Source organism: Oreochromis niloticus, unplaced genomic scaffold (genome assembly GCF_001858045.2).
Source record: "Oreochromis niloticus isolate F11D_XX unplaced genomic scaffold, O_niloticus_UMD_NMBU tig00007743_pilon, whole genome shotgun sequence".
Taxonomy (NCBI): Eukaryota; Metazoa; Chordata; class Actinopteri; order Cichliformes; family Cichlidae; genus Oreochromis; species Oreochromis niloticus.
This window is the reverse complement of record NW_020328741.1, coordinates 24,014-96,102: the sequence shown is the minus strand read 5'-3', so window position 1 is coordinate 96,102 and position 72,089 is coordinate 24,014. Positions and strand designations below refer to the sequence as shown.

The 72,089-nt window shown below is 40.3% G+C and overlaps 2 protein-coding genes and 1 pseudogene across 4 annotated transcripts; all 3 read left to right on the top strand.

Annotated features, from left to right (window-relative positions):
• Positions 1–8,701: 8,701 nt before the first annotated feature.
• On the top strand, positions 8,702–14,965 carry LOC109199949 (probable serine/threonine-protein kinase ireA). Its single transcript, XM_019355307.2, has 8 exons — positions 8,702–8,729; positions 9,640–9,859; positions 10,325–11,575; positions 11,662–11,825; positions 13,214–13,437; positions 13,728–13,857; positions 13,929–14,026; positions 14,130–14,965. The coding sequence occupies exons 2-8, from the start codon at positions 9,652–9,654 to the stop codon at positions 14,386–14,388; spliced, it is 2,334 nt and encodes a 777-aa protein (XP_019210852.1). The 5' UTR covers positions 8,702–8,729; positions 9,640–9,651; the 3' UTR covers positions 14,389–14,965.
• A 14,750-nt stretch (positions 14,966–29,715) lies between these two features.
• Positions 29,716–35,053, top strand: LOC106097570 (serine/threonine-protein kinase ppk4-like). 3 transcript variants are annotated; one of them, XM_025904923.1, is made up of 8 exons: positions 29,716–29,780; positions 30,539–30,982; positions 31,227–32,474; positions 32,566–32,732; positions 32,814–33,034; positions 33,333–33,462; positions 33,534–33,631; positions 33,771–35,053. In XM_025904923.1, exons 3-8 carry the CDS (start codon positions 31,385–31,387, stop codon positions 34,018–34,020), a joined length of 1,956 nt encoding a protein of 651 aa, XP_025760708.1. In that variant the 5' UTR covers positions 29,716–29,780; positions 30,539–30,982; positions 31,227–31,384; the 3' UTR covers positions 34,021–35,053. The 3 variants fall into 3 exon arrangements, 2 of the variants coding, with proteins under 2 accessions (XP_025760708.1, XP_019210853.2); XR_003218347.1 differs by having other exon boundaries at positions 30,539–32,474; positions 33,314–33,462; XM_019355308.2 differs by having other exon boundaries at positions 30,539–32,474.
• Positions 35,054–45,398: 10,345 nt separating this feature from the next.
• On the top strand, positions 45,399–55,369 carry LOC109199943 (leucine-rich repeat LGI family member 2-like; annotated as a pseudogene).
• The last annotated feature ends 16,720 nt before the right edge of the window (positions 55,370–72,089 follow it).

Here is a 72,089-nt window from a genome sequence, read left to right as displayed (position 1 = left end):
GGACGCAATGCACCAACAGTTGGACGTGCTAGCTTGAAGATATGGAGAAAAACCATGAAGGGCTGAAAGTAATGTTTGATGAATACTCAGGAGAAACACACAAATGTTGGAAGAGAAGGAACAACTGGAAGAGACACAAAGAGAGAGGCAGGATGTTCTCCACAACTTCAAGAAGAAAAATGCAGACTTGCAAGTGTTTTATAACGAAGCAAAGGACAAAAACATTGAACTCGAGGAAGAGAAACAACAGCTGGAGAAAAAATGTACAGAAATGCAGCTCAGAAACAAAGAAATTGTGAACAAAAATACACATTTGCATGGAATGTATTACAAAGTCCAAAAGACAAATGGTGAAATGCAAGAAGAGAAGAAGAAAAAGGAAAAAACACAAAAAGACGTATTTGAAGAAATGCAGAGGAGACATCAGGAATTAGAAGCCATGCAAGACAACTTACAACTAAGAAATGAGAACATGCTGAGACAAAGAAAGTGCCGCAAGAGAAATATAAACACCTGAAAGAAAAGGACCTAGAGAAGCAAGAAGCATTAGAAGAACCGGAGAAAGGCTGCCAGAAAATGGAGATTCAGCAGAAAGAATGTTTCAGTGAGATGACAAACCTCATAGTACAAAACAAACAGCTGCAGAACTGAGCCTGAAAAAGAAGAAAAAGTATTTTTCTCTTTTCTGGAAGAAGGATTCTGCTGCACCAAATCACAACAACAGTCGCCTCAAGGCACTTTGTATTGTAAGGTAGACCCTACAATTATACATACAGAGAAGAACCCAACAATTATATGACCCCCTATTAGCAAGCACTTTGGCGACTATGGGAAGGAAAAACTCCCTTTTAACGGGAAGAAACCTCCAGCAGAACTAGGGTCAGAGAGAGGCGGCCATCTGCCGCCATCGGTTGGGTGAGAGAAGGAAGAGAGGACAAAAGGCATGCTGTGGAAGAGAACGAGAGATTAATAACAAGTATGATTCAGTGCAGAGAGGTCTATTAACACATAGTGAGTGAGAAGGGTGACTGAGGATGAAATACCTGCCATGGGAATCCCCCATCAGCCTACACCTATTGCAGCATAACTAGGGGAGGATTCAGGGTCACCTGATCCAGCCCTAACTATATGCTTTACCAAAAGGGAAGGTTTTAAGCCTAATCTTAAAAGTAGCAATAGTGTCTGTCTGTCACAGTACTGGGCCATTAGGCCCAGTGTTTGAGTTCTAATGCATATTTTTGTATCCCCATGTTGTAGTGTAACGCATCTAGTTGTTTTCTAGTTTGCAGTTTAGTCCTTGGTTTCTTAGTCCCTTTTGTCATCTCTCCCTGGTCCGTGCGTCTACCTGTCATGTTTCATGTCTGTATGGCTCTTGTTGTCAAGTTCGTGCCATGTCCATGTCTTTGTGTTTCCTGTTTTATTTTGGAAGAGTCTGGTGTTCTTTGTTCATTGTAGTTAGTGTTACTCTCCCCTGTATTGTCATTATGTTTCATTCTAGTCAGCTGTGTTCTCATGTGTCTCCACTTCCCCTGATCACCTCATGTGTGTATTTAAGTCCTCAGTCTTCCTGTGGTCGTCGCCGCGTTGTTTGTTCAATTTCCCCCGTGTTACGCCAGGTTTCAGGACTCTGTGCTGGTCATCTCCATGTTGCTTACGTGTATACGTTTCATAGTTCTTTGTTGTTCCAGCACAGAGTCCTGTTCATAGTTGTCTCCGTCATATGCATCATCATCACCCTGTCTTCGCTTTCCCTGCTGTCTGAGTTAAGTGTCAGTTCTTAGTTTTCCCAGTTCAGCTTCTAGTTTAAGTTTGCTCTGTGCGTTCTGTTGTTTGCCACATTAATCAGCCCAAATAAAGGCTCGCTTTTCGTTTCAAGTTCAGTACTGTCTCCTCGTCTACGTCTGCACCTGGAACCTCACACTCCCACACACGATCCGCCCACCGCAGACCGTGACACTGGCCGTTTCTCAATCCTCAAATACGCGAGTACGTACTCGCGTTCTCGGCTTGATGCGTACTTCGAATTGGAACAGTACTTGGTCTCCGACTGATGACGTATCACGAGTACACGAGAACGCAAGTACGCACAAGTACGCATATTGAGAAACGCCCACTGTCTCCTGAATCCAAACTGTAAGCTTACTCCACAGAAGAGGGCCCTGAAAACTGAATTGTAACTGGTGCGCTGTGCTGATCATGCGTGTTCATATACTACCAGATAGGGAAAATATGGTCCCAGTGGGAGTTTCAGATGAGCGAGGGAGTGAGACTCACTGTTGTTTGGATTTCACAAGGAGGATGTCAAACAAAATGTGCTAATTTGCAAAACATCCCGTAAAACTATTGATGCAAAAGGTAGAAGACCACTGTCAGGTTTATATTGTTGGATTGTCATTTATGCTAAGAAACATATACTCATATATGCTTAGAGTTATATAATCGATTGCATATTGATAAGATCTCTGATCCTTAGTAATCTGCAGAGACTCTGTGTGCATTCCAGAGCAGTCTGGCATACACATACATCCTAAGGTCATGAGAGAGGTCGTACCTTCTCGCTCTGATTTATAGTATAGGAGGACACCTACTCTGTATCTGTTTAACTGTAAGTGCCTTTTATTTAGGTGGTCCGCTGGGCCCCTTGCACCAGTTTTTGGGAGTCGTTCGCGGGGTCATATTTTGACCCACATCTCCACACACACACACACGCATACCTACACATACACACAGACAGTACTCTTTGTTCACATGTATGCCTGTGTAAGATGTCATATGTAAATGAACCTATGAATATTCATGTAACCTCAATAAAGAGCAGTGCTACAGGGAGCTGACTGAGAGTGACTGGGGTTCGAGCAGCAGGAACAGCGCTCGTCTCGGTCATCTCCCTCGTGCACAAGATCACACAAAGAGTTCTGCCTGGTGCCTCATGCTTTTGCTAGCAGCAGTAAAATTGCCTCGGCTGTTCCAGCAATAGGTTTGTGCCTAGACAGACCTATCAACCATCTCCATTGGCCGCACCATCTGTGACGGAGGACTCATCTCCTCTGTGAAGTGAACACAGAGGAATCTGGTGCTCTTCACTCGCTCTACTGTGACACCAGCAATACAGTGTGTCCGTAAAAGAAGTTCATGAAACTGTTTGAGTGGATTACAAAAGAAGATGTTTCAGGCCTAAAAGCCCCACTATCTACACCAGTAATACAATAGCATCTGAAAGTCATGTCTTTAAGAAACAGGAAAAAGTCCAGCAAAGTCCCCACACAGGACCTGAGAGATGCATCTGAACCATCAGCTGATTCATCTACTTTCACTGAATCGGAAATGATCTCACTGCAAGGGAGGCTGTCAACAGTAAAGGTGGTCATGCTAATCATTGACTTTGAAGCTCCTTAGAGTTGCAAACATTCATTATATTCTGTATTTCTGTGTTTTAATAAATCAACTACACCAATTTCCCATTTTCTTATCAAAATGTAAAGAAATGAGGCCTGGCTAAAGACTTTTGCACAGTACTGCATATATGATGTGATCCTGTCATCCTTCTGTAAACTGGTTTAAATAACAGAACGAAAGAGGACTTCCCTTTAAAATCATCAATTTACATTCAGTTTGCAGGAGAACTAAGTGCTGTTTTTTAAGCTCTTGCTGTCAGCAAGTGCTGGGTGTCTGGGGTTGCTTGGAGCTCTTTCCTATCAGGGCGAGGCTCTTCCAGGGGGCAGGTCTTGGGTGCTGGGACCTCTGGGACCTTGATTTCGGTTGGCCGGCCTCTAGTGGGGTTGGCTGTCCATTGCCTCAGGGCTTCCCAACTCTTGGTCATGGGAGCCCCTTTCAGGACCTCCCTCCTGCTCCTGCAGGGATGAGTGCGCAGATATGTGTGGCTTCAGGCCTTCGGTACTCTTGTGGAGCTGCCGATGGCTCGGTTATCCTGAATATATCTCTGTCTGTCTCTGGTTCGTGGGGGGCATTATTGCTGTTTCCCAGCCTCATTTTCAAGTACATTTCATGGCAAAGACACACTCACAGTTGAAACGATTTCTCTCTCTCTCACACTCACACACACAGGAATTTTTGTGTTCCAGGTGCTGTATGCTTGTTCTCCTTACAGGTGGACAAACATACAAAACAAATACGAAATCAGGAAAGAGGAAAAAACTTTTTCACATGAGAGTAATTGAGAGTGGTGCAGGACATGTATAAGGGCAGCGAAACAGTGTAGTAGAAATGATGGATGGTTTCGAGGTAGGGCTGGGATTACAGTCCAGTTCATCACACAGGATCTTTGTATGCCGTCAAATAGGTGAAAGGACGGTTCCACAGTGTGTGGCATCAACTGTCAAACATGGAGGAGGAAGTGTGATGGTCTGGGGCTGTTTTGCTGAATCCAGGGTCGGTGACTTGTACAGAGTGAGAGGCACCCTGAACCAAAACGGCTACCACAGCATTCTGCAGCACCAAAACTCTCTGGTATGTGCCTAGTTGGTCAGGGGTTCATCCTACAGCAAGACAAAACTACCTCAGGAACAAAGAACAAGATGGTAAGCTTGAAAACATGGAGTAGCCAGCACAGTCTCCAGACTTGAACCAAATGGTTTGGGATGAACTGGACACAAGAGTGAAAGCAACTGTGACCCACCTGGCACTGGGACACAAACTTGAATAAAAAAGCAGTTAAATAAGGTCGGAGAGAGAACCACAGCGACACCTGCTGGAACACTCCGTAACAGCAGCAACGGCAGGCAGTATGGACAAACATAACATTACTGTTATCTACACTAACCACCTGCTATTACCAGTTTTAATTCACCTTTTACATAAATAAATATTTTTGTACATATGCAAGTATCATTTCAAACTGAATTTCTGTTATTACTTCATTTCAACTGCACCACCACCAATGTTTGTTGTTTGTTTGTTTGTTTGTTTGTTTTTTACCAAAGAAAACAATCATTCTCTGTGGGGAAAAAACTCACTGGTGGATCCTCACCTGTCTGCTTTTGGCTCAAACCTCTTCTCTCGTGTAATAAAACGTGTGAACCTGCTTCCCCTCTCAGTGTCTGCCTTGTGCCAGTTTTGACTGTTGCAAAGAAGTGAACTTAAATCTAATCTACAACAGCAAAGATGTACACAGTCTTTCTCCTGTGGGAGAAGTATTATGTCTGTGTTAAATATACAAGTTGTGGCCATTTTCACAAGATTTGATTGTTTAAAATTCACATGGACAAAGTAAGGATTCTGGGGGACACGAGGTGTGCTCCAGCAAATATTTCCTCTGTGGTCCCATTAAAGATGGATTTAAACATGAAAGAGTGTGAGATGGCAAAAGCAAAGACATTCTGTACTTAATCAGAAGTACAGATATTAGAGGTAAAACTACTCCAGTAAAAGTAGCTCTTTGGAGGATTTTTCTACCAGCTATTTTTGTGCAAAGCTAATTGAACCTTGTGCTATATTAATGTATCATTAAAGTAACATTAATACATAAGAAAATTAACTTCCTTAAATTTTAATTCTCATAAATATACTCAGCTTGAATCAGTTTGGTAGAACATGAGCAGAGAAAAAGAAAAAATTTTTTAAAATATCTCTACATTATAGAGAGCGACTCTAAACAGAAAATGAGTAAGGAACGGGTTAAAGTGGGATTCAGCAGGTGGGGGAACTCTAAAATCGGTTGCAGTGGCTCAACAAGAGGTAAATAATTGCAATTCCTATTCAGAGCTCCAGTAGATCTTCTTTGTATACAGGCTGTGATCAGCTGATCTGGGCTGCTGGTGCTCTGAGGTTTACTGCTCTTTGTGGATTTACACAACTGAATTTAACAAGATGTGAGCAGGTGTTTTATGAGTTGTCCTGGCTGATTTCCATTGTCTACACTGACAGCACACTGTTTGTCTCGTGTTTATACTAAACAGTATGAAGGGTATTCAGTGAATAAATCTAAGCATCGTCAGCTTCACTTCAAAATCATCTCAGCTGCACTTGATGTGACCCAACTCTCACCATGAGCACCACAGCCACTGTGCACCAGTCACACACACTGCTTTATTTTAAACTACGAGCTGCAGGTCAGTTTATCCTGTACTGAACTGTAGATTATTTTCATGCAACCTTTATAATTAGTGTAGTTTAGTTTGTTTTGCAGCACTTTTCAATACAGATCCAATATGTGATTTTAAAACGTGAGGACTTACATTTCATCTTTAAACTTCCAGTTTATCAAATCCCACTCAGCAGTCCTTACCTTTAAATCGAACCTCTCTCCTTCCTCTGCTCTCCTGTCTTTCTTATCTTTCTCCATCTCTGAGTGAAAAACAGCAGCTGGACCGTTCGCTAGCAGCACACTGCACACAAAGATTGTGTTTGCTGATGTCTGTTGAGCTGATGGAAACGTTGCATCTGAAATGACCTGCTACTTAAAATCATTGCCCTCTTCATCCTCCTCTCACTCCTCCTTTGTAGTGCTGGCTAGATGCTGAAGTACAGCAACCACCTGTCGTTCTGCACCCCTTACTAAGGCACACGAGTTTGCCTTTTTGACTCTTTTTATGCTAAAGGGAGCAGTTGAAAGACGAAGTTTTTCATTTTATTTTTAGTCTGAGTTTGTTAATGTTTTCAGAAAATAAAATTCTGCTCAGGCTGCCACACTGAAAGATTCATGCAAGTACAACTAACAACTTGGAAACACTGTCAGCCTTAACTGTGATTTAAAGTATTCATGTGTAAAAGGACCCCTTTGATTTCTGTGTTCACACATGTTAGCAACTCTTTCCCAGATCTCAGTGGTGGAGAACTATAGCTAGCTCAGGCTCATTTGGTGTTTCACTTATTGAACTAAAAACTGTGTTTAAACTATTAAATTAAACTCTGTACATGTTCTAGGGAGTTTTGGGTAAGACCATCTATGAATGCTGTTATAATTACAAGAAATTAAAAACACTGAATTCAGTGTTAAAATATAAAATAATAATGTTTTTAGTAAAATTTTAGAATTCCTTTTAAAAGTAATACAATATGTTTAATAGGTTTAAAAGAGCATTTGCATTGTATATGGTTCATTTTTACAAGTATGCTGCTTTACTGTGAAGACGGAAGTGAATGTGTTTGTGATCAGTAGCTGGATTGAGAGAAGTTGTGATGGAAAGTACAAGAAGTTTGTGTATATGTAAGTGTGTATGTATGAACTGGACCATCTGTTCGACAGTCTTTGTTGATGTGCATATTTTGCACACTGCCTGTGAGAAGCTGGGGACATTTCTGCTCCAAACCACCGTTCAGCTGCTCACTTTTGTTTTAGAGCCCGCGCCATCTTGGACATCTCCACTGATCACTCTGCATTTCTTCACACATAACTGTTTATGTAGAGAAAACATGTCCTCCACCCTTTGGAAACATGTGAATACAGAGCCCATAAAAGCAGTATAAGAACATTTGACATTGAAAAGACATCCACAACGACCACATTTGGACTATAAATAGCCTGTACACGGAGGTCCTCTGGATTTCAACATTAGACGTTCCGACACACCGCTTGGCGTTTCAGTGAATCAAAACTGTACGTCCAAAAATGAAATATTTTTATTTATATTTGTCACCCCGATGTCACTGTGTACAGTAGATCCTAACAAATGACTGTAGAAAAATGCTTCAGTGTGAATGATATCAAGCTTTACCATTCTTTTGTATGATCATGGTTCACACTTAAATGTTACTCTAATGATATAGGCCTACGCTAAGATTAATCAGTTAACTATCAATAAATGTATGAAAATATGACCATAAATTGTGTTTTATCATTTGTTAATCATTGAAGTTGTCAATGGGTTTATGATACAGTATCGATTAAAACTGAGAAAAAAACATGAATCACTTTTTTAAGGAAAACTACAGTAAATAGAACAAAATAGAATAGTCTGTTATTGTCTTTATTGCAAATATACAGTGAAGCTGTGGTTTGTTTGTTTTTGCTTGTTTTTTAAGAACAGAATAGAAATAATATTTATTAAACAAAGAACATGTCAAGGTGAGCTGTATGAGAGGTAAGACAACATCCAACAGGTGAGAGGACAGTTGAAACTAAAATAAAGAAACAGGGGAAGTAGAATTAAACACAAAGCAAGCGAGACAAGAGACTTTCAGAATAACACAGGAAATAACTAAGAATGAAATCTGGACTAAGACACACAAACTTGACACAGATAGAACAGACAAGAGAGAAGGAACAGAACGGAAATACAAAAACAATAGACAAATCTAACAACCAAAGCAATCAGGGAACAAAAAGCATAGAGGACAGGATCATAATAAGCACCAAGAAACTAAACATAACTCTGTAACCAAAAGGCTAAATAACAATACAAGATTATGAAAAACGCAATCTAGAAACCCCCTCATCATCCCCAAAACTCAAAACCCTGGGTACAAGGCCAGGGGACCATGACAGAACACTGGAGGTTTACTCTTTGAAAAACATGTTACCAACTGTAGCAGGATGTTTGCTGCCAGCAAAATTGTCATATTTCATAATACCACTGTAAGGAATCTATAAATCATTAACCTGCAGGCAAGGTTGGCAGCAGCTGTACAATAACATCTTGTATCCTGACATACACTCAACCCCTCCCACTCCCTATCTAACAATTTTGTTGTATGTGTTGTATAAATGGGAGGAGCCAGAAGATACCTGAGATCTTGACCTAAATGAAACAGCCGTACTGTACGCCGACACTGTAAGTTAATTTCCTTACAATCCTCTAATAGTTGTTTTAAGGGGCGGTTATTTTTTTAGCCTTTATTGAGAAAAGACAGAAAAAATGGGGAGATAGAGCAGGGGAAAGATCTTTCCCCTGCTCTATCTCATTAATCTTTTGCAGACCTTGCAATAGATTAACAAGGGTTTCTTATGTATATAACAGTACTGTAACAGTACTGTACATGTATATATCAATCTGCTTAGCACTTTTAATTTTGATTTTTATGTTTATTTAAGTGTTTGTCTTACACTATGTTTCGCACTAAGTACCGGAGCAATTTCCTAATGTTGTAAACCTGTTTAATATTTGGCATTAAAACTCTTTCTGATTCGGATTCTGATTCTAAAATAATGTCTGCTTTCTTAACAAAAGCACTGACCATACAGCGAGTGTTGGGTTGCAATTCGATCCAATCTTCAATGCTTGGGTTGGGTTATGTTTGTTCACTTTGTTCAACAAGGAAGTTCAAAGTTTAAGTGGCATGGCAACCATTGTCTAAGATATCTTTGTTAAGAATATGCTTTAGTATCTTAGGAATTTTGTGATTAAGAACCAGTGTAAATTGTATCTAAATAAAAATGCACTATATTATATTGTAATATAATATTACGTAGGCTGCTGCCCTTGCGACCCAGCCCATATAAGCAGAAGAAGATGGATGGATAATATTGCGTTTATTATTTGTGTCCAAATCTGTTGCTCTCTATTGCAAGTTGATATTTTTGCACAGAATTTTGTTTATGCTTCTCAAACAATTTGACAAACTGCTGTTAAAATAAAATGAACCAAAAATTAAATTTAAATACTTGAGATGCTTTTCTTAAGTTTAAAGCAGAACCAAATTCAGTATCACTTGGCTAATATTAATTCTTTCTCTCTTCCACAGGCAAGTAAAGAAATGAATGTTCAAGTGACACAGGTTCAAGTGACATTCCCCCAACCAACAGACACACATCCTGTAGTACAGTGTATATTTAACAATAACCGCAAAAAGCTCAAGAAGTTACTGAGGCACAATGACCTTAATGGACTTTACCCTTCTAGAGAGTGGAAGGAATGCATAACTCCATTGATTGCTGCTGTTGTAAATCACAATGCAGATATATGTACGTATCTCTTGAAACAGGGTGCAGACCCAAATATACCTTCTCAGTATGGCTGGACACCTTTGCATTATGTCTCACTCTCCAAAGCTCCACTTTTTTTTGTGGAGAAACTTCTAGAAGCAAAAGCTGATCCAAATGGATGCCATGTTTTCACACCACTGCTTACTGCTGCCAACAATGACAGAGAAGATGTTGTAAACGTGCTCCTCTCTGCTGGTGCACTGGTAGCACTCTTACCTGTAACTCCTGAGCATTCTGTTCACAACAAAATATTATCTGAGATGATTCATAAAATTGCATCCAAAGGAAATGAATTCTGCTCCAAAATCAGATATTTTTTAGATCTGGAAATTGCTATTTCTGAAAAAACACCTGAAGAAGTGTTCAGAAATTTTAACAGTCACATGCTGTTGGAAGATCCTCAGGACCATTTAATCATGATTGAATTTCTCTTTACTGTTACAGGGCGAAATGCGGAAAAATACTGCCAGGCATGTATTAAATGGCTAAAGGAAACTGGAAATGTGAATACTTACATTGCAGGTGCAGCCAGTCGTTTTCCAAACATCCCTAAGACACATGTAACGCTGGCAGTTGAAAGTTTAAATGCAGTTTTCTGTACAATGGATGACATAACAAATGAGCATGCACTAGCTATAGTTCCACAACTACTGAAACTGCTTGACTCACAAGACAGTGGTGTTTGTGAATCAGTGCTACAAACACTGTATGTAATAACACAGAAAACAAAAGGCACAAAGGACTGGGACTTAGACTTTTTAGAGAACTTATGCAGAACAGTTGCCCCTTTTGTAAATGAGAAACACTCCACTGAGATCAGGGGCTACACATACGGTATATTCGCCAACCTGCTGTCAGCTGAAAAGGCAGCTAACATTTTTATATCAGTGGGCATAACTTCAGTGCCTGAGGACATACTGACATCAGCTGATATGAAAATGAATGAAAAGCTGAAAGAGGTGCTGAGAAGTCTGAAAGAATATCTGAGCAAACCAAACTCAGAATGTGAGGGAAATGCAGCATCGTCTGTGGCCAAGAAGAAAAAGAAGAAGAAAAAGAAGGAAAAAAAGCAAAAGCAAGAAGACCCAAATGATGAAGTTTCCACTGCAGCAACTGAACCAACAACAAAAGTTTCTGTTGTCGAATCAACTTTAAATCTAAAGCCTTTTGACTACAACACCAATGAAAAATCAGAAAAACAAAACTGGCTTTCAATCAGCAAGAGGTGGAAGAAGGAACTGGAGATGCTTGTTGACTCAGATGACAGTAAAATATCCAGAATCAGAAGCATTATTTATGTGAATGAAGAAGAATTCAGAATAGCGAATGGAAGTGATGGTACTGAAGTCTTCTTGGGGCTGAGAGAGGACGGCACAGAAGTTGCCATTAAGAGAATGTCTAAAAGCAAATACAAAGTCCTAAAGAAAGAAGAAGGAATCCTACGTCTCCCTGAACTCGATCATCCTTATATCGTACGATATGTTGATTTTCAGGAGGATGAGAACTTTGGATATCTTTGTCTGCAACTTTGTGAATACACATTGGAAGAATATATCACTAATGTCTGTAACAACAATAAGAAAGAAAAGGTTTTAAGGAAACTCGTCGAAGAATTTCTAGAAAGTCTAAAGGTGCTTCACTCTCGAAATCCAAAAATTCTTCATCGAGATCTCAAACCCCAGAACGTTCTAATTGGTAAGATATGTTTGAAATTCAAGAAAACAAACATTTTAATTCATATTTACCAGATATGATTTTACTTCATATCATTCCTCCTGCAGATGTTAATGGGAGGGCAAGATTAGCTGATTTTGGCATAAGCAGACGCTTACTCAAAGGCCAAACAACTTTACGTACACGCAGTGCAGGAACCAAATGCTGGATGGCCCGAGAGACTTTAGCAGAAGAATCTGTGATATCATACAAGTCAAGCACTGACATACAGGTAAAGTCTGCTACACAAACTTGATTAACTGAAAGATGACTTGGTAAACATACTAGTGCTGTCAATAGATTAAAAAAAATTAACTAATTAATCTCACAATTTTCTGTTATTAATTGCGATTAATCGCAATTACTTGATCAATAGCCTGGATCCAATTACATTTTTTCAACTTTATATTTTAAGATTGTAACAGACATTTATGCAATACAATGAAGTAAATGCAGAATAAACACAAAGAATGTATGCTGAAATTCCTGAGCGTTTGCTGGACTATGCTTAAAATGTCCAACAATCTTGCGACATTTGGCCAAAGCCCTTTCAAATGCACTGTCATTAAGAGAAACTGTGACCGTTCTTTGCAGAATGTGGGCCATGCAGGGCATGTGTTCAAATGGAAGTAGTCTGGCGGCTGCAACCATGTTACGAGCACTGTCGGTGCCAAGCGTGGTTACCTTGTCCTTGATTTTCCATTCGTTTGCAACATTCAGAAAATGGTCAGCACACGCCTCAGCATAGTGTCTCTCTTCAGTTTTACTCACTGTTAGTGCAAACGATTGCACAGTCCAGTCGTTATCAATAAAATACGCCGTGACCCCCAAGTAATTATTGTTGTTCACCGAAGTCCAGTGGTCTCCGGTGAGAGCGACGTTCCTTACTTGCACAAGCTTGCTGGACTGCTGAGCCCTCTGGTCCTCATACAAAGTGTGCAGTCTCGACACAATGGTTCCTCTCGAGGGCAGATTGTAACACACATCTCCTGATGCAGCGCGAATGACTTCTCTCAGTCCATCATCTTCTACTATGCTAACTGGTCGGCAGTTTTTAGCTATCCAAACAACCAAGGAATTGGTTAATTTTTCTCTCACATTTTTTGTTATTCGTCCACGAGCACCATACTCCTGAAGCGTAGACTGGCGAGGTCCCGTAGAGGCGGATTCAGTTGGGTGTTTTGCTCTCAGGTGATACGCCAGTGATGAACTGCTTCTGTGGTACCTGAATTCAGCTTTGCAAATTGTGCACCTTACTCTTGTTTTGTCCAACAAACCATCAGGCAACTTCTTAAAGAGAAACTTTCCACCCAAAAGTCCACCCTCATCCATGCTTGCATGTGTTAGCTTGTGTTAGCTAGTGTTAGCGAGATAGTAGCATGGTGTCACTTCTTCTTCTAATCATTTCTGTCAGTCCAAACGCCAGCATAGCACACTGTTGCCCCCTCCTCCAGAGGTGCTCATGAGTTTAAAGGTCTTAGATTACAGGAAATTAATTTTAAAAAATCAGCGTTAAATTTTTTTAACGCGTTAAACATTTCGCGTTGATCTTAACAATTAACGCGATAATTCTGACAGCACTAAAACATACCTAAACTGATAACATGTATTATTATTAAGGTGGCAGGCATGCTGATCTATTATATCCTGTCTGGAGGCCACCATCCATTTGGTGACATATCCTGTAAATGTGACTCCAACATTTATGATGGGAAGTACAGTTTGGATCATGTTCAAGATGTGGTGGCAAAGGATCTCATCGAGTGGATGATCAAGAAAGAGCCAAAGGACAGACCCAAAGTAGAAGAATGCTTAAACCATCCCTTCTTCTGGACTCTGAAAGAGTAAGGAAGTCATGCTGATCAATGATCAATTGGTTTTCTCACTAGTAGAACAACATTTGTGTTTTCTGGTTTCACTTCAGCTCACTGTAAACCAGGAATACAGATGTTCACACTTGATCATTCAACCTAGTTCAACATGCATGATAACATTTGCTGCTAATACTAAAATCTTTTCTTACACTTTTACTCTTATATTTTTAAATAATTAATTTAAATAATAAAATGATGCTTCTTCTGTTATGTTAAATTTGTACTTTTTTAATTTAAAAAACATCATTTGTACTTTCCAGGAAGACTGAATATTTGAGAAAGATCGGTAACAGGGACGAGGTTGCAAAATTTCGAAAGACTGAACAGGAGCTGATTGATTCTCTAGAAAAATGTGCTGTGGACGGATCCTTTAAACAGTGGAAAAATAAGGTGACTGTAACATCAAATATCAGATGTCTATATTCCTAAAATCCACTTCATGGCAAATGTGCTTGTTGCAGTTTCCACAAGATGTGGTTCAGAAGCTGGAAGGTAAAAAGCCCTACACTGAAAACACGTTGGGATTACTGCGCTTTATCCGCAATCTCCATGAGCATTAGTAAGTTCAACTAAATGACAAGGGACTCTATCTATCTATCGATCTATCTAGAACCTTGCTTGTCTTATTTACCATACAGTAATAAAACCTTCCTTGTTCACAGTGCCAAGGAAGCAGCTCAAATTGATGTTCTGGCATTGTTTCCTGATCTCTTTGGGTGTGTTTACACATTTGCAAAGAACCAAGGCTGGAATTCAGAGACACCATTAAAGGAAATGTTTCAAAGAGAAGACAGAGAGGATATTAGCACAGTTTTGATGATGCCATCTAAAAGCACGGAGGAGTCCCTGGGTGTCCCCGTTCAAGAGTCTCAAAGCAGTGAAGTGAAAGTTGACAGACTTTTAAATGACTGCAGAGTCTAACAAGCAGCCATAAAAAATGAAATAATAACTGTAGCAGTAGCAGAGATGTCATGCATCCTGCTGCTCTGTTATTTCCCAAAGGATCACCAAAGAAGACACCGATCTGCTGTGGTGATCCACATGTTAGCACATATTTGTCCTTCCTTACACAACCCTCCATTTTACCAACACTAACATTGCAGTAACTTGAAGCTAGATTTGTGTCTTCATGGAGCCACGACCAAGACCCTGAGACTGAACCAGCTAAATGGATTTTAGACACGGTGTATATTTATACTGTCTTGTGTGAAACAAGTGCCTGATGTTTTAAAAAAGTAGTTATTGATTTTTAAAAGTATGATAGAAATAGATTAGAATTACAATTGTTTGAGTCTCTTTATTTTAATTTACACACAGCTATGCTACTTTTGTTTTTCTGTTCTCTTTTAGGTTGTAGTTTCTAATTCATTGATACATTCATTAAGAAACACAAGAAGAAACAATGAGGTGTACTTAAAGAGTGGAACTTGGTAAGATTGGTAGCAAACAGAGGACTCGGTCTAGAAAAAATACCATTATATTTTTATTCAGTTAATCTTCATTGTAATGGTAAATTATGTATGTGTGTGTGTGTGTGTGTGCGTGTGTGTGTGTTTGTGTGTGTGTGTGTGTGTGTGTGTGTGTGTGGGGGGGGGGGGGGGGGATTAAGGACATTTTTGATTTCTTCCACAAATACAAAGGTAAAAAAGGAGCAGCAGTTTATTTCACTATTATAGTTTTAAAGACTTCCATTTCTGATTGTAAACAGAATAAATGTGTTGGGCATGCATTTTGCTTTGTGGAAATCACCTCGGGCCTATGACAGATTCAAACTGTACAAACATGTATGTCACATAGAAATTGAAAAAATCTTTGTACTTAATATTAAGAGCCACAAGTGGATTTAGTAAATATTAAGAGTTTGAGATTTTAACCATGCAGGTTTTTTTTCTAGTGAATGGTACTGCAAATTTGCAAAACATATACATTACACATATTTAAGAAACATGATTTCTTATTTTGTTTCTCATCATGTTTTCTAAAGCAAAATACAAAGTAAACTGTAGATTCATTCTTTCTGTGTAAAAAAAAAAAGAAGAAAATCTGTAAAGCTGTGACTGTAGGATGTGTCCCTTCATGGTTTTTTGTTGAATGTTAAATCTTTTCACCAAAATACAAAGTAAGAAGTAAAGTCTAGCTTTCTGTTGTTTTTGCTATTTTGCACTTTAAAGGTCTGAGAACTAAAATATAAACTACACTTTAAGTTTAATGCGCCGTATAATTATTATTTAATTGTAATTTTTTTTGAAACACTAAATAAAAGTTTTACTGCACATCTGTCTCTATTGTTTAATCAGCAGCTGTAATACTAAACTGTCCAAAATTTAAAAGTCTACATTTAGTAGATTTAGAGATATTTATTTCACTATTTTTTAGTTAATAATACTTTATAAACTTATTTTATAAAGTATCATTATAAAATAACAACATGATGATAACAACATTCTGCTGTTTAACAAAGACAGTATCATCATGTTTAAAGCACTTTTCAATCTGACAGCAGCACTCAGTTCTCCTGCACATGTGTGATCTTGGAGTGAACTGAAGGTTCAGATGCATCTCTCAGGTCCTGTGTGGAGACTTTGCTGGACTTTGTCTGTCTGTTAAAGATGTGATTTTCAGATGCTATTCAGCTGGTGTAGATAGTGAGCAGTTAGAAGACGCTCACAACAAATTACAAGAGCGTTATACAGAGATGCAGGAGGCAAAGGTAATGCAGGACACAACATCTAATGAGTTGGAAGAAAGGCTCAAAGACAAACAAGCCGAATTAGAAGAAGTGGAGAAAACATGCAGGAGACTTGAGAAGGAGAATACAGAAACAATCGATCAGCTGAGAAACCTGATCCTAGAGAAAAAGGTTCTCGTGGAAAAGCTCCTGGAAAAGAAGAAGAAACGCTTCCGCTTCTTCTGGAGGAAGGACACTCATGCTTTGTCTGGTTTTTGCACTGCTGATGTCACCTCGTCTTCCTCCACCTCTGTTCCATCGTAATTTTGACCTCCCCTCTCCTGCCCTCTCCCTCTCTCCTAACACCTGTCCCATCTCCCTCCCCCCTCTCTCTCTTTTCACCCTCACCCCCCAACCAGTCCCGACAGTTGACTGCCCCTCTAGAGCCTGGTTCTGTCATAGGTTTCTTCCTTTAAAGGGAGTTTTTCCTATCCACTGTCGCCTAGTGCTTGCTCAGAGGGCATTGTTGGGGTTTTCTCTCCTCTATCTCTTTCCTCCTTTCTATCCCTTTCTTTGACCCCCCCCCCTTCTATTTCCTCAATAATTTAATAATAAACACAATTGGCTGCATTTTAAATGTGTCTGATCAATGTCTTCATTCAAGAATGAATTGTCTTTGTCACAGAGTCATGTGTATTTTGTGTTTTCCTCGGGCTGGTGATCCTCGCGGTCGTTCAGCCAAGGACCAGATTAGCAGCAATACCTTCAATTCATTAACATACACAGCATTTCAGTCAGGTTGAGGTCTGGCCCTTCCAAACAAGCCATACTTGTTTGGTCTTTTTCTAATTAAACTGTCATGAACGTTAACATTTAACATGCTGTCTGAGGCCTGTAGAGGCTCATTTCCTCATTCGCTAATGCACAAGTTTAATTCAAGTCAAGCAGAGTTTTATTGTCAACCCAACAACATACACTCAAGTATACAGGTGCAAACTGTAAAAATAAAATGGGAAAATTCAAATATACATACATACTTACAACTATACAGAAATAAGATAATCTAAGAGTAAGTACAACAGTATTGTACTTGAATACAGAGAGAGTAAGAATTGAAAACAATGAGAATAAATAAATACAACAGTACACAGAATAAACACAATACACAGAGTCAAACAGTGCAATATAGGGTAGTGCAAGAATTGGTTGTGAAAGGAGAGTGTTATGTAGTCCAAGAAGTGTGTGGAGAAGAGAGTTCAGTGTGGAGGAGCGCAGCATGGTGTTCAGGAGCCGGACTGCTTTGGGGGAAAATCCTATTGCACAATCTTGCCGACCTGCTCCTGATGACGCAGAGTCGTCTTCTGGATTGAGGGGTGGTAAACAGTTGGTGGGAAAGGTGATGCGGGTCAGCTATGATGCTTGTGGCTTTCCCAGTGCAGCGTGAGGTGTAAATAGCGGGTTAGGATGCTCTGTATGGTACCTCTGTAGAAGGTGTTAAAGATGGGTTTGGGGATGTGCACCTTCTTCAGTCGTCTCTTGAATTGCAGTCGCTGCTGAGCTCTTTTTGTCACTGATTTGGTGTTGCTGGTCCAGGACAGGTCCAGGGGCGGATCTAGAGAAATTTTCCTAGGGTGGCATGGAAATCAAATGGGGTGGCAGAATCAAAGCCTTTTTTTAAACACATATGCAGGTGTTACGTATGGTTAAAATGATTAATATGCAGTAAGTATACACGTTTCATATAAATATGGTCTATAACTTAATTATTTTCTATAACCGACAAAATTAAACATTTCAGTTACATAAAAAAATTAAATTTTTATTTTATGTACTGTATAGTCTGTATAATAAATAAATATGTACTGTTAGGGTTCAATGTTGAGAGAAGAATCCATAAAAAACCACAGATCCAGGCGTGTGCAATTAGACAGCATTTTAATGAACACATGTGTGAGTTCAACAACCCAATCAGTGTTGAACTGTCTTTCTCATATTCAGACAACTGTTTTATGGGGTTAAGAATTGTACAGCCCCCTTTTCTGTTACTAGGCAGATTTACGTCACACCAAAACCACAATGACTTTTAACATAGAACATCATCTTCGTGTCGACGGCTGATGCTTCCTGTTAGCCCGCCTTTGCTGTCGCTTATCTCCCTGGAACATCAGGTGCACTTCCTCTAAGTACGTCGGCACACTTCTGCATTTCTGCCCTACCAAAATAGATCTACCATGGTGTGTATGTGTCCGCAGTGTATGCTAAGTACGTGTCATGACCTGTCTGCACCCCAGCTAACCTCACACCTCTCATCTTAGCCAGACATAAGGCCTGTGCACATACACAGCTGAACTCTGTGTAATTTCTAGGCTAAATGTCACACTCGAATGATGATCTTAGATCTGCCAATATGTTTGCTCCTCCTAATATAGTCTAAAAGCCACCCCAAGCAAAGCAATTTGAATTTTCCCCTATCAGTGATCCTTCTAACTAAGTGTGTGTTAATCAACGATACATGCATAATAACACCCTGCTCTTTGGCTTGCACTCACTCTGCTTTCGGTTTCACTTCTGCAAAAGCACGCCGTTTCCTGTCAGCCTGCAACTCAGTTTTCTCACCCACTGAAGACTATATGTAAGAATATAAAAACATTCAAAAACCTTTAAATTATAGATTCAACTGATTATAACTGAACCTGTAATAAAGACTAATATAATACCAATATGTTTGAACATCTGAATGCATCTGAATGCAACATCCCTATTAATACTGAAATGTTAATGATGATTAAAAAATAGCAGCAAATAATAGCAGTAAAATATTTCTCCTCTCGATAGTACCCAATAAGTATAAAATCCAGAAAGCTACACAACATTGGGCAAACTTAAGTCTAACTTAAGTTTCACACTGTTTGTTGTTAGACAGAAAATCAAATTGTTCCTTACTACTGCTACTTATTACTAAAATGTCAGAAATCTGCACTGTCACAAACAATAATTTAAACCTAATTTCCTGAGGTCCAAAATATAATTGACCATTTTTGGCTACTTTTGATTTTGTGTTTTTTTATCTTGTCTTGCTTGGTATCATTCTTTTCAGCACAACCTCACATGTCCGAATTTACAGTTATTTTTTCATTGACATACTGTATTAACACAACTGATCTGGAATCACACAAACACATAAAATCCTAGTAATAGTTATGTTTTCTTTTAGTGTAAAAACCACAGACATGTTTAGTAAATTATTTTCATAACTTGAAATGCAAATATAAATTGTAAATTTGTAAAACTTATGTAAAACTTTTGTGAATAATAAAGTTATATACAACTATTCATCTAAAAATGCAGCCAATGCATCTTGTGTTCTTTTTTTTGTACAGCCATTTAAAAATACTACTTAACTAAAATGAGAGAACAATAAGGTGTCACAATAAGATGCCCCACAAATTATTTGTGACAGTAAAAAAAATTAAAATTGTCTACCACAAGACAGAGAAGAACATCAGAGGGAGAAACCCTGCAGGCCTGACAGCAGGAGGTGTATCACTCCTTCTGTTTTCCACCTGGAGACAGTGTTCACACTACATTCTGCCTGTGTGACGTTCATTCGTGTCCTCACTGACACACAAAACAAAACAACAACTACACAACACAACACACTAACTACACAAGTTAACACAACACACCAACTGTATGCTAAACGTCACAAATCTCTAACATCTCAAAACTCGCTCTCTGTCTCTCTCACTCGATCGCTCGCTCTGTCTCGCTGCCGTTTACATCACCTGGGCTGAGGCAGTCCAAAAAAACCACTTATTCAGTCAAGTGTTTGTTGGATATTCTGCCACCCCAACCTTTTGATATAAAGGAAACTCTCCCTGGTGTGACACCAGTTGAATGTTTCATTGTATAACAATGTTTGTAATGGGAGTATGTTTCTGAACTCACTTTCACGTCTTTAGGTTTTCAATGAGAAATTCAAAGCAGTCAATAATACAGGCACATGTGCAACGAACATCTCAATAACATGGACGTTGACACCTGACGCTGCTCTCTGTGGTATGGTACTCCTGAATGTCCTGCTGGTAGTTGAACCTGAGATCTCAAACATGCAACCAACCCTGGAAGATTCAGTTTAATCTCAACAGCCCTGGTTGAGCGACTAAACTAGGTTTATTCTTTTTGGTCCTGTTTATGTAAAAAGCTGTTATGTGTTAAGAGTTAACTAAATGAAAGAGACTGGACGAAAAGTGTTTACATTCAAAATAAACTGATTATAACAAAAATATGACCTGACTAATACATTATGTTAAATTCAAAAGTTAGAAAAATCTTTTCAGTAAGGAAGCATAAATGAAAACATTTGTTTAGGAAAGACAAGCGCTGTGACAATGCCAGTGCTTATGCACTTGTATGTGAGGGGAGAAACCATTGTTTACACACGTTATTAAGGATGAGAATTTTGTAGCATGTGGGGGCCGACGCCATTTCCTCTCTTTGAGATCAGCCCTGTGTCACAGGGTACTGATGAAGCAGAAGTATATAAACATTTTAAAGCAACTTTGTAGAGATATGGATATGTGTTGTTGATGACCCATGTTCACCATGCAGTTCAGATGAAGTAATAACAGAAATTCAATTTATAAAATATATTTATTTATATAAAGAGTGAATTCAAACTGGTAATAGCAGGTGGTTAGTTTGTGATATTACTCATTACTCTGACCTCATTTCACTGCTTATTTATTCAATTTCTGGCCCAGTGACAGGTGGGTCACACATTGGCCTTAACACTTTGCATATGAGTGGGGAGCATTAGCATTTTCTAGCAATTAGCCAGTTTCGTATATCTTTTGAATAAAAATTTAATTGCATTGCAAACTCAAAGTAACAGAGAAAAATAGTGAAGGCTTGCGAGTCATGTTGGATGAAGTGATCGGACGAAATACACAAATGGTGCAAAAAAAGGAGCAGCAGGACGCAATGCACCAACAGTTGGACGTGCTAGCTTGAAGATATGGAGAAAAACCATGAAGGGCTGAAAGTAATGTTTGATGAATACTCAGGAGAAACACAGAAATGTTGGAAGAGAAGGAACAACTGGAAGAGACACAAAGAGAGATGCAGGATGTTCTCCACAACTTCAAGAAGAAAAATGCAGACTTGCAAGTGTTTTATAACCAAGCAAAGGACAAAAACATTGAACTCGAGGAAGAGAAACAACAGCTGGAGAAAAAAATGTACAGAAATGCAGCTCAGAAACAAAGAAATTGTGAACAAAAATACACATTTGCATGGAATGTATCACAAAGTCCAAAAGACAAATGGTGAAATGCAAGAAGAGAAGAAGAAAAAGGAAAAAACACAAAAAGACGTATTTGAAGAAATGCAGAGGAGACATCAGGAATTAGAAGCCATGCAAGACAACTTACAACTAAGAAATGAGAACATGCTGAGACAAAGAAAGTGCCGCAAGAGAAATATAAACACCTGAAAGAAAAGGACCTAGAGAAGCAAGAAGCATTAGAAGAACCGGAGAAAGGCTGCCAGAAAATGGAGATTCAGCTGAAAGAATGTTTCAGTGAGATGACAAACCTCATAGTACAAAACAAACAGCTGCAGAACTGAGCCTGAAAAAGAAGAAAAAGTATTTTTCTCTTTTCTGGAAGAAGGATTCTGCTGCACCAAATCACAACAACAGTCGCCTCAAGGCACTTTGTATTGTAAGGTAGACCCTACAATTATACATACAGAGAAGAACCCAACAATTATATGACCCCCTATTAGCAAGCACTTTGGCGACTATGGGAAGGAAAAACTCCCTTTTAACGGGAAGAAACCTCCAGCAGAACTAGGGTCAGAGAGAGGCGGCCATCTGCCGCCATCGGTTGGGTGAGAGAAGGAAGAGAGGACAAAAGGCATGCTGTGGAAGAGAACGAGAGATTAATAACAAGTATGATTCAGTGCAGAGAGGTCTATTAACACATAGTGAGTGAGAAAGGTGACTGAGGATGAAATACCTGCCATGGGAATCCCCCATCAGCCTACACCTATTGCAGCATAACTAGGGGAGGATTCAGGGTCACCTGATCCAGCCCTAACTATATGCTTTACCAAAAGGGAAGGTTTTAAGCCTAATCTTAAAAGTAGCAATAGTGTCTGTCTGTCACAGTACTGGGCCATTAGGCCCAGTGTTTGAGTTCTAATGCATATTTTTGTATCCCCATGTTGTAGTGTAACGCATCTAGTTGTTTTCTAGTTTGCAGTTTAGTCCTTGGTTTCTTAGTCCCTTTTGTCATCTCTCCCTGGTCCGTGCGTCTACCTGTCATGTTTCATGTCTGTATGGCTCTTGTTGTCAAGTTCGTGCCATGTCCATGTCTTTGTGTTTCCTGTTTTATTTTGGAAGAGTCTGGTGTTCTTTGTTCATTGTAGTTAGTGTTACTCTCCCCTGTATTGTCATTATGTTTCATTCTAGTCAGCTGTGTTCTCATGTGTCTCCACTTCCCCTGATCACCTCATGTGTGTATTTAAGTCCTCAGTCTTCCTTTGGTCGTCGCCGCGTCGTCTGTTCAATTTCCCCCGTGTTACGCCAGGTTTCAGGACTCTGTGCTGATCATGTCCATGTTGCTTACTTGTATACGTTTCATAGTTCTTTGTTGTTCCGGCACAGAGTCCTGTTCATAGTTGTCTCCGTCATATGCATCATCGTCACCCTGTCTTCGCTTTCCCTGCTGTCTGAGTTAAGTGTCAGTTCTTAGTTTTCCCAGTTCAGCTTCTAGTTTAGTTTTGCTCTGTGCGTTCTGTTGTTTGCCACGTTAATCAGCCCAAATAAAGGCTCACTTTTCATTTCAAGTTCAGTACTGTCTCCTCGTCTACGTCTGCACCTGGAACCTCACACTCCCACACACGATCCGCCCACCGCAGACCGTGACACTGTCTCCTGAATCCAAACTGTAAGCTTATTCCACAGAAGAGGGCCCTGAAAACTGAATTGTAACTGGTGCGCTGTGCTGATCATGCGTGTTCATATACTACCAGATAGGGAAAATATGGTCCCGGCAGGAGTTTCAGATGAGCGAGGGAGTGAGACTCACTGTTGTTTGGATTTCACAAGGAGGATGTCAAACAAAATGTGCTAATTTGCAAAACATCCCGTAAAACTATTGATGCAAAAGGTAGAAGACCACTGTCAGGTTTATATTGTTGGATTGTCATTTATGCTAAGAAACATATACTCATATATGCTTAGAGTTATATAATCGATTGCATATTGATAAGATCTCTGATCCTTAGTAATTTGCAGAGACTCTGTGTGCATTCCAGAGCAGTCTGGCATACACATACATCCTAAGGTCATGAGAGAGGTCGTACCTTCTCGCTCTGATTTATAGTATAGGAGGACACCTACTCTGTATCTGTTTAACTGTAAGTGCCTTTTATTTAGGTGGTCCGCTGGGCCCCTTGCACCAGCTTTTGGGAGTCGTTCGCGGGGTCATATTTTGACCCACATATCCACACACACACACGCATACCTACACATACACACAGACAGTACTCTTTGTTCACATGTATGCCTGTGTAAGATGTCATATGTAAATGAACCTATGAATATTCATGTAACCTCGATAAAGAGCAGTGCTACAGGGAGCTGACTGAGAGTGACTGGGGTTCGAGCAGCAGGAACAGCGCTCGTCTCGGTCATCTCCCTCGTGCACGAGATCACACAAAGAGTTCTGCCTGGTGCCTCATGCTTTTGCTAGCAGCAGTAAAATTGCCTCGGCTGTTCCAGCAATAGGTTTGTGCCTAGACAGACCTATCAACCATCTCCATTGGCCGCACCATCTGTGACGGAGGACTCATCTCCTCTGTGAAGTGAACACAGAGGAATCTGGTGCTCTTCACTCGCTCTACTGTGACACCAGCAATACAGTGTGTCCGTAAAAGAAGTTCATGAAACTGTTTGAGTGGATTACAAAAGAAGATGTTTCAGGCCTAAAAGCCCCACTATCTACACCAGTAATACAATAGCATCTGAAAGTCATGTCTTTAAGAAACAGGAAAAAGTCCAGCAAAGTCCCCACACAGGACCTGAGAGATGCATCTGAACCATCAGCTGATTCATCTACTTTCACTGAATCAGAAATGATCTCACTGCAAGGGTGGCTGTCAACAGTAAAGGTGATCATGCTAATCATTGACTTTGAAGCTCCTTAGAGTTGCAAACATTCATTATATTCTGTATTTCTGTGTTTTAATAAATCAACTACACCAATTTCCCATTTTCTTATCAAAATGTAAAGAAATGAGGCCTGGCTAAAGACTTTTGCACAGTACTGCATATATGATGTGATCCTGTCATCCTTCTGTAAACTGGTTTAAATAACAGAACGAAAGAGGACTTCCCTTCAAAATCATCAATTTACATTCAGTTTGCAGGACAACTAAGTGCTGTTTTTTAAGCTCTTGCTGTCAGCAAGTGCTGGGTGTCTGGGGTTGCTTGGACCTCTTTCCTGTCGGGGCGGGGCTCTTCCAGGGGGCGGGTCTTGGGTGCTGGGACCTCTGGGACCTTGATTTCAGTTGGCCGGCCTCTAGTGGGGTTGGCTGTCCATTGCCTCAGGGCTTCCCAACTCTTGGTCATGGGAGCCCCTTTCAGGACCTCCCTCCTGCTCCTGCAGGGATGAGTGCGCAGATATGTGTGGCTTCAGGCCTTTGGTACTCTTGTGGAGCTGCCGATGGCTCGGTTATCCTGAATATATCTCTGTCTGTCTCTTGCTCGTGGGGGGCATTATTGCTGTTTCCCAGCCTCATTTTCAAGTACATTTCATGGCAAAGACACACTCACAGTTGAAACAGTTTCTCTCTCTCTCACACTCACACACACAGGAATTTTTGTGTTCCAGGTGCTGTATGCTTGTTCTTCTTAAAGGTGGACAAACATACAAAACAAATACGAAATCAGGAAAGGGGAAAAAACTTTTTCACATGAGAGTAATTGAGAGTGGTGCAGGACATGTATAAGGGCAGCGAAACAGTGTAGTAGAAATGATGGATGGTTTCGAGGTAGGGCTGGGATTACAGTCCAGTTCATCACACAGGATCTTTGTATGCCGTCAAATAGGTGAAAGGACGGTTCCACAGTGTGTGGCATTAACTGTCAAACATGGAGGAGGAAGTGTGATGGTCTGGGGCTGTTTTGCTGAATCCAGGGTCGGTGACTCGTACAGAGTGAGAGGCACCCTGAACCAAAACGGCTACCACAGCATTCTGCAGCACCAAAACTCTCTGGTATGTGCCTAGTTGGTCAGGGGTTCATCCTACAGCAAGACAAAACTACCTCAGGAACAAAGAACAAGATGGTAAGCTTGAAAACACGGAGTAGCCAGCACAGTCTCCAGACTTGAACCAAATGGTTTGGGATGAACTGGATACAAGAGTGAAAGCAATTGTGACCCACCTGGCACTGGGACACAAACTTGAATAAAAAAGCAGTGAAATAAGGTCGGAGAGAGAACCACAGCGACACCTGCTGGAACACTCCGTAACAGCAGCAACGGCAGGCAGTATGGACAAACATAACATTACTGTTATCTACACTAACCACCTGCTATTACCAGTTTTATTTCACCTTTTACATAAATAAATAGTTTTGTATATATGCAAGTGTAATTTCAAACTGAATTTCTGTTATTACTTCATTTCAACTGCAGCACCACCACTGTTTGTTTGTTTGTTTGTTTGTTTGTTTGTTTGTTTGTTTGTTTGTTTGTTTGTTTGTTTGTTTTACCAAAGAAAACAATAATTGTCTGTGAGGAAAGAACTCACTGGTGGATCCTCACCTGTCTGCTTTTGGCTCAAACCTCTTCTCTCGTGTAATAAAACTTGTGAACCTGCTTCCCCTCTCAGTGTCTGCCTTGTGCCAGTTTTGACTGTTGCAAAGAAGTGAACTTAAATCTAATCTACAACAGCAAAGATGTACACAGCCTTTCTCCTGTGGGAGAAGTATTATGTCTGTGTTAAATATACAAGTCGTGGCCATTTTCACAAGATTTGATTGTTTAAAATTCACATTGACAAAGTAAGGATTCTGGGGGACACGAGGTGTGCTCCAGCAAATATTTCCTCTGTGGTCCCATTAAAGATGGATTTAAACATGAAAGAGTGTGAGATGGCAAAAGCAAAGACATTCTGTACTTAATCAGAAGTACAGATATTAGAGGTAAAACTACTCCAGTAAAAGTAGCTCTTTGGAGGATTTTTCTACCAGCTATTTTTGTGCAAAGCTAATTGAACATTGTGCTATATTAATGTATCATTAAAGTAACATTAATACATAAGAAAATTACCTTTACTTCTTTAAATTTTAATTCTCATAAATATACTCGGCTTGAATCAGTTTGGTAGAACATGAGCAGAGAAAAAGACGAAAAATTTTAAAATATCTCTACATTATAGAGAGCGACTCTAAACAGAAAATGAGTAAGGAACGGGTTAAAGTGGGATTCAGCAGGTGGGGGAACTCTAAAATCGTTTGCAGTGGCTCAACAAGAGGTTAAGAATCGCAATTTCTATTCAAAGCTCCAGTAGATTTTCTTTGTATACAGGCTGTGATCAGCTGATCTGGGCTGCTGGTGCTTTGAGGTTTACTGCTCTTTGTGGATTTACACATTTGAATTTAACAAGATGTGAGCAGGTGTTTTATGAGTTGTCCTGGCTGATTTCCATCATCTACACTGACAGCACACTATTTGTCTCGTGTTTATACTAAACAGTATGAAGGGTATTCAGTGAATAAATCTAAGCATCATCAGCTTCACTTCAAAATCATCTCAGCTGCACTTGATGTGACCCAACTCTCACCATGAGCACCACAGCCACTGTGCACCAGTCACACACACTGCTTTATTTTAAACTACGAGCTGCAGGCCAGTTTATCCTGTACTGAACTGTAGATTATTTTCATGCAACCTTTATAATTAGTGTAGTTTAGTTTGTTTTGCAGCACTTTTCAATACAGATCCAATATGTGATTTTAAAACGTGAGGACTTACATGTAATATTTTAATTTCCAGTTTATCAAATCCCACTCAGCAGTCCTTACCTTTAAATCTAACCTCTCTCCTTCCTCTGCTCTCCTGTCTTTCTTATCTTTCTCCATCTCTGAGTGAAAAACAGCAGCTGGACCGTTCGCTAGCAGCACACTGCACACAAAGATTGTGTTTGCTGATGTTTGTTGAGCTGATGGAAACGTTGCATCTGAAATGACCTGCTACTTAAAATCATTGCCCTCTTTATCCTCCTCTCACTCCTCTTTTGTAGTGCTGGCTAGATGCTGAAGTACAGCAACCACCTGTCGTTCTGCACCCCTTACTAAGGCACACGAGTTTGCCTTTTTGACTCTTTTTATGCTAAAGGGAGCAGATGAAAGACAAAGTTTTTCATTTTATTTTTAGTCTGAGTTTGTTAATGTTTTCAGAAAATAAAATTCTGTTCAGGCTGCCACACTGAAAGATTCATTCAAGCAAAAATAATAACTTGGAAACACTGACAACCTTAACTGTGATTTAAAGTATTCATGTCTAAATGGATCCCTGTGTTCAAACATGTTAGCAACTCTTTCCCAGATCTCAGTGGTGGAGAACTATAGCTAGCTCAGGCTCATTTGGTGTTTCACTTATTGAACTAAAAACTGTGTTTAAACTATTAAATTACACTCTGTACATGTTCAAGGGAGTTTTGGGTAAGACCATCTATGAATGCTGTTATAACATGAAATTAAAAACATTGAATTCAATGTTAAAATATAAAATAATAAAGTTTTTAGTACTTAGAAAAAATTTAGAATTCCTTTTAAAAGTAATACAATATGTTTAATAGGTTTAAAAGAGCATTTGAATTATATATGGTTCATTTGTACAAGTATGCTGCTTTACTGTGAAGAGGGAAGTGAATGTGTTTGTGATCAGTAGCTGGATTGAGAGAAGTTGTGACGGAAAGTACAAGAAGTTTGTGCATATGTAAGTGTGTATGTATGAACTGGACCATCTGTTTGACAATCTTTGTTGATGTGCATATTTTGCACACTGCCTGTGAGAAGCTGGGGACATTTCTGCTCCAAACCACCGTTCAGCTGCTCACTTTTGTTTTAGTTCAAGAGCCCGCGCCATCTTGGACATCTCCACTGATCACTCTGCTTTCCTTTACACATAACTGTTTATGTACAGAAAACATGCCCGCCACCCTTTGGAAACATGTGACTACAGAGCCGATAAAAGCAGGATAAAAACATTTGACATTGAAAAGACATCCACAATGACCACATTTGGACTATAATTAGCCGGTACATGGAGGTCCTATGGATGTCAACATTAGATGTTCCGTAGACACACCGCTTGGCGTTTCAGTGAATCAAAACTGTACGTCCAAAAATGAAATATTTTTATTTATATTTGTCACCCCGATGTCACTGTGTACAGTAGATCCTAACAAATGACTGTAGAAAAATGCTTCAATGTGAATGATATCAAGCTTTACCATTCTTTTGTATGATCATGGTTCACACTTAAATGTTACTCTAATGATATAGGCCTACACTAAGGTTAATCAGTTAACTATCAATAAATGTATGAAAATATGACCATAAATTGTGTTTTGTCATTTATTAATCATTGAAGTTGTAAATGAGTTTATGATACAGTATCGATTAAAACTGAGAAAAAAAACATGAATCACATTTTTAAGGAAAGTAGAATGTGTATAAATAGAACAGAATAGAATAGTATGTTATTGTCTTTATTGCACATATACAATGAAAATGTGGTTTGTTTGTTTTTGCTTAGTTTTTTAAAGAACAGAATAGAAATAATATTTATTAAAGAAAGAACATGTCAAGGTGAGCTGTATGAGAGGCAAGAATTGGACCAAAAGTGCAGGAAAGCGCAAAACTCAAAAACAGCTTTATTGCTAAGCTTCTAAAGAAATAAAAGCATGTTTAGGAGCAACAACCCAAACCAATAACTCTTCTCAGATAACACACAAAAAAGGAACACAGCTGAGTGGGAGAACACAACAAAGGCAAGGGAAGATTGAGACAATATATAAGACACACAAACAGCCAACAGGTGAGAGGACAGTTGAAACTAAAATAAAGAAACAGGGAAAGTAGAATTAAACACAAAGCACACAAGACAAGAAACTTTCAAAATAACACAGGAAATAGCTAAGACTGAAACCTGGACTAAGACACATAAACTTGACACAGACAAGAGAGACAAGAGAGAAGGAACAGAACGGAAACATAAAAGGAAGAGACAAATCTAACAACTAAAGCAAGCAGAGAACAAAAGACACAGAATACAGGATCATAATAAGCATAATAAACTTAAATTACTAAAACAACTTTTCTATTCTATTTTCCTTATGCTAAGTGTGTCACATACTTACTGAGAAATATCTGTTCTTATGCAAACACCTTTTATATATTTACATAAAACAAACCTATGATCATTAGCCTACAACTCCTGACATGCACTCAACCCCTCCCACTCCCAGTCTAACAGGTTTGCTGTATGTGTTGTACAAATGGGAGGAGCCAGAAGATACCTGAGATCTTGACCTAAATGAAACAGCCCTACTGGACATCGACGCTGTAAGTTCATTTCCTTACAATCCTCTGATAGTTGTTTTAAGGGGAAGGGTTTTTTTTAGCCTTTATTGAGAAAAGACAAAAAAACTGGGAGAGAGAGCAGGGAGCAGACACGTAAAAGGCCTTGGGGAGGATTTGTTTCCGGGCCTCTGCAATAGCATTTGGGTCACATGCTCAGTCAGGTCAGCTGTACCGGTGCCCATAACAAGAGTTTTTTATATATATAACAGTATTGTAAAATAACCTCTGCTTAACAAAAGCACTCATCCCACAGTGAGTGTTGGGTTGTAATTCGATCCCATTTGAAATCCTTGGGTTGGGTTATGTTTGTTTGCCTTGTTCAACAAGGAAGTGGCATGGCAACCTTTGTCTAAGATATCTTTATTAAGAATATGCTTTAGTATCTTAGGATGAGATTAAGAACCAGTGTAAATTGTATCCAAATACAAATGCAATATATTATATTGTAATATAATATTATGTGGGCTGCTGCCCTCATCACGACCCAGCCCGTATAAGCGGAAGAAGATGGATGGATAATATTACGTTTATTATTTGTGTCCAAATCTGTTGCTGTCTATTCCAAGTTGATATGTTTTCACAGACTTTTGTTTAGGTTTCTGACACCATTTCATAAACTGCTGTTAAAATAAAACAAACCAAAACTTAAATGTTATTGACTTAAGATGCTTTTCGTAAGTTTAAAGCAGAACCAAATTCAGTATCACTTGGCTAATATTAAAACTTTCTCTCTTCCACAGGCAAGCAAAGAAATGAATTTTCCAGTGGCACAGTTTCAACTGACACTCCCCCAACCAACAGACACACATCCTGTAGTACAGTGTATATTTAACAATAACTGCAAAAAGCTCGAGAAGTTACTGAGGCACAATGACATTAATGGACTTTACCCTTCTAGAGAGTGGAAGCAATGCATAACTCCGTTGATTGCTGCTGTTGTAAATCACAATGCAGATATATGTACTTATCTCTTGAAACAAGGTGCAGACCCAAATATATCTTCTCAGTATGGCTGGACACCTTTGCATTATGTCTCACTTTCTAAAGCTCCACTTTTTTTTGTGGAGAAACTTCTAGAAGCAAAAGCTGATCCAAATGGATGTGGTGTTTTCACACCACTGCTTACTGCTGCCAACAATGACAGAGAAGATGTTGTAAACGTGCTCCTCTCTGCTGGTGCATCGGTAACACTCTTACCTGTAACTCATCCTGAGCATTCTGTTCACAACAAAAGATTATCTGAGATGATTCATAAAATTGCATCCAAAGGAAATGAACTCTGCTCCAAAATCAGATATTTTTTGGATGCTACAATTGCTATTCCTGAAAAAACACCTGAAGAAGTGTTCAGAAATTTTAACAGTCACATGCTGTTGGAAGATCCTCAGAGCCATCTAACCATGATTGAACTTCTCTTTACTGTTACAGGGCGAGATGCAGAAAAATACTGCCAGGCTTGCATCAAATGGCTAAAGGAAACTGGAAATGTGAATACTTACATTGCAGGTACAGCCAGTCGCTTTTCAAACATCCCTAAGACACATGTAAAGCTGACAGTTGAAAGTTTAAATGCAGTTTTCTGTACAATGGATGACATAACAAATGAGCATGCAGTAGCTATAGTTCCACAACTACTGAAACAGCTTGACTCACAAGACAGTGGTGTTTATGAATCAGTGCTACAAACACTGTATGTGATAACACAGAAAACAAAAGGCACAAAGGACTGGGACTTAGACTTCTTCAAGGAGTTATGCAGAACAGTTGCCCCTTTTGTAAATGAGAAGCTTCCAACTAACATCAGGGTCTATACATACGGTATATTGGCAAACCTGCGGTTAATCGAACAGGCAGCTAACATTTTTACATCAGTGGGTGTAACTTCAGTGCCTGAGGACATACTGACATCAGCTGATATGAAAATGAATGAAAAGCTGAAAGAAGTGCTGAGAAGTCTGAAAGAATATCTGAGCAAACCAAACTCAGAATTTGAGGGAAATGCAGCATCGTCTGTGGCCAAGAAGAAAAAGAAAAAGAAGAAGAAAAAGAAGGAAAAGACAGAAAAGCAAGAAGATCCAAATGATGAAGTTTCCACTGCAGCAACTGATCCAATAACTAAAGTTCCTGTTTTAGAATCAAGTTCAAATGTAAAGCCTTTTGAATACAGCACCATTGAAAAATCAGAAAAACGAAACTGGCTTCCAGTCAGCAAGAGGTGGAAGGAGAAACTGGAGATGCTTGTTGGCTCAGATGACAGTAAAATATCCAGAATCAGAAGCATTATTTATGTGAATGATGCAGAATTCAGAATAGCGAAAGGAAGCGATGGTACTGAAGTCTTCTTGGGGCTGAGAGAGGACGGCACAGAAGTTGCCATCAAGAGAATGTCTAAAAGCAACTATGACGAGCTGAAGAACGAAGAAGTAATTCTACGACATCCAGAACTCGATCATCCTTATATCGTACGATATGTTGATGCTGCAGAGGACGAGAACTTTGGATATCTTTGTCTGCAACTTTGTGAATACACCTTGGAAGAATATATCAAGAATGATGACCATGACCCACTGATGTTAAAGAAACTTGTCAAACAAGTTCTTGAAAGTCTAAAGGTGCTTCACTGTCAGAATCCTAAAATTCTTCACCGAGATCTCAAACCTCAGAACGTTTTGATTGGTAAGATATGTTTGAAATTCAGGGGGAAAAAAAACACATTTTAATTCATATTTACCAGATCTGATTCTGTTTCACATGATTCCTCCTGCAGATGTTACTGGGAGGGCAAGATTAGCTGATTTTGGCATAAGCAGACGCTTACTCAAAGGCCAAACAACTTTACGTACACGCAGTGCAGGAACCAGATGCTGGATGGCCCGAGAGACTTTAGCAGAAGAAGAATCTGTCATATCATACAAGTCAAGCACTGACATCCAGGTAAAGTCTGAACACAAACTTGATTAACTGAAAAATGGCTTGGTAAACATACCTACACTGATAATATGTGTTATTATTAAGGTGGCAGGTATGCTGATCTATTATATCCTCTCTGGAGGCCACCATCCATTTGGCAAATCCTTTGAATGTGAGTTCAACATTCACAAAGGGAACTACAGTTTGGATCATGTTCAAGATGTGGTGGCAAAGGATCTCATCGAGTGGATGATCAACAAAGAGCCAAAGTACAGACCCAAAGTAGAAGAATGCTTAAACCATCCCTTCTTCTGGACTTCTGAAAAGTAAGGAAGTCATGCTGATCGATGACTGATAAATAATTTTTCCTGATTACTGGAACAAGATGTATGATTCCTGGTTTCACTGTAAAACGGCGATAGAGATGTTAATGTTGGAAAAACCTGAGCCACACTTGATCATCCAGGACGAACCTAGTTAAGCATGCATGCTAACATTTTCTGCTAATGCTAAATCCTTTTCCTACACTTTTGTTATTATATTTATAAATGTTCATTAATTCTTCTTTTGTTTATGTTTCATTTGTACTTTTTTCATTTATAAAGCATAATTTGAAATTTCCAGGAAAACTGAATACCTGAGAAAGATCGGTAACAGGGACGAGGTTGCAAACCACCGTAAGGCTGACCAGGAGCTGATTGTTTCTCTAGAAAAATGTGCTGTGGACGAATCCTTTAAACAGTGGAAAAATAAGGTGACTGCAAGATCACAGATCAAATGTCTATGTTCCTAAAATCCACTTCATGACTAATGTGTTTGATGCAGTTTCCACAAGAGCTGGTTCAGAAGTTGGAAGGTAAAAAGCCCTACACTGAAAACACGCTGGGATTACTGCGCTTTATACGCAATCTCCATGAGCGTTAGTGAGTTAAACTAAATGACAAGTGACTCTATCTATCTATCTATCTATCTATCTATCTATCTATCTATCTATCGATCTATCTATCTAGAACCTTGCTTATGTTATTTACCATACAGTAATCAAACTTTCCTTGTTCACAGTGCCAAGGAAGCAGCCCAAATTGATGTTCTGGCATTGTTTCCTGATCTCTTTGGGAGTATTCACACATTTGGAAAGAACCAAGGCTGGAATTCAGAGACACCGTTGAGGGAAATGTTTCAAAGACAAGACAGAGAGGATATTAGCACAGTTTTGATGATGCCATCTAAAAGCACGGAGGAGTCCCTGGGTGTCCCCGTTCAAGAGTCTCAACCCAGTGAAGTGAAAGTTGTCAGCAGCCATAAAAAATAAAATAATAACTGCTAGCAGTAGCAGAGATGTCATGTAGGTGTGCCTCCTGCTGCTCTGTTATTTCTTAAAGGATCACCACAGAAGACACTGATCTGCTGTGGTGATCCACATGTTAGCACATAGTTGTCCTTCCTTACACAACACTCCATTTTACCAGCACTAACATTGCAGTATCTTCAAGCTAGGTCTGCTCCTTAATGGAGCCACTACCAAGACCCTTAGACTGAACCAGCTAAATGGATTTTAGATACAAATTATACTTGTGTGAAATAAGTGCCTGATGTTTTGAAAAAGTAACTATTGATTTTTAAAAATATGAGAGAAATAGATTAGAATTACAATTGTTTGAGTCTCTTTACTCAATTATTTTATTTTTCTTATTTTTGCGAGGGTGTGTACTGTATTTATACACAATTACACTGCTTTTGTTTTTCTGTTTTTTTGTGGTTGTAGTTGCTTATTGCTACATTTATTTGTACTCAATTTTTTTCTACAGTAGTACAACATTATATTTTTATTCAGTTAATCTTCAGGTTTAATTCTACATTATATGGGAGGTATGAGGAACAGAAATAGAGACATTTTGTTGACATCTTCAACAAATACAAAAGTTAAAAAAAATATCTGTTTTTTTTTTTCACAATTATAGTTTTAAAGACTTCCATTTCTGATCATGGCCTTTCACAGACTGTAAACAGAATAAATACGTTGGACATGCATTTTGCTTTGTGGAAATCACCTCGGGCCTATGACAGATTCAAACTGTACAAACATGTACGTCACATAGAAATTGAGCAAATCTTTGTACTTAATATTAAGAACCACAAGTGGATTTAGCAAATATTACGATTTTGAGATTTAAACCATGCAGGGTTTATTTTCTAGTGAATGGTATTGTAAATTTGCAAAAAAATATACATTACACATATTTAAGAAACATGATTTCTTATTTTGTTTCTCATCATGTTTTCTAAAGCAAAATACAAAGTAAACTGTAGATTGATTCTTTCTGTGTAAATAAATCTGTAAAACTGTGACTGTAGGATGTGTCCCTTCATGGTTTTTTCTTGAATGTTAAATCTTTTCACCACAATACAAAGTAAGAAGTGAGGCCTATTTTCTTTTGTTTTTGTTATTTTGCACTTTAAAGGTCTGAGAACTAAAATATAAACTACACTTCAAATGTAATGGGTTTTTAAATTTTTATTTAATTGCAATTTTTATCTTATTTTTCCATAACAGTGTGTTATAAAACATAACATATTTAATGACAGACTTTATGCCGTTATTGTAAAAGAAGATTTGTATCTATGCCCATTAGACCTTCTCCAGTATTTGTTTCATAATTAATTCTAACATCTATCATGTAAGATTTCATACAGATTTAGTGTATTGGTCACATTTTAAGGGGATTATTACTTTCTTTAATATTGTATTATAATGCTGATTTCCCCCCTCCCCATTTTTTTCTGTTTCTTTCACATCTGTTGACAGAGTTTTTATTCAGATTCAGAAGACTTTATTTATCCCCGAGGGGCAATTCAGTTACCACCATTGAAATTATTTCTTCTTGACTTTAGGAACTGTTGAATATCAACTCCTTCATAGTTTTCTTAAATTAGAAATATTTCTCAGTCACCTTACAGTCATGGGATCTCAGGCAACAGGCACATTATATAAGTACTACTTCAATTCTCCTGAAAATATGGCTGGCATTCATGAAAGTGATAAAAAACGTGAAATATGATTTAATCTATTTGGATTTATCTTTTTAAGTTAAATATTTCTGTTCTAATAGTTTTGTGGATACAAAATAATACGACAGGAGTTGAAGGAAAGTAACACATTTACTCTCATTTGGGGCGACTGAGGATGGATCAGATGAGTTTGCCACCTACCTTGTGTCCTCATACCTGGTGGTAATGGACAGCATGTTGCCTTATCAGTACTGGGGTCTTTTGTTTGATGGTTCCACAGTGCCTCCCTCTGGCTGTGATGAAGTACTACACCCCTCTGCACTTTCTATTACAGGGAATGTCTAGAAAGCACAAACCTTTAATAATCACAGCTGAGATCATAAAGTGTAGTTATCCTTCCTTCTTTTCCTTCTTCCTTCCTCTTAAGCACTTAAGGGTTGCTGGAGATGGCTTGAAGACTATCCCAGCTTTCACAAGGTAAAACTCAGGGTACACACTTTACAGTTCACCACTCATGATCACATTCCCAATAGATGATTGTAATTCCCAAAAGAATCACCAATTAGCCTAAAAAAGCAAGTTGTTGGACTGTGAGAGGGAGCCGGAGCACCCTCAGAGAACACAACATGCAAACAGCAGCCAGCAGATTCACATGCAGGACCTTCTTGCTGTGAGGCAACAGTACCAACCACTGCACCACCGTGCTGACCTTAGAGTGCAGTTGTATGGTGGAAAATGTTACTGTGGATGCTTTAGATTATATTACATACAGAAAAAAGTACTGGTTTATTATTTTAGTGGGCAAAAGAGTCAAGATTGGATCTAAAGGATGTAAATGGACAAGCACAGTGCATTTCTACTCAGTCTGAACACTCGACACAGCCTCATTCACCTAACTGCACACACATGATTAGGGGAAACTCAACATTCAGTATCTTCTTTTTTTCATCAAAAGACTTTCTCTGTATCTCTGCTCTGTTTGTTTTTGACTTGAAACACTAAATAAAAGTTTTACTACACATCTGTCTCTATTGTTTAATCAGCAGCTGTAATACTAAACTGTCCAAAATTTAAAATTCTACATTTAGAAGATTTAGAGATATTTATTTCACCACTTTTAGTTAATGATACTTTATAAACCTATTCTGCTGTTTAACAAAGACAGTATCATCATGTTTAAAGCACAATCTGACAGCAGCACTCAGTTCTCCTGCACATGTGTGATCTTGGAGTGAACTGAAGGTTAAGATGCATCTCTCAGGTCCTGTGTGGAGACTTTGCTGGACTTTGTCTGTCTGTTAAAGATGTGATTTTCAGATGCTATTCAGCTGGTGTAGATAGTGGGGGTTTAGGTCTAAAACATCGTCTTTTGTCCTCCATTCAGCCAGTTTCATGAGATAAAGTTTTGGTACAAGGACTGGACTGAAAAAAGACTGAAAAGAGAAACTTTGAAAGAGTTTTAGAAGCCTGGAGGAAAAGCAGTGCTTGTTTAATCAAATGTAATAATACACATTGATTAAATGTCCCAAAGTAAAGAGATCTCTCTGTGAACCTTTAATTCGTCACCTCTTGTGACAGCAGCTGGCTACTGTTACTTGCACATGTGCACTGTGTTCTTTTATTACGTTATAATTTAATACAAAACCCTTTAATTAAATTAGTGAGTTGAAGTAATTGTTGAGTATTGCAGCATCGACAGCGATCAACTCGAAGGAAAATGACGACGGAGGCAAAAATGTCCTTAATATTTTGGGAACTTTATTCCACATGAACACGAGGCAAAACTTTCCTCATGGGTGCCATTTTGTTGTGGGTATACTTCTTCTTAGGGGCGTGATGACGCAGCATACGTGCCCTTACAATAAACAGTGCCTCCTTGTGGTGACAACTAAAATACTGTCTCTGTTAAACATATTGTACAACATGAGTACACACAATGAATATCTTAACAGTTGTGGTGGACCACTGGAGGGCTCCACTCACACCCAGTCCTCAGGAAGTGTTGTTGTTATGTTTTGAAGGGAAAAGAGTTCAGTTCTGTGGTGATGAGATTAAACGACGAGTGATAATCGAGAGCTCTGGTGTCGTCTGTGTTTACCTCCACATTGATGACCCCTGACTCCAACATGCTGCAGTCCGATGGTGGCACCGAAGCCGCCAGCCCTCTGCCTCCGGCTGCGGCTGCGTTTGCTGTGCCGCTCGAGCTGCCGGACTTTTGGCTTCACGATCCCCCGTCGTGGTTCGTGCACGTTTAGGCTCAGTTCGCCCTTCGTGGCATCTCGGCTGACGACACGAAATTCAATTCAATTCAATTCAATTTTATTTATATAGCGCCAAATCACAACAAAAGTTGCCTCAAGGCGCTTTATATTGTACAGTAGATAGCACAATAATAAATACAGAGAAAAACCCAACAATCATATGACCCCCTATGAGCAAGCACTTTGGCGACAGTGGGAAGGAAAAACTCCCTTTTAACAGGAAGAAACCTCCGGCAGAACCAGGCTCAGGGAGGGGCGGCCATCTGCTGCGACCGGTTGGGGTGAAAGAAGGAAAACAGGATGAAAGACATGCTGTGGAAGAGAGACAGAGATTAATAACAGATATGATTCGATGCAGAGAGGTCTATTAGCACATAGTGAGTGAGAAAGGTGACTGGAAGGGAAAAACTCAATGAATCATGGGAATCCCCGGCAGCCTACGTCTATTGCAGCATAACTAAGGGAGGATTCAGGGTCACCTGGTCCAGCCCTAACTATATGCTTTAGCAAAAAGGAAAGTTTTAAGCCTAATCTTGAAAGTAGAGATAGTGTCTGTCTCCCGAATCCAAACTGGAAGTTGGTTCCACAGAAGAGGGGCCTGAAAACTGAAGGCTCTGCCTCCCATTCTACTTTTAAATACTCTAAATATCTCCAGGTGGTGGCCTCTTTCGACCCGCTAGCCACCCGTCGTGCGTTGCCTCTCCTCCGGGACCCACCTGCCCGAGGGAAGTACGCCGCCCTTAAGGAGCTGCTTCTTCAGCGCTATGCCCTCTCCGACGCAGAGCGAGCCGAGAAGCTCCTCTCCCTCTCAGGCCTGGGTGGCGGTACGGCTCTCGAACTGATGGAGCGCATGCTGTCCTTTCTCGGTCCAGATGACGGGGGAATCCTGTTTGCCCACATCTTCCTCTGACAGCTGCCGGCGGCCGTGAGAGCCGGCCTCGCCAACTCTCCACTTCTGGGCACGAAGGATTATCGCTCCCTGGCTGAGGACGCGGATCGTATTCTCTTGGCTACCCGTGCTTTCCACGATCACGACCTAGTTCCAGCCTCGCCTCCTACTTCCCACTGACCTGCCCCGACGTGTCCGCTCCTTCGCTGGCGGCAAAGGTCGCGGCACAGCCACACCGCGGACGGGACCTCTGTTTCTACCATCAGCGTTTTGGCCCCAGAGCGCGCTGCTGTTTGCTGCCTTGTGTTTTTCCTACCCTGGGACACGGGACCCGACAGCGCGCTGTAGCGGCCGCGACCGCTGGCGACAAAGAAAAGCTGCTCTTCATAGAAGACTCGCGCTCCGGGAGACGTTTCCTGGTCGACTCCGGCTCACAGAAGAGCCTCCTTCCCCCGTCCGGCGCCGACAGTTTAGCAGCGGGCTGCGGACCGCAGCTCATTGCGGCTAATGGCTCTCCCATTGCAACGTTCAGGGAAAGGTTCGTGACTGTTTGTTTTCATGGTCGCGATTTCCAATGGACCTTTGTTGTTGCCGTTAGCTCTGTTCCTATTTTGGGCGCTGATTTTCTTTGTGCTCACGGACTGCTGGTCGATGTCGCTAACAGACGCTTAATCGACGCCCAGTCTTTTTCTTCAGTAACCTGTTTCACTCGCGTCATCGAGCCCCTGAATCGGGCTAATTTGGTGACTTCTGGGAATGTTTTTCAGCGTTTGCTCTCTGAGTTCCCTTCACTGACTGTTCCTAATTTCTCAAACACGGCAACGAAGCACGGGGTTGAACATTATATTCCGACGGTCGGTCCCCTGGTGTTCGCACGCGCGCGCCGCCTCGACCCCGCGAAACTCTCCGTCGCTCGGGAAGAGTTTGCCGCCATGGAGCGCCTCGGCATTGTGCAGCGCTCGAATAGTGCCTGGGCCTCTCCGCTACACATGGTGCCCAAGTCCGACGGTCGGTGGCGGCCGTGTGGGGATTTTCGCCGTTTGAATAATGTCACGGAGAACGACCGTTACCCCATTCCCCACATACAGGATTTTTCCGCCCACCTCGCCGGCACCTCGATTTTTTCTAAAATCGACTTAGTGCGGGGGTATCACCAGGTTCCCGTGCGCGCCGAAGACGTCCCGAAAACTGCCGTTATTACCCCTTTCGGCCTGTTTGAATTTTTGCGCATGCCGTTCGGCCTGAAAGGCGCCGCCCAGACTTTTCAGCGGTTGATGGACTCTGTCTTGCGCGGGCTGCCTTTTGTCTTCGTGTACCTTGACAATATATTGGTGGCCAGCTGTTCTGAGAGTCAGCATGCGTCGCATTTGCGTCAGGTTTTCCAGCGCTTGGCGGCACACGGCCTGATCGTCAACCCCTCCAAGTGCCAGTTCGGCTTGCCGGTTCTGGATTTCTTGGGCCACCGCATTTCCGCTGATGGTGTGGTTCCGTTGCCGGACAAGGTCCGGGCCGTTTCGGCTTTTCCGCGTCCCGCGTCCGTTAAAGCACTGCAGGAGTTCTTGGGGATGATCAATTTCTACAACCGCTTTCTCCCCAGAGCCGCGCACCTGCTGCAGCCTCTCTATGCTGCCTTGAAGGGTAAAACTGCTAAGGACCCAATTGATTGGCTCCCTGAACGCATCCAGGCATTTTCTGATGCCAAGGCCGCGCTGGCAAACGCCGCCCTGCTTGCCCACCTGGCGGAGATCGCGTTGACCACCGATGCGTTGGACGCAGTGGGCGCAGTTTTGGAGCAGCGGGTCTCCGGTTTCTGGCAACCGCTTGCCTTTTTCAGTCGCACGCTTAGGGACAGTGAGCGCAAATATAGCGTTTTTGACAGGGAGTTGCTGGCCCTGCACCTTGCGACCCGGCATTTTCGTTTTTTTCTCGAGGGTCGGAGTTTCACCGCATACGTTGATCATAAACCCTTGACATTCGCGATGTCCAAGGTCTCTGACCCGTGGAGTGGGCGCCAGCAGCGCCAGCTGGCAGCCATTTCCGAGTTCACTACCGACATTCAGCACGTGGCTGGTAAGTCCAACTGCGTGGCCAACTGTCTATCCCGTGCGCTGGTTTCTCCCGTTTATGTTGGCATAGACTTTGACGCTATGGCCGCTGATCAACGGGCGGACCCGGACGTCCTTGCCCTTCGGTCTGAGCAAACGGGCCTTGTACTGGAGGACAGACCCATGTGGAACGGCGGGCCTAGCCTGCTTTGTGATGTTTCCACCGGCCGACCACGCCCTGTAGTTCCACTTTCGTGGCGTCGTCGCGTTTTCGACTCCGTACACGCCCTCTCTCATCCAGGCGTCCGGGCCTCGGTCAAGCTGGTCAGCTCTAGGTTCGTTTGGCCGGGCCTTCGTAAATCGGTGAAAGAATGGGCAGCGGCGTGCATCCCATGCCAACGCGCTAAGATCCATAGGCACACACAGGCGCCCCTCGAATCCTTCCGCGTCCCAGGGAGGCGTTTTGATCATGTACATGTGGATCTGGTTGGTCCCCTGCCGCAGTCACAAGGTTTCACGCACCTTTTGACTGTGGTGGACCGCACAACCCGTTGGCCTGAGGCAGTGCCTCTGGCGTCCACTACAGCTGCAGCAGTGGCAAGGGCATTTTTGTCAACGTGGGTTTCGCGTTTCGGTCCCCCGCCGACATCACCTCAGACAGGGGCCCCCAGTTTGTTTCTGAGCTTTGGTCTGCCATGGCTGACGGCCTGGGTGTCAAGATCCACCGAACCACTGCGTACCACCCGCAGGCCAACGGGATGTGCGAGCGTTCCCACCGGTTGCTTAAGGCCGCGTTCCGTGCTTCTCTCACAGATGGCAACTGGGTTGACCGCCACCCATGGGTTTTACTGGGGTTGCGCTGCGCGGTTAAAGAAGACCTCGGGGTTTCCCCGGCTGAACTTGTCCTCGGTCAGCCCCTCCAGGTCCCCGGGGAATTCTTGCCCGAGAGCCCACCCCCGTGCTTCGCTCCCTCTGTGCTGTCTCTCCGTCCCCCAAGAGACTCGTTTTCTCTTCCTGGCCCAGTGCACCATTGTCTGCCCAACACCTTTGTTCCGAGGTCGTTGGACTCTTCGCAGTTTGTTTTCGTCAGGCATGACGCTCATAGGCCTCCGCTGCGTCCACTGTATGACGGCCCCTTTAGGGTTATTCAACCGGGCCGGAAGCATTTCCTTTTGGACTTTGGGGGTCGTCAGGAGACTATTTCTATTGACAGACTTAAGCCGGCACATGTGCTGCAGGATGATCAGTTGGTGCCGGCTCAGGCCCCCCGCCGTGGCCGCCCGCCTTCCACTGGACTGGACAACCCTGCTTCTTCCTCTGGGAGCACCCCCCACCTGGCAGGGCCCGAGCTATCTTCAGCTTCTCCTGGCCACCCATGCCAGTCTGGTCCTCAGGCACGTTTCCCCTCAGCCAGCTCTCCACCTCCCCGGTTCAGCCGTTCTGGACGTTTGATTAAGGCAAGGGTTCTGGACTAGGGGATGACCCTACTGGGTGTTCGGGGGGGGCATGTGTGGTGGACCACTGGAGGGCTCCACTCACACCCAGTCCTCAGGAAGTGTTGTTGTTATGTTTTGGAGGGAAAAGAGTTCAGTTCTGTGGTGATGAGATTAAACGACGAGTGATAATCGAGAGCTCTCGTGTCGTCTGTGTTTACCTCCACACAGTAATATATGAAATATTAGTGTTAGGTAAGTCCCAGAGTTCAGTTTATTGGACATTAGCTACATTTAATAAGAAGATATGAGACCCAAATATATGCTTATGTCAACACATGTTCATTTTGATGAAGTTTACTGAACAAATTTGAATCATCACAACAACCAAAATGTTAGCAACACATCATAAAGTTTATTAGTATAACTATTAGGGAGGGGTATCGAAAACCGGTTCTTGTTGAGAACCGGTTCCCAGTGTTTCAATTCCTTGGAATTGTTTGCCATTTTTGCAAACGATTCCCTTATCGATTCCAGTCGCCCCGAATGACGTCACCATGTTGCGGAGCGTCGGAGCGTACCTGGCAGGAAACACGGCGCCTAAGCGGCTCAAACGCTCAAAAGTTTGGTTTACCAGAACGGATGACAACAGGGCAACTTGCAATACTTGCAAAGTAGATATTTCATTTAAGGGAGGAAACACTACGAATATGCAAAAGCATTTGCTCACAAAATACGCGATGAACTTAAATGAATGTCGTGTTTTTAATTCCGCTCCGGACTCGTGAATCTCAACCCAGCAGCAGCAGTTTGCACGTCCTCTCCCGTTAATGTGGCAGGTAACTAATCAACTAACAGTGGATATTATGTTAGCGCGATCTGCTTTATTACAAAACCTGCCATTACTGTGCATTTAGGTGACCGTGATGAGAGAGACAGACAGAGTCTGGCTGGCGCTCGCTGGCAGTTGTCGCTGCAGTCTACCGGTAGCGTCTCTTTTCAGGCCCGAATGTCACCGAGCAGTGACTAAGTTTGTGGTAAAAGCCTTGCACCCATTTGCCACAGCAGATGGTAAGTGAATGTGTTTAATTGTAGGCAGGGACATTACTGGATATTCTTGTGTAATTGCTACAGAATAATTTATGTTATACTTTGTTATTGCTACAGAAGAATATTTATTTTATTATTTTACATTTACAATTTTCCCCGGGGACCCTGTGACACCCCATTGAAGAGCCGTAGGCTGTGGATCTCTTAAGATCTCACTGTTGGGTTTATAAGGCCATGTTACTCCTAAATTTCTATCTTGTTCAAAGAGAAGATATAAAACAAAATTCTAAGCTAATCGACCTTAGTGTTCTCCTTTTTAAAAATAAGAATCGATAAGAGAATCGATAAAGAATCGAATCGTTAAACAGAATCGAAAATGGAATCGGAATCGTTAAAATCTTATCAATACCCATCCCTACTAACTATGGTAACCATGTTTATGTTTGTAACCTGATAACTCAAATACATTCTGTAGGTGTCACATTCTGAGGACTGTAAGTTCACACACTTTCAGACATTTGCAGTGAGAAGAAGTATTTTGTAAAACTTTACAAGTCAGAGGGATTATTTGCTCAAACAGCAACCAGTGCAAACATATTTTGCTGGACTCTAAGAAGGAGAAAGGTACAGCCTGATATGTCAAGTTTTTTAATTTTTTTTTTTTTTAAATGGTGTTTTTGTGCAACACAGTTCTTATTTCATCACATGCTGTTTGATTTATTTGATTCAGAAAACAAAAGAGGATACTGTGGGTGTTGAAGAGGAGAAGGCTCCGCTGAAAAAGAAAGATAATGATTTGTAACTGTTTTCTTATGGGGGGGGGACTGTTGTGATAATTCGTCCAAGTAAAAATCCCAGAAATGTCATGTGACAACCTCTTGGCTTCCAGAATCGTGACATCACGCCCATTTAGAATCTTACCACCACTTTGATACTTTGATCCTTTGATCCTAAAAACCCATAAATAGGAGTGAGAAGCAACAACTTTAGTTCGTTGTTCGCAGCATTTATGTTCGCAGCATTGAAACGTTTGACAGAGAAGCCTTTCAAAACAATTGGATCCTTTCAGAGTGACTTTTTACACTTTCCATCATGTCTCTGAAAAAACACACAAGAAAAGAGAAAGTAAAGCCCAGCTCTCCTCTTCTGGCTCAAGAAGACAATATTCAAGTTCAGAAAATGTGCTTGGAAGAGATGCATGAGGAAAATCTCATGAACAATCGCAATACAAAACACCCGCCCCAGCCAGAGTACATCTATTACGTCTGGCAGAGTTTTTTTGAACAGCGAAAGGAGATTATCTTCCTCAGACAAGAAAATGAGAGAAAGACTGCTGAAGTAGATAAATTGTTCAGCCAGCTTCTTGAAAAGGAAGATATTCAAAAGGAGAAAGAAATGGAACTCCTAGATGTGCGTGGAAGGAACTTTGAGCTCAAAGCAAAGCTTGATAAAGCAATAGAAAACTCAAAAATCCTCCAGCAGAAGAAAAATGAGAAAGACAAGGACAAAAGGATCGGGAGCTGCAATTAAAGCTTGATGAAGCTCTGCAAAAAAATACAGAAATCCTCCAAGAGAAGAAACGGCAGGACATAGAACTCCAAAACTTGGGGATCAAATACAAAGCATTGCTTCAAGAGAAAAAGCAACAACCGATCAAACAGAAAGAAAGCAAGCTGAAGACTCGGAGGAAAACTACAGAGAGCTGAAAACAAAGCTTGATAAAGCACTGCAAAGAAATAACCAGATTCTTCAAGAAAAAGAACAACTGGAAAGAAACCAGAGAGACATGCGGTGCCAACTCCAAAGCATGGAGGAAAAATGCCGAGTCCTGGAAGTAAAACTTGATAAAACTGCAGTGCACAAGCAGAAATATCAAGAGCTGCTTCAAGGAAAGAACAACAGGACATAAAGCAGAAAGAAGACAAACGTTTACTCCAGGCTTTGAGAGGGAAAACCAAAAGCTGCAAGAACTTTACAAGAAAATGAACTACAAAGCAACTGAAATGGAAGGAGAGAAGGAGAAACTGCGAAAACAATGCTCAGCGATGCAGAGTCAGCTCAATGACATGCTGACAAAAAACACCGAACTCGAGGAACTTTCAAACACCTTGAAGTGCAAAAACACTGAGGTGCAGGTGCTAAAGCAGCAACTCCAGAAAACAAATGAAGACCTGCAGTGCAAACTTGAAGAAATGGAGAGGAAAAGTCAACAGTTAGAAGACGCTCACAACAAATTACAAGAGCGTTATACAGAGATGCAGGAGGCAAAGGTAATGCAGGAGGCAACTTCTAATGAGTTGAAAGAAAGGCTCAAAGACAAACAAGCCGAATTAGAAGAAGTGGAGAAAACATGCAGGAGACTTGAGAAGGAGAATACAGAAACAATCGATCAGCTGAGAAACCTGATCCTAGAGAAAAAGGTTCTCGTGGAAAAGCTCCTGGAAAAGAAGAAGAAACGCTTCCGCTTCTTCTGGAGGAAGGACACTCATGCTTTGTCTGGTTTTTCCACTGCTGATGTCACCTCGTCTTCCTCCACCTTGTTCCATCATGTAATTTTGACCTCCCCTCTCCTGCCCTCTCCCTCTCTCCTGACACCTTGACACCTCTCCCTCCCCTAGCTCCCTTGAACTCCTAACACCTGTCCCATCTCCCTCCCCCCTCTCTCTCTTTTCACCCTCACCCCCCAACCAGTCCCGACAGTTGACTGCCCCCTCTAGAGCCTGGTTCTGTCATAAAGGGAGTTTTTCCTATCCACCGTCGCCTAGTGCTTGCTCAGAGGGCATTGTTGGGGTTTTCTCTCCTCTATCTCTTTCCTCCTTTCTATCCTTTCCTTGACCCCCCCCCACCCCCCTTTCTATTTCCCAATAATTTAATAATAAACACAATTGGCTGCATTTTAAATATGTCTGATCAATGTCTTCATTCAAGATGAATGTCTTTGTTACGGAGTCATGTGTATTTTGTGTCCAGATTATTAGTGTTTTAATCACATTTAGTGTTACATTTTAGATCACCACAATAGGATATCCACAATTTAGGATTCAGGCATTTGTTTTAGTTTGATATCGTAATCATTCTATGATTCAGTAGTTTACATAACCAGCAGTTAGCAGCAATAACTTCAATTCAATGACATTTGCAAGCATTCCTTTATACACAGCATTTCAGTCAGGTTGAGGTCTGGCCCTTCCAAACAAGCCATACTTGTTTGGTCTTTTTCTAATTAAACTGTCATGAACGTTAACATTTAACATGCTGTCTGAGGCCTGTAGAGGCTCATTTCCTCATTCGCTAATGCACAAGTTTAATTCAAGTCAAGCAGAGTTTTATTGTCAACCCAACAACATGCACTCAAGTATACAGTGCGATGAAATATCATTGTCCTGGATCAAAGGTGCAAACTGTAAAATAAAATGGAAAATTCAAATATACATACATACTTACAACTATACAGAAATAAGATAATCTAAGAGTAAGTACAACAGTATTGTACTTGAATACAGAGAGAGTAAGAATAGAAAACAATGAGAATAAATAAAGACAACAGACAGAGTCGATCAGTACAATACAGGGTAGTGTAAGAATTGGTTGTGAAAGGAGAGTGTTATGTAGTCCAAGAAGTGTGTGGAGAAGAGAGTTCAGTGTGGAGGAGCGCAGCATGGTGTTCAGGAGCCGGACTGCTTTGGGGGAAAATCCTATTGCACAATCTTGCCGACCTGCTCCTGATGACGCAGAGTCATTTTCTGGATTAAGGGGTGGTAAACAGTTGGTGGGAAAGGTGATGCGGGTCGGCTATGATGCTTGTGGCTTTCCCAGTGCAGCGTGAGGTGTAAATAGCGGGTTAGGATGCTCTGTATGGTACCTCTGTAGAAGGTGTTAAAGATGGGTTTGGGGATGTGCACCTTCTTCAGTCGTCTCTTGAATTGCAGTCGCTGCTGAGCTCTTTTTGTCACTGATTTGGTGTTGCTGGTCCAGGACAGGTCCAGGGGTGGATCTAGAGAAATTTTCCTAGGGTGGCATGGAAATCAAATGGGGTGGCAGAATCAAAGCCTTTTTTTAAACACATATGCAGGTGTTACATATGGTTAAAATGATTAATATGCAGTAAGTATACACGTTTCATATAAATATGGTCTATAACTTAATTATTTTCTATAACCCACATAATTAAACATTTCAGTTACATAAAAAAAATTACATTTTTATTTTATGTACTGTATAGTCTGTATAATAAATGAATATGTACCCAATAAGTATAAAATCCAGAAAGCTACAAAACATTGGGCAAACTTAAGTCTAACTTAAGTTTCACACTGTTTGTTGTTAGACAGAAAATCAAATTGTTCCTTACTACTAATACTAAAATGTCAGAAATCTACTCTGTCACAAACAATAATTTAAACCTAATTTCCTGAGGTCCAAAATAAAATTGACCATTTTTGGCTACTTTTGATTTTGTGTTTTTTTATCTTGTCTTGCTTGGTATCATTCTTTTCAGCACAACCTCACATGTCCGAATTTACAGTTATTTTTTCATTGACATACTGTATTAACACAACTGGTCTGGAATCATACAAACACATAAAATCCTAGTAATAGTTATGTTTTCTTTTAGTGTAAAAACCACAGACATGTTTAGTAAATTATTTTCATAACTTGAAATGCAAATATAAATTGTAAATTTGTAAAACTTATGTAAAACTTTTGTGAATAATAAAGTTATATACAACTATTCATCTAAAAATGCAGCCAATGCATCTTGTGTTCTTTTTTTGTACAGCCATTTAAAAACACTACTTAACTAAAATGAGAGAACAATAAGGTGTCACAATAAGATGCCCCACAAATTATTTGTGACAGTAAAAAAAATTAAAATTGTCTACCACAAGACAGAGAAGAACATCAGAGGGAGAAACCCTGCAGGCCTGACAGCAGGAGGTGTATCACTCCTTCTGTTTTCCACCTGGAGACAGTGTTCACACTGCATCCTGCCTGTGTGACGTTCATTCGTGTCCTCACTGACACACAAAACAACAACAACTACACAACACAACACACTAACTACACAAGTTAACACAACACACCAACTGTACGCTAAACATCACAAATCTCTAACATCTCAAAACTCGCTCTCTGTCTCTCTCACTCGATCGCTCGCTCTGTCTCGCTGCCGTTTACATCACCTGGGCTGAGGCAGTCCAAAAAAACCACTTATTCAGTCAAGTGTTTGTCGGATATTCTGCCACCCCAACCTTTTGATATAAAGGAAACTCTCCCTGGTGTGACACCAGTTGAATGTTTCATTGTATAACAATGTTTGTAATGGAGTATGTCTCTGACCTCGCTTTCCAGGTCTTTAGGTTTTCAATGAGAAATTCAAAGCAGTCAATAATACAGGCACATCTGCAACGAACATCTCAATAACATGGACGTTGACACCTGACGCTGCTCTCTGTGGTATGGTACTCCTGAATGTCCTGCTGGTAGTTGAACCTGAGATCTCAAACATGCAACCAACCATGGAAGATTCAGTTTAATCTCAACAGCCCTGGTTGAGAGAATAAGCTAGGTTTATTCGTTTTGGTCCTGTTTATGTAAAAAGCTGTTATGTGTTAAGAGTTAACTAAATGAAAGAGACTGGACGAAAAGTGTTTACATTCAAAATAAACTGATTATAACAAAAATATGACCTGACTAATGCATTATGTTAAATTCAAAAGTTAGAAAAATCTTTTCAGTAAGGAAGCATAAATGAAAACATTTGTTTAGGAAAGACAAGCGCTGTGACAATGCCAGTGCTTATGCACTTGTATGTGAGGGGAGAAACCATTGTTTACACACGTTATTAAGGATGAGAATTTTGTAGCATGTGGGGGCCGACGCCATTTCCTCTCTTTGAGATCAGCCCTGTGTCACAGGGTACTGATGAAGCAGAAGTATATAAACATTTTAAAGCAACTTTGTAGAGATATGGATATGTGTTGTTGAAGACCCATGTTCACCATGCAGTTCAGATGAAGTAATAACAGAAATTCAACTTATAAAATATATTTATTTATATAAAGAGTGAATTAAAACTGGTAATAGCAGGTGGTTAGTTTGTGATATTACTCATTACTCTGACCTCATTTCACTGCTTATTTATTCATTTCTGGCCCAGTGACAGGTGGGTCACACATTGGCCTTAACACTTTGCATATGAGTGGGGAGCATTAGCATTTTCTAGCAATTAGCCAGTTTCGTATATCTTTTGAATAAAAATTTAATTGCATTGCAAACTCAAAGTAACAGAGCAAAATAGTGAAGGCTTGCGAGTCATGTTGGATGAAGTGATCGGACGAAATACACAAATGTTGCAAAAAAAGGAGCAGCAGGATGCAATGCACCAACAGTTGGACGTGCTAGCTTGAAGATATGGAGAAAAACCATGAAGGGCTGAAAGTAATGTTTGATGAATACTCAGGAGAAACACAGAAATGTTGGAAGAGAAGGAACAACTGGAAGAGACACAAAGAGAGATGCAGGATGTTCTCCACAACTTCAAGAAGAAAAATGCAGACTTACAAGTGTTTTATAACGAAGCAAAGGACACAAACATTGAACTCAAGGAAGAGAAACAACAGCTGGAGAAAAAATGTACAGAAATGCAGCTCAGAAACAAAGAAATTGTGAACAAAAATACACATTTGCATGGAATGTATCACAAAGTCCAAAAGACAAATGGTGAAATGCAAGAAGAGAAGAAGAAAAGAAAAAACACAAAAAGACGTATTTGAAGAAATGCAGAGGAGACATCAGGAATTAGAAGCCATGCAAGACAACTTACAACTAAGAAATGAGAACATGCTGAGACAAAGAAAGTGCCGCAAGAGAAATATAAACAGAGGCGTCAGGGTCACCTGATCCAGCCCTAACTATATGCTTTACCAAAAGGGAAGGTTTTAAGCCTAATCTTAAAAGTAGCAATAGTGTCTGTCTGTCACGGTACTGGGCCATTAGGCCCAGTGTTTGAGTTCTAATGCATATTTTTGTATCCCCATGTTGTAGTGTAACGCATCTAGTTGTTTTCTAGTTTGCAGTTTAGTCCTTGGTTTTAGTCCCTTTTGTCATCTCTCCCTGGTCCGTGCGTCTACCTGTCATGTTTCATGTCTGTATGGCTCTTGTTGTCAAGTTCGTGCCATGTCTTTGTGTTTCCTGTTTTATTTTGGAAGAGTCTGGTGTTCTTTGTTCATTGTAGTTAGTGTTACTCTCCCCTGTATTGTCATTATCTTTCATTCTAGTCAGCTGTGTTCTCATGTGTCTCCACTTCCCCTCATCACCTCATGTGTTTTTAAGTCCTCAGTCTTCCTGTGGTCGTCGCCGCGTTGTTTGTTCAATTTCCCCCGTGTTACGCCAGGTTTCAGGACTCTGTGCTGGTCATGTCCATATTCAGGAAGAAAACCAAACATTGCAGATATTTTTATCATAACTCTGGTTTTACGTGGCCATCAACACAATTTAAAAACTGGTATAAAGTCCACACTTTCCCGTCAATTGTTCCGTCTGTCCTGCTCACATCTCCAATGGTTGTACGCGTTGTCATTAACGTGGCTTCACTGCACATCAGCCACGCCCCTTTGCTAGCTAAAACACCGGTGTCGGCACATAGGACGCTGTCATAGCGTGTCAACAACGTTGATTGGCTGCGTATACGAATGTGAATCGCATTATTGGCTGGACTATAGGATAAGGTGGCATCGTTCTAATCCCATACAGGAGCAGCCAGTCACTTACTGACTAACACTGCAAAACAGAATTGTTAAAGTTTTAATTTTAATTCAATTCAGGTTAGATTTTTTTGTGCGCAACGCAGATTTTCTGTGCGCAGAGACCGTGCCAGCAGTGCGCAATTGCGCACGTGCGCAGCTTAGAGGGAACATTGATGAAGACTTTAAGCACGGACAAGGGTTAAAACCTTTTGTTTTACCATTTATGAGGTAAAACTGTGGAAACAGTTTTCCTGTGGACCTACAGCAATGTTCAAGCATTAGTCAGTTCACAAAGATGTTTCAAAAACTGCTTTGGAAGAAAATGAAAGTAATAAAGTTGTAGACTTTTAGTCAAGACCGCCTAAACCAAGATCAAGACAATACCAAGATTAGAGGGTATCGAGACCAAGACAAGACAAGACAAGACCAAACAGAGACAAAAAGGTCTTTAAACTGCAGCCAGGTACTGCTTTGTTTACAGGTGTCAGGCATATTTCTGTGTTTTTGCGATGCACTCGCACAGCCGTCCTCACCGCTGTCTCACTCACTTACTGAGAGGACAGACGCACGCTCCACTTGACTGCAAAGCAGATAATGCTATTAGAAATTGAAATAAAGTAGAAAAACTTACTTTTGGCATACAAATTACTTTTTTTCGTGTTATATTGTCTGTGTTTGACAAAATGTGCTGATTTTTCACATGTGATAGCAGAACTGAATTGGGCATGCACAGGATGAGTCACATCATTTGAAACTTAGCCCTGATTGGAGAAATTATCCCCGGTCTCCCCTATTATGTCTGTGTTAAATATACAAGTTGTGGCCATTTTCACAAGATTTGATTGTTTAAAATTCACATGGACAAAGTAAGGATTCTGGGGGACACAGGTGTGCTCCAGCAAATATTTCTGTGGTCCCATTAAAGGGATTTTTCTACAGCTATTTTGTGTGCAAAGCTAATTGAAACCTTGTGCATATTAATGTATCATTAAAGTAACATTAATACATAAGAAATTACCTTACTTCTTTAAATTTAATTCTCATAAATATACGCAGCTTGAATCAGTTTGGTAGAACATGAGCAGAGAAAAAGATGAAAGATTTTAAAATATCTCTACATGTAGAGAGCGACTCTAAACAGAAAATGAGTAAGGAACGGGTTAAAGTGGGATTCAGCAGGTGGGGGACTATAAAATTGGTTGTAGTGGCTCAACAAGAGGTTAAAAATCGCAATTCTATTCAAAGCTTCAGTAAATTTCTTTGTGTCCAGGCTGTGATCAGCTGATCTGGGCTGCTGGTGCTTTGAGGTCCTGATCTGAATTAGACAGGTTTCAAGGATTTCGAGTGCTCAGGCAAAATAGAAAAGTGCTGTACAAGAACCAGTCCATTTACCATTTGGTTTACTAGCTGGCAAAATGTTGAAATTGATCAAAAATATACTTTTCTTTTTCTTCTTGTTGATCCACAGATTCATTGAGAGTAACAAACTAGAGACTACATCCAAATATGCCTTCAGAGGACTCAGGGACCTGACTCACTTGTATGTTCCAGTGACTGAAAATACAACTGTTATCTGTTATACATGATTTAATGATTCTCTTTTCATAATCAACTGCATTTGTTTCCAGGTCTTTGGCAAACAATAACATTAAAGCCTTGCCCAGGGACCTCTTCATTGACCTTGACTCCCTTATAGAGCTGTAAGTTTGTACATAGTTAAATAGGCAAATAGCGTACTGAGTAATTCTTGCAGTCTGTCTTTCTCCCAATTCAGCCATGAAACACAATATTCCCTTTCTGCAGGGACCTGCGAGGCAATGCCTTTGAATGTGACTGCAGAGCCAAGTGGCTTATGACGTGGTTAAAGAACACCAATGCCACAGTGTCGGATGTTGTGTGTGCTGGACCAGAGGACATGAAGGGCAAGCGCCTCAATGATATGACCAGCCTGCAGAATGAGTGTGTCTCCACAGTGAGAAACACCTGAGCCAGCTGCCCTTCTCTCATGTCCAGCTGAGATCAGGATCAGAGAACTCAGCACAGTCTTTCTAAGTTGTGTAGAGGTTATTCATTTAACGTGGCTTTGCTGGTTTGTGAAAAATACATTTCCCGATGTTCCTTTCCACAGATTTCATCCTTCATCAGTCTGTTGCCTCAGAATCGTTGTCTGTTGACACATTCAGCTATAAGAATGATGTCTACGTGGCCATTTCTGCTCCCAGCACAGAGAGCTGTATGATTTTCCAGTGGGACCACATAGAAATGAACTTCAGGACTTATGATAACATCACAGGTAAATTTTGATTTCGACTTTTGCAGGAATGTGTCCTAACTACGAGATAACTGGAAACCCCTCTTGATCCTGCAGCGCAACCTTCTAACCATTTAAGTCCTTGCAGGCTGTGTCGACCCAAGTGTAGTTACATCTCTAACCCACATAGCAAGCAGGTCTGGCCCAGATCTGGTATCAAGCCGGCACTGCTGGCTGACTTCTGGCATGATAAGACGTATGCCATCCAGATATGGGCCAGGCTGGTATAGATGGCACTGTCTATGTGATGGCATGCCATATCTTGCTCGATTGTGTTTGGGTCATGTGGCCCAGGCTCATAGAAAACAGGTCTTCCCTGATCCGGCATCAAGCTGGCACTTCTGACTGACTGGTGTCATGGCAGGGTATATGTCAACCAGATGTGGCCAGGTCTGGCAATGATGGCACTGTTTATGTTCCTATTTTCTATTTTAGTTGGAAGACCCAAGTGCCATGTTGATATACTATACTGCTATGGTAGCCAACGTTTCAAATTCAGGTATGACTTTGGGAAAGGAAATGTGCTGTAAAAGAATCAGTTCATTCACTGTCTGAACAGAGGTTCGTAATGTTACTTTTGCACTATTTATGTTTCGGCACATGTTGTTATTACATGGCTTGATTAAGGTACACATTTGGCTGACATCTGGGCCAGCACAGGGTCAGCTGTGTGTCTGCGACTGGCCCGTGGCTGCACACAACTTACACATGGCCCACATACCGCAAAGAATGACGGTCCTTTGGTGCCAGAGATGGGCTAGCACAGGACCACCAGTGTGTCTGCAACTGGCCTTGTGCTGGCCCATGTCTGGGCCTCCTCTGGCAAACCTGATCTGGGTCACCAAAGGGCCGTCAGTCTTTGCGGTATGTGGGCCATGTGTAAGCACATTGTGTTGGCCAGATCTGGGCCATACCAATTTTGCTATGTGGGCAGGAGGTGCATGTCAGGTTACGTGGAAGGTTGGGTGAAGGGTTAAGGGAGTTTCCAGTGACACTGTAAGTTAGGAAGTCTAAATCACACATTAGGCTAACAAACACTCCCAGAATGCTCCCAGTTTCATTCTCACGCGATTCATGTGTTTCTCTGCCCTTTAGGTCAGTCCATTGTGGGGTGCAAATCTGTCTCATCGAAAATGAGGTGTTTGTCATTGTGGCTCAGCTGTTTGGTGGTTCCCACATTTACAAGTTTGATGACGACCAAAGCAGGTTCAATAAGTTCCAGGATATCGAAGTGTCCAAGATCTCTAAGCCCAATGATATTGAGGCCTTCCAGATTGGCTCTGATTGGTTTTTGTGATTGCTGACAGCTCAAAAGCTGGCCTCTCCACCCTCTACAAGTGGAATGATAATGGCTTTTATTCGTACAGTCACTGCACGAGTGGTACCGCGACACGGATGTAGAGTTTCTGGACTTGGATGGGAAAGCTCACCTTATTCTAGCGAGCCGCTCACAGGTTCCAGTGATCTACCAGTGGAGCCGGAGCAACCAGAAGTTCATCCTGCAGGGTGAGATCCCCAACATGGAGGATGTAGTGGTTGTGAAACACTTCCGGATCAAGGAGGAGCTCTACCTGGCTATGACGCGGTATATCGGTGATTCCAAAGTTCTGCGTTGGGGCACCAAACAGTTTGCTGAGATCCAAGCTTTGCCCTCTCGAGGCTCCATGATTCTCCAGCCGTTCTCTTTCAAGGAACGTTACTATCTGGCTCTGGGAAGCGACTACACCTTCTCACAGATCTACCTGTGGGATGAGGACAACAAAATCTTTGACCGCTTTAAGGAGGTGTACATCCAAGCCCCACGCTCTTTCACCGTGGTATCTACCGACCGCAGGGACTTTATTTTTTCCTCGAGCTTCAAGGGAAACACGCAGATCTTTGAGCACATCATCATCGACCTGAGCTTGTGAGGGGCTGTGCCTCATCGTCCCGTCTGAAATCAAATGTCTTCCACTTGAAAGACAAATTCAAGAAGGAAAAAAAAAGAGAAAGGACCTTATGAACTGTTAAATATCCACACCTTCATAGATTTCACTCACAAATTAGAGCTGGGTCAAGATATATTGTGACTATTTCTGAATGGCCTTGCACTCATGGATCCTCAGACTTTCTGAAGTACTACCCTTTCATAACTACTACTATTCTCTTAAAAATACCACTGAAGTTCATGACGGGTTAAAAAAAGAGACATTTAATTGAATCTATCTGGATTTATCTTTTTTGTTTAATATCTTTCTCTTAGTAGTTTTATGCAGCTATAAAAATACATCAGGACCTGAATGAACGTAACAAATTTATTCTGATTTGCGGTGACTGATGATGGATTGAATGATTTTGCCACCTACCTGTATCCTCATACCCTGTGGTAACGTACAGTACCTTGCCTTATCAACACTGGGGTCTTTTGTTTGATGGTTACACAGTGCCTCCTTCTGGCCGTGATGAAGTACCACACCCCTCTGCTCTTTCCATTACAGGGAATGTCTAGAAAGCACAAACCTTTAATTATCATTGCTGAGATCATAGAGTGTAGCCGTTTGTTGGAAGGTGTCTTTGTAGATGCTGTAGATTATAATGCATAGAGTAGGAAGCAGTGGTTTGTTGTTACAGTTAGTAAAATATCCAGGACTTGACCTTATACAAATTCATTAATGGAGAATCACCATTTAGATACAACTTCTAGATCTGCTGTAATATAATGTGGCAAAGTACAGAGAAACTTTATCAGTATTGCAAAGGAGCTGTGTTTAGATGATGTCAGGGAAAATAAACCTCCTGATATGTTTAAAAGAAAAACTGTTTTGCCCAGTTAACAATATTTTTTTTACTAACATCTGAAGTCAGAAGCATCAGAGGCAGAATTTGTATGACCACAAGGAAGGAAAATAAATATACATGTAAATATATCTTCAAGCTTACTGAATTTTTTTTTCAACTTTCATTCTGCTTTTGGAAATGCTGAATGTTGACAAGCTCCAAAATGTACATAAACCAAGGATTGTAATGTCACCACCTGTTTGAATGGACCTTTGCACTTACAAAACTCAAATGTTACTGCAGCCTGCAAGAGCATGACATTCAAAAAAGGGTGTTTGCCAAATTCTTTTTCGATAAACCTAACAAAGACTAAAAGTGCTTCTAGGTTAACAATATGCAAGCGTTACAATTCTTTTGTATGATTTTGTTTAAACCTAATGAATGTTCCTCTTACAAATATGATGTAATGTCAAAATAAATCTGTGAAAACATGACAAGTTTATTTATCCCACTGTAGTGATTAATCACTGATACTGATCATTAAAAATAAAACTTCCCTTCTTTCCCTAAAAATCCCCCAAAACCCAAAAATGGACATTATGATTGTAAAGTTGCACAAAGAAAGAAGAAACATTCAGTACTGTCTGGTGTTTGAATGGTCACAGATGCAAAATTGTAAAACCTTATAATGTGCAGTGTGTATGCAATCTAACCAGCACTAAAATCTCACCATTATATTCTGGCGTTCACATGTCAGTATTTCAGACACTCAAACCCTTAAACATCTCAAACCCACTGTCAAATATGCTGGTTCAAGTGTGGTGATTTGAGCTTCTTCTGCAGACACAAGCAATAAAGCACCTTGCAGTCAACGAACTCCTCTGTATGCCAAAGTGTTTTAGAGTCAAATGTGAGGCTGTCTGTCCGACAGATAAAGCTTCTTCTAAATTAGGCCATGCAACAGGATAATGACCCCAAGCACAGCAGCAAATCTACATCATGGAAGTCCAGACCTCAACCTGACTGAAATGCTGTGTATAAAGGAATGCTTGCAAATGTCATTGATTTGAAGTTATTGCTGCTAACTGCTGGTTCTGTTAACGACTCAATCATAGAATGATTACGATATCAAACTAAAACAAATGCCTGAATCCTAAATTGTGGATATCCTATTGTGGTGATCTAAAATGTAACACTAAATGTGATTAAAACACTAATAATCTGGACTCCAGGGCTGAACGTCCGCGAGGATCACCAGCCCGAGGAAAAGACAAAATACACATGACTCTGTGACAAAGACAATTCATTCTTGAATGAAGACACTGATCAGACATATTTAAAATGCAGTCAATTTTGTTTATTATGAAATTATTGGGGAGAGAGGGGAGGGAGAGGAGAAGGGAAAATTAAGCTGGAATAGAGGTGGAGGAAGATGAGGCAGGAGTGGCCCTGCGGAGGAAGAAGCGGAAGCACTTTTTCTTCTTCTTGAGTTGCTTTTCCACAAGCACTTTCTTCTCTAGTATGAGGGATCTCAACTCGTCCACTGTTTCTGTATTTGCTTCTTAAGTTTGTTGCATATTTTTTCCACTTCTTCTATTTGGCTTGTTCTTCTTTGAGCTTTCTTTGATTCTTTAGCTGTTGCTCCTGTTTTGCACTTTCTTTTCTCCTTCAGTTCAGCTGTGTGTGCTTAATTTTGTTGCCAATCTTGCAGCTTTTTTTGTTTCTCAAAGTCTTGGACAAGAAGAGTTTTCTTTGTTCTGCTTTATTCTGTTTTTTTTCTTGACACAGCTCTTCATATTTCTTTTTTCATATCATTGCTGCATGCTCTGTATTTTCTTCATGCTTGAGTGCATTGCATTTTCCTGTTTTGACTTTTTTTACTTCAGATTTTTTTTTTGTTCTCGGTTTATTGCGTTATTGTTTTTCTCATTTCTATCTTGCATTTTCTTTTTGTTTCATCTCTGTTTTTTTTCTTGCAGCTCGTTATTTTGCATTTTTTTGCTTGCTCAGCTCTGTCTTTTTCTGTGTTGAGTTTTCTGTTTTTTTTTTTTTTTTCTTCGGATCGCTTCATTTTTTGCAGGCTTCATCAACTTTTTGCGCTGTCATTTTTTTTTGATTCTTCTCGCTTCTTTTTTGATCTGCTGCTGCTTTTCTTGAGAATCTTTTTTGTTTCTGATTTTTTTTGCTTTTACCTTGTATTTTCTCCTCTTTTTTTCTTTTTTTTTTTTGTTTTTTTTTTTTTTTTTTCTTGACTTCATCGCTTTTTCTTTTTTTTTTTTTTATATTTTTTCTATATCTTTTTCTTGGACAGTACATTTTTTTTTTCTTTTTTTTTATTTTTCTTTTAAGATTTTATTCTATTTAGCTTTCTTAAGTCACAGGGGAGGAGAGTAAGGTCTTTGTCATCCCAAGGCGGGGTCAACTTTGTTGTTTCACCTAATGTTAGTCTGATCAGGTCAAATTTTAAATGTAAATAGGCTCAAAAAATGCTGCAGTAAGATAAATCGTTTCACTGTATTTTTTAGATAAATGATCACTTGGTAGACTTACTGTAACCGAAGCTAATATTGCATAATAGTTGCTTCACTATTATGGTTAAGGTCAACTAAAGTTGGTAATTAATGGTGCGATTACGATAACATGTAATAAAAAAAACAAGTGCACATGGTTGTTGTGATGACAATGTTCAGTACCATGACTGTGCACAAGAATGACAATTAAAAGAAAAAAAAAAAAAAAAAAAAAAAAAAAAAAAAAAAAAAAAAAAAAAAAGTTCACAGAAGAGATCTCACAAATTTTACTTTGGGACATTTAAACAATGTGTATTATTACATTTGTGCAGTAACAGTAGCCAGCTGCTGCCACAAGAGGGTGACGAATTAAAGGTTCACAGAGAGATCTCTTTACTTTGGGACATTTAAACAATGTGTATTATTACATTTGATTAAACAAGCACTGCTTTTCCTCCAGGCTTCTAAAACTCTTTCAAAGTTTCTCTTTTCAGTCTTTTTCAGTCCAGTCCTTGTACCAAAACTTTATCTCATGAAACTGGATGAATGGAGGACAAAAGAAGATGTTTTAGACCTAAACCCCCACTATCTACACCAGCTGAATAGCATCTGAAAATCACATCTTTAACAGACAGACAAAGTCCAGCAAAGTCTCCACACAGGACCTGAGAGATGCATCTGAACCTTCAGTTCACTCCAAGATCACACATGTGCAGGAGAACTGAGTGCTGCTGTCAGATTGAAAAGTGCTTTAAACATGATGATACTGTCTTTGTTAAACAGCAGAATAGGTTTATAAAGTATCATTAACTAAAAGTGGTGAAATAAATATCTCTAAATCTACTAAATGTAGAATTTTAAATTTTGGACAGTTTAGTATTACAGCTGCTGATTAAACAATAGAGACAGATGTGTAGTAAAACTTTTATTTAGTGTTTCAAGTCAAAAACAAACAGAGCAGAGATACAGAGAAAGTCTTTTGATGAAAAAATGAAGATACTCAATGTTGAGTTTCCCCTAATCATGTGTGTGCAGTTGGGTGAATGAGGCTGTGTCGAGTGTTCAGACTGAGTAGAAATGCACTGTGCTTGTCCATTTACATCCTTTAGATCCAATCTTGACTCTTTTGCCCACTAAAATAATAAACCAGTACTTCTTTCTGTATGTAATATAATCTAAAGCATCCACAGTAACATTTTCCACCATACAACTGCACTCTAAGGTCAGCACGGTGGTGCAGTGGTTGGTACTGTTGCCTCACAGCAAGAAGGTCGTGCATGTGAATCTGCTGGCTGCTGTTTGCATGTTGTGTTGTCTGAGGGTGCTCCGGCTCCCTCTCACACTCCAACAACTCGCTCTTTAGGTTAAAGCGATCGTGGCTCAAGACTTGGGAGTTTGCCTTGTAATGGGAAGGTTGCCGGTTCGAGCCGCGGCTCGGACAGTTGTTGTGTCCTTGGGCAAGACACTTCACCCGTTGCCTACTGGTGGAGGCCAGTGTCCGGCAGCCTCGCCTCTTTCAGTGTGGTTGTGGCTACAATGTAGCTTGCTATCATCAGTGTGTCAATGGGTGGATGACTGGGAATAGATGATTGTAATTCTTTTGGGAATTACAATCATCTATTGGGAATGTGATCATGAGTGGTGAACTGTAAAGTGTGTACCCTGAGTTTTACCTTGTGAAAGCTGGGATAGTCTTCAAACCATCTCCTTCAACCCTTAAGTCCTTAAGAGGAAGGAAGAAGGAAAGGAAGGAAGGATAACTACACTTTATGATCTCAGCTGTGATTATTAAAGGTTTGTGCTTTCTAGACATTCCCTGTAATAGAAAGAGCAGAGGGGTGTAGTACTTCATCACGGCCAGAGGGAGGCACTGTGGAACCATCAAACAAAAGACCCCAGTGCTGATAAGGCAACATGCTGTCCATTACCACCAGGTATGAGGACACAAGGTAGGTGGCAAACTCATCTGATCCATCCTCAGTCGCCCCAAATGAGAATAAATGTGTTACTTTCCTTCAACTCCTGTTGTATTATTTTGTATCCACAAAACTATTAGAACAGAAATATTTAACTTAAAAAGATAAATCCAAATAGATGAATAGATCTTTTTCATCTTCATGAATGTTACATGAATGTTTTCAGTACCATTATAAAAGTAGCACTTGTATAATGGTAGTGCCTGTTTCCTAAGATCCAATGATTGCAAGGTGACTAAGAAATATTTCTAATTTAAGAAAACTATGAACGAGTTGACATTTGAAAGTTGATAAAGTCAAGAATGGGAAAGAAAATCCTGAGCTGAATAAACAGGTGGAAAAGAAGAAATCATTTCAGTTACAGTAACATAAAAACACTGACACTAGAGAAAAAAAGAAAAATATCAGTATATAAAATGCAATATTAAAGAAAGTAATAATCCCCTTAAAATGAGACCAATACACTAAATCTTTTATCTGCACAGATAAAAAAAAACATATTCTTTTACAATTACGGCATAAAGTCTGTCATTACCTTTTATCGCACACTGTTATGGAATAATAAGAAAAAAATTACAATTAAATAATAATAATAATAATAATTAAACTTAAAGTGTAGTTTATATTTTAGTTCTCAGACCTTTAAAGTGCAAAATAGCTAAAACAACAGAAAGCTAGACTTTACTTTTACTTTGTATTGTGGTGAAAAGATTTAACATTCAACAAAAAACCATGAAGGGACACATCCTACAGTCACAGCTTTACAGATTTATTTACACAGAAAGAATCAATCTACAGTTTACTTTGTATTTTGCTTTAGAAAACATGATGAGAAACAAAATAAGAAATCATGTTTCTTAAATATGTGTAATGTATATGTTTTGCAAATTTGCAGTACCATTCATAGGGAAAAAACCCCGCATGGTTAAAATCTCAAACTCTTTAATATTTACTAAATCCACTTGTGGCTCTTAACATTAAGTACAAAGATTTTTTCAATTACTATGTGACGTACATGTTTGTACAGTTTGAATCTGTCATAGGCCCGAGGTGATTTCCACAAGCAAAATGCATGTCCAACATATTTATTCTGTTTACAATCAGAAATGGAAGTATTTAAAACTATAATAGTGAAATAAACTGCTGCTCCTTTTTTTCCCCTTTGTATTTGTGGAAGAAATCAAAAATGTCTCCATATCTGTTCCTTAATAAAAATATAATGGTATACTGCTGGAGAAATTTTTTTTCTCCAGCAGTAAATATTTTTTCCAGACCTCTGTTTGCTACCGATCTGACCAAGTTCCACTCTTTAAGTACACCACATTGTTTCTTCTTATGTTTCTTAATGAATGTATGAATTAATTAGAAACTAAGACCTAAAAGAGAACAGAAAAACAAAAGCAGCACAACTGTGTGTAAATACAGTACACAACCTCACAAAAACAAAATTAAAATAAAGAGACTCAAACAATTGTAATTCTAATCTATTTCTTTCATACTTTTAAAAATCAATAACTACTTTTTTAAAACATCAGGCACTTGTTTCACACAAGACAGTATAATCATACACCGTGTCTAAAATCCATTTAGCTGGTTCAGTCTGGTTTGTTAAATTCAGGTGTGTAAATCCACAAAGAGCAGTAAACCTCAAAGCACCAGCAGCCCAGATCAGCTGATCACAGCCTGGACACAAAGAAAATTTACTGAAGCTTTGAATAGAAATTGCGATTCTTAACCTCTTGTTGAGCCACTACAACCAATTTTAGAGTTCCCCCACCTGCTGAATCCCACTTTAACCCGTTCCTTACTCATTTTCTGTTTAGAGTCGCTCTCTACAATGTAGAGATATTTTAAAATCTTTCATCTTTTTCTCTGCTCATGTTCTACCAAACTGATTCAAGCTGAGTATATTTATGAGAATTAAAATTTAAGGAAGTTAATTTTCTTATGTATTAATGTTACTTTAATAATACATTAATATAGCACAAGGTTCAATTAGCTTTGCACAAAAATAGCTGGTAGAAAAATCCTCCAAAGAGCTACTTTTACTGGAGTGGTTTTGCCACTAATATCTGTACTTCTGATTAAGTACAGAATGTCTTTGCTTTTGCCATCTCACACTCTTCATGTTTAAATCCATCTTTAATGGGACCACAGAGGAAATATTTGCTGGAGCACACCTCGTGTCCCCCAGAATCCTTATTTTGTCCATGTGAATTTTAAACAATCAAATCTTGTGAAAATGGCCACAACTTGTATATTTAACACAGACATAATACTTCTCCCACAGGAGAAAGACTGTGTACATCTTTGCTGTTGTAGATTAGATATAAGTTCACTTCTTTGCAACAGTCAAAACTGGCACAAGGCAGACACTGAGAGGGGAAGCAGGTTCACAAGTTTTATTACACGAGAGAAGAGGTTTGAGCCAAAAGCAGACAGGTGAGGATCCACCAGTGAGTTCTTTCCACACAGACAATTATTGTTTTCTTTGGTAAAACAAACAAACAAACAAACAGTGGTGGTGCTGCACTTGAAATGAAGTAATAACAGAAATTTAGTTTGAAATTACATTTGCATACATACAAAACTATTTATTTATGTAAAAGGTGAATTAAAACTGGTAATAGCAGGTGGTTAGTTTGTAATATTACTCATTACTACGACCTTATTTCACTGCTTTTTTATTCGAGTTTGTGTCCCAGTGCCAGGTGAGTCACAATAATATTTCCAAATGTGCAGCACCTGTAGGTTCCTTTGTTTTCACTCTTGTGTCCAGTTCATCCCAAACCAGCTCGATGGATTCAAGTCTGGAGACTGTGCTGGCTACTCCATGTTTTCAAGCTTACCATCTTGTTCTTTGTTCCTGAGGTAGTTTTGTCTTGCTTCAAAAACAGCACTTAGTTCTCCTGCAAACTGAATGTAAATTGATGATTTTGAAGGGAAGTCCTCTTTCTTTCTGTTATTTAAACCAGTTTATAGGATGACAGGATCACATCATATATGCAGTAGCCACCCTTGCAGTGAGATCATTTCCGATTCAGTGAAAGTAGATGAATCAGCTGATGGTTCAGATGCATCTCTCAGGTCCTGTGTGGGAACTTTGCTGGACTTTTTCCTGTTTCTTAAAGACATGACTTTCAGATGCTATTGTATTGCTGGTGTAGATGGTGGGGTTTTTAGGCCTGAAACATCTTCTTTTGTCCTCCACTCAAACAGTTTCATGAACTTCTTTTACAGACACACTGCACCCCAGTCTGAGATATGCTGTCCTCCTGCACTTTAAATCAGAGCGAGAAGGTACGACCTCTCTCATGACCTTAGGATGTATGTGTATGCCAGACTGCTCTGGAATGCACACAGAGTCTCTGCAGATTACTAAGGATCAGAGATCTTATCAATATGCAATCGATTATATAACTCTAAGCACATATGAGTATATGTTTCTTAGCATAAATGACAATCCAACAATATAAACCTGACAGTGGTCTTCTACCTTTTGCATCAATAGTTTTACGGGATGTTTTGCAAATTAGCACATTTTGTTTGACATCCTCCTTGTGAAATCCAAACAACAGTGAGTCTCACTCCCTCGCTCATCTGAAACTCCTGCTGGGACCATATTTTCCCTATCTGGTAGTATATGAACACGCATGATCAGCACAGCGCACCAGTTAGAATTCAGTTTTCAGGGCCCTCTTCTGTGGAATAAGCTTACAGTTTGTATTCAGGAGACAGTGTCACGGTCTGCGGTGGGCAGATCGTGTGTGGGAGTGTGAGGTTCCAGGTGCAGACATAGACGAGGAGACAGTACTGAACTTGAAACGAAAAGCGAGCCTTTATTTGGGCTGATTAACGTGGCAAACAACAGAACGCACAGAGCAAAATTAAACTAGAAGCTGAACTGGGAAAACTAAGAACTGACACTTAACTCAGACAGCAGGGAAAGCGAAGACAGGGTGACGATGATGCATATGAGGGAGACAACTATGAACAGGACTCTGTGCTGGAACAACAAACAACTACGAAACGTATACAGGTCCTTCTCAAAAAATTAGCATATTGTGATAAAGTTCATTATTTCCTGTAATGTACTGATAAACATTAGACTTTCATATATTTTACATTCATTACACACAACTGAAGTAGTTCAAGCCTTTCATTGTATTAATATTGATGATTTTGGCATACATAACTCATGAAAACCCAAAATTCCTGTCTCAAAAAATTAGCATATCATGAAAAGGTTCTCTAAACGAGCTATTAACCTAATCATCTGAATCAACGAATTAACTCCAAACACCTGCAAAAGATTCTTGAGGCAAGTCCTAGCCTGGTTCATTACTCAAAACCGCAATCATGGGTAAGACTGCCGACCTGACTGCTGTCCAGAAGGCCATCATTGACACCTTCAAGCCAGAGGGTAAGACACAGAAAGACATTTCTGAATGAATAGGCTGTTCCCAGAGTGCTGTATCAAGGCACCTCAGTGGGAAGTCTGTGGGAAGGAAAAAGTGTGGCAGAAAACGCTGCACAACGAGAAGAGGTGACCGGACCCTGAGGAAGATTGTGGAGAAGGACCGATTCCAGACCCTGGGGGACCTGCGGAAGAAGTGGACTGAGTCTGGAGTAGAAACATCCAGAGCCACCGTGTACAGGCGTGTGCAGGAAGTGGGCTACAGGTGCCACATTCCCCAGGTCAAGCCACTTTTGAACCAGAAACAGTGGCAGAAGCGCCTGACCTGGGCTACAGAGAAGCAGCACTGGACTGTTGCTCAGTGGTCCAAAGTACTTTTTTCGGATGAAAGCAACTTTTGCATGTCATTCGGAAATCAAGGTGCCAGAGTCTGGAGGAAGACTGGGGAGAGGGAAATGCCAAAATGCCTGAAGTCCAGTGTCAAGTACCCACAGTCAGTGATGGTCTGGGGTGCCATGTCAGCTGCTGGTGTTGGTCCACTGTGTTTTATCAAGGGCAGGGTCAATGCAGCTATCAGGAGATTCTGGAGCACTTCATGCTTCCATCTGCTGAAAAGCTTTATGGAGATGAAGATTTCATTTTTCAGCACGACCTGGCACCTGCTCACAGTGCCAAAGCCACTGGTAAATGGTTTACTGACCATGGTATTACTGTGCTCAATTGGCCTGCCAACTCTCCTGACCTGAGCCCCATAGAGAATCTGTGGGATATTGTGAAGAGAAAGTTGAGAGACGCAAGACCCAACACTCTGGATGAGCTTAAGGCCGCTATCGAAGCATCCTGGGCCTCCATAACACCTCAGCAGTGCCACAGGCTGATTGGCCTCCATGCCACGCCGCATTGAAGCAGTCATTTCTGCAAAAGGATTCCCCACCAAGTATTGAGTGCATAACTGAACATGATTATTTGAAGGTTGACTTTTTTTGTATAAAAAACACTTTTCTTTTATTGGTCGGATGAAATATGCTAATTTTTTGAGACAGGAATTTTGGGTTTTCATGAGTTATGTATGCCAAAATCATCAATATTAAAACAATGAAAGGCTTGAACTACTTCAGTTGTGTGTAATGAATGTAAAATATATGAAAGTCTAATGTTTATCAGTACATTACAGGAAATAATGAACTTTATCACAATATGCTAATTTTTTGAGAAGGACCTGTACACGTAAGCAACATGGACATGACCAGCACAGAGTCCTGAAACCTGGCGTAACACGGGGGAAATTGAACAAACGACGCGGCGACGACCACAGGAAGACTGAGGACTTAAATACACACATGAGGTGATCAGGGGAAGTGGAGACACATGAGAACACAGCTGACTAGAATGAAACATAATGACAATACAGGGGAGAGTAACACTAACTACAATGAACAAAGAACACCAGACTCTTCCAAAATAAAACAGGAAACACAAAGACATGGCACGAACTTGACAACAAGAGCCATACAGACATGAAACATGACAGGTAGACGCACGGACCAGGGAGAGATGACAAAAGGGACTAAGAAACCAAGGACTAAACTGCAAACTAGAAACAACTAGATGAGTTTCCAAAAGTTGAATCTGTTCATCTGGACGTAGCGTTTTGTGGGAGAAACGTTTCGTCACTCATCCAAGTGACTTCTTCAGTCTCAGCTGACTGCAGGTTTCCCCAAACCTTATAAACAGGACATTTGCATAATGACTGAAACCAGCCCACTGAAGGAACAATGGGCTGTGTGTAACTAGATGAGTTACACTACAACATGGGGATACAAAAATATGCATTAGAGCTCAAACACTGGGCCTAATGGCCCAGTACCGTGACAGACAGACACTATTGCTACTTTTAAGATTAGGCTTAAAACCTTCCCTTTTGGTAAAGCATATAGTTAGGGCTGGATCAGGTGACCCTGAATCCTCCCCTAGTTATGCTGCAATAGGTGTAGGCTGATGGGGGATTCCCGTGGCAGGTATCTCATCTTCAGTCAGCTTTCTCACTCACTATGTGTTAATAGACCTCTCTGCACTGAATCATACTTGTTATTAATCTCTCGTTCTCTTCCACAGCATGCCTTTTGTCCTCTCTTCCTTCTCTCACCCAACCGATGGCGGCAGATGGCCGCCTCTCTCTGACCCTAGTTCTGCTGGAGGTTTCTTCCCGTTAAAAGGGAGTTTTTCCTTCCCATAGTGGCCAAAGTGCTTGCTAATAGGGGGTCATATAATTGTTGGGTTCTTCTCTGTATGTATAATTGTAGGTTCTACCTTACAATACAAAGTGCCTTGAGGCGACTGTTGCTGTGATTTGGTGCAGCAGAATCCTTCTTCCAGAAAAGAGAAAAATACTTTTTCTTCTTTTTCAGGCTCAGTTCTGCAGCTGTTTGTTTTGTACTATGAGGTTTGTCATCTCACTGAAACATTCTTTCTGCTGAATCTCCATTTTCTGGCAGCCTTTCTCCGGTTCTTCTAATGCTTCTTGCTTCTCTAGGTCCTTTTCTTTCAGGTGTTTATATTTCTCTTGCAGCACTTTCTTTGTCTCAGCATGTTCTCATTTCTTTGTTGTAAGTTGTCTTGCATGGCTTCTAATTCCTGATGTCTCCTCTGCATTTCTTCAAATACGTCTTTTTGTGTTTTTTCTTCTTCTTCTTCTCTTCTTGCATTTCACCATTTGTCTTTTGGACTTTGTGATACATTCCATGCAAATGTGTATTTTTGTTCACAATTTCTTTGTTTCTGAGCTGCATTTCTGTACATTTTTTCTCCAGCTGTTGTTTCTCTTCCTCGAGTTCAATGTTTTTGTCCTTTGCTTCGTTATAAAACACTTGCAAGTCTGCATTTTTCTTCTTGAAGTTGTGGAGAACATCCTGCATCTCTCTTTGTGTCTCTTCCAGTTGTTCCTTCTCTTCCAACATTTCTGTGTTTCTCCTGAGTATTCATCAAACATTACTTTCAGCCCTTCATGGTTTTTCTCCATATCTTCAAGCTAGCACGTCCAACTGTTGGTGCATTGCGTCCTGCTGCTCCTTTTTTTGCACCATTTGTGTATTTCGTCCGATCACTTCATCCAACATGACTCGCAAGCCTTCACTATTTTTCTCTGTTACTTTGAGTTTGCAATGCAATTAAATTTTTATTCAAAAGATATACGAAACTGGCTAATTGCTAGAAAATGCTAATGCTCCCCACTCACATGCAAAGTGTTAAGGCCAATGTGTGACCCACCTGGCACTGGGCCAGAAATTGAATAAATAAGCAGTGAAATGAGGTCAGAGTAATGAGTAATATCACAAACTAACCACCTGCTATTACCAGTTTTAATTCACTCTTTATATAAATAAATATATTTTGTAAATACGTAACTGTAATTTCAAACTGAATTTCTGTTATTACTTCATCTGAACTGCATGGTGAACATGGGTCTTCAACAACACATATCCATATCTCTACAAAGTTGCTTTAAAATGTTTATATACTTCTGCTTCATCAGTACGTTGTGACACAGGGCTGATCTCAAAGAGAGGAAATGGCGTCGGCCCCCACATGCTACAAAATTCTCATCCTTAATAACGTGTGTAAACGATGGTTTCTCCCCTCACATACAAGTGCATAAGCACTGGCATTGTCACAGCGCTTGTCTTTCCTAAACAAATGTTTTCATTTATGCTTCCTTACTGAAAAGATTTTTCTAACTTTTGAATGTAACATAATGTATTAGTCAGGTCATATTTTTGTTATAATCAGTTTATTTTGAATGTAAACACTTTTCGTCCAGTCTCTTTCATTTAGTTAACTCTTAACACATAACAGCTTTTTACATAAACAGGACCAAAACGAATAAACCCAGCTTATTCTCTCAACCAGGGCTGTTGAGATTAAACTGAATCTTCCATGGTTGGTTGCATGTTTGAGATCTCAGGTTCAACTGTCAGCGGGACATTCAGGAGTACCATACCACAGAGAGCAGCGTCAGGTGTCAACGTCCATGTTATTGAGATGTTCGTTGCAGATGTGCCTGTATTATTGACTGCTTTGAATTTCTCATTGAAAACCTAAAGACCTGAAAGCGAGGTCAGAGACATACTCCCATTACAAACATTGTTATACAATGAAACATTCAACTGGTGTCACACCAGGGAGAGTTTCCTTTATATCAAAAGGTTGGGTTGGCAGAATATCCGACAAACACTTGGCTGAATAAGTGTAAACGGCAGTGAGACAGAGCGAGCGATCGAGTGAGAGAGACAGAGAGCGAGTTCTGAGATGTTAGAGATTTGTGATGTTTAGCGTACAGTTGGTGTGTTGTGTTAACTTGTGTAGTTAGTGTGTTGTGTTGTGTAGTTGTTGTTTTGTTTTGTGTGTCAGTGAGGACACGAATGAACGTCACACAGGCAGGATGCAGTGTGAACACTGTCTCCAGGTGGAAAACAGGAGGAGTGATACACCTCCTGCTGTCAGGCCTGCAGGGTTTCTCCCTCTGATGTTCTTCTCTGTCTTGTGGTAGACAATTTTAATTTTTTTTACTGTCACAAATAATTTGTGGGGCATCTTATTGTGACACCTTATTGTTCTCTCATTTTAGTTAAGTAGTATTTTTAAATGGCTGTACAAAAAAAAGAACACAAGATGCATTGGCTGCATTTTTAGATGAATAGTTGTATATAACTTTATTATTCACAAAAGTTTTACATAAGTTTTACAAATTTACAATTTATATTTGCATTTCAAGTTATGAAAATAATTTACTAAACATGTCTGTGGTTTTTACACTAAAAGAAAACATAACTATTACTAGGATTTTATGTGTTTGTATGATTCCAGACCAGTTGTGTTAATACAGTATGTCAATGAAAAAATAACTGTAAATTCGGACATGTGAGGTTGTGCTGAAACGAATGATACCAAGCAAGACAAGGTAAAAAAACACAAAATCAAAAGTAGCCAAAAATGGTCAATTATATTTTGGACCTCAGGAAATTAGGTTTAAATTATTGTTTGTGACAGAGTAGATTTCTGACATTTTAGTATTAGTAGTAAGGAACAATTTGATTTTCTGTCTAACAACAAACAGTGTGAAACTTAAGTTAGACTTAAGTTTGCCCAATGTTTTGTAGCTTTCTGGATTTTATACTTATTGGGTACATATTCATTTATTATACAGACTATACAGTACATAAAATAAAAATGTAATTTTTTTATGTAACTGAAATGTTTAATTATGTGGGCTATAGAAAATAATCAAGTTATAAACCATATTTATATGAAACGTGTATACTTACTGCATATTAATCATTTTAACCATATGTAACACCTGCATATGTGTTTAAAAAAAGGCTTTGATTCTGCCACCCCATTTGATTTCCATGCCACCCTAGGAAAATTTCTCTAGATCCACCCCTGGACCTGTCCTGGACCAGCAACACCAAATCAGTGACAAAAAGAGCTCAGCAACAACTGCAATTCAAGAGACGACTGAAGAAGGTGCACATCCCCAAACCCATCTTTAACACCTTCTACAGAGGTACCATACAGAGCATCCTAACCCGCTATTTACACCTCACGCTGCACTGGGAAAGCCACAAGCATCATAGCCGACCCGCATCACCTTTCCCACCAACTGTTTACCACCCCTTAATCCAGAAGATGACTCTGCGTCATCAGGAGCAGGTCGGCAAGATTGTGCAATAGGATTTTCCCCCAAAGCAGTCCGGCTCCTGAACACCATGCTGCGCTCCTCCACACTGAACTCTCTTCTCCACACACTTCTTGGACTACATAACACTCTCCTTTCACAACCAATTCTTACACTACCCTGTATTGTACTATCGACTCTGTCTGTTGTATTTATTTATTCTCATTGTTTTCTATTCTTACTCTCTCTGTATTCAAGTACAATACTGTTGTACTTACTCTTAGATTATCTTATTTCTGTATAGTTGTAAGTATGTATGTATATTTGAATTTTCTCATTTTATTTTTACAGTTTGCACCTTTGATCCAGGACAATGATATTTCATCGCACTGTATACTTGAGTGCATGTTGTTGGTTGACAATAAAACTCTGCTTGACTTGAATTAAACTTGTGCATTAGCGAATGAGGAAATGAGCCTCTACAGGCCTCAGACAGCATGTTAAATGTTAACGTTCATGACAGTTTAATTAGAAAAAGACCAAACAAGTATGGCTTGTTTGGAAGGGCCAGACCTCAACCTGACTGAAATGCTGTGTATGTTAATGAATTGAAGGTATTGCTGCTAATCTGGTCCTTGGCTGAACGACCGCGAGGATCACCAGCCAGAGGAAAACACAAAATACACATGACTCCGTAACAAAGACAATTCATTCTTGAATGAAGACATTGATCAGACATATTTAAAATGCAGCCAATTGTGTTTATTATTAAATTATTGGGGAAATAGAAGGGGGGGGGGGGGGTCAAGGAAAGGGATAGAAAGGAGGAAAGAGATAGAGGAGAGAAAACCCCAACAATGCCCTCTGAGCAAGCACTAGGCGACGGTGGATAGGAAAAACTCCCTTTAAAGGAAGAAACCTATGACAGAACCAGGCTCTAGAGGGGGCAGTCAACTGTCGGGACTGGTTGGGGGGTGAGGGTGAAAAGAGAGAGAGGGGGGAGGGAGATGGGACAGGTGTTAGGAGTTCAAGGGAGCTAGGGGAGGGAGAGGTGTCAAGGTGTCAGGAGAGAGGGAGAGGGCAGGAGAGGGGAGGTCAAAATTACGATGGAACAGAGGTGGAGGAAGACGCGGTGACATCAGCAGTGGAAAAACCAGACAAAGCATGAGTGTCCTTCCTCCAGAAGAAGCGGAAGCGTTTCTTCTTCTTTACCAGGAGCTTTTCCACGAGAACCTTTTTCTCTAAGATCAGGTTTTTCAGCTGATCGATTGTTTCTGTGTTCTCCTTCTCAAGTCTCCTGC

Bases quoted from the DNA above. Each gene is read 5' to 3' on its own strand.
- LOC109199949 (XM_019355307.2), top strand. From the start codon at position 9,652: ATGAATGTTCAAGTGACACAGGTTCAAGTGACATTCCCCCAACCAACA. The intron at 11,576-11,661 runs GTAAGATATGTT...TTCCTCCTGCAG, and splicing joins ACCCCAGAACGTTCTAATTG to ATGTTAATGGGAGGGCAAGA. The intron at 13,438-13,727 runs GTAAGGAAGTCA...TGTACTTTCCAG, and splicing joins TTCTTCTGGACTCTGAAAGA to GAAGACTGAATATTTGAGAA.
- LOC106097570 (XM_019355308.2), top strand. From the start codon at position 30,551: ATGAATTTTCCAGTGGCACAGTTTCAACTGACACTCCCCCAACCAACA. The intron at 33,035-33,332 runs GTAAGGAAGTCA...TGAAATTTCCAG, and splicing joins TTCTTCTGGACTTCTGAAAA to GAAAACTGAATACCTGAGAA. The intron at 33,463-33,533 runs GTGACTGCAAGA...TGTTTGATGCAG, and splicing joins TTAAACAGTGGAAAAATAAG to TTTCCACAAGAGCTGGTTCA.